At 38.3% G+C, this 72,089-nt stretch overlaps 3 protein-coding genes across 3 annotated transcripts in view; all 3 read right to left on the bottom strand.

The window, feature by feature from the left end:
- LOC588598 (beta-1,4-galactosyltransferase 5-like) overlaps window positions 1–10,261 on the bottom strand; it is a 16,236-nt gene extending 5,975 nt beyond the window's left edge. The window contains exons 1-5 of the mRNA XM_030975615.1: window positions 10,129–10,261; window positions 4,931–4,987; window positions 3,619–3,887; window positions 3,028–3,144; window positions 730–923 (exon numbers count right to left, since the gene is read on the bottom strand). Of these exons, the coding sequence (XP_030831475.1) occupies window positions 730–923; window positions 3,028–3,144; window positions 3,619–3,887; window positions 4,931–4,987; window positions 10,129–10,261 (770 nt within the window). The remainder of the gene's footprint in view (window positions 1–729; window positions 924–3,027; window positions 3,145–3,618; window positions 3,888–4,930; window positions 4,988–10,128) is intronic.
- A 10,263-nt stretch (window positions 10,262–20,524) lies between these two features.
- LOC105439145 (beta-1,4-galactosyltransferase 5-like) lies at window positions 20,525–49,668 on the bottom strand. The gene is made up of 7 exons (XM_030975943.1): window positions 49,424–49,668; window positions 34,044–34,100; window positions 32,989–33,257; window positions 32,119–32,235; window positions 25,416–25,603; window positions 21,510–21,734; window positions 20,525–20,911 (listed from the first exon to the last, which is right to left on the bottom strand). Exons 1-7 carry the CDS (start codon window positions 49,548–49,550, stop codon window positions 20,770–20,772), a joined length of 1,125 nt encoding a protein of 374 aa, XP_030831803.1. The 5' UTR covers window positions 49,551–49,668; the 3' UTR covers window positions 20,525–20,769.
- Window positions 49,669–58,703: 9,035 nt separating this feature from the next.
- On the bottom strand, window positions 58,704–70,336 carry LOC100889015 (T-box protein H15). The gene is made up of 7 exons (XM_030975961.1): window positions 70,152–70,336; window positions 68,229–68,865; window positions 67,108–67,381; window positions 64,617–64,847; window positions 62,152–62,228; window positions 59,805–60,028; window positions 58,704–59,052 (listed from the first exon to the last, which is right to left on the bottom strand). The coding sequence occupies exons 1-7, from the start codon at window positions 70,171–70,173 to the stop codon at window positions 58,706–58,708; spliced, it is 1,812 nt and encodes a 603-aa protein (XP_030831821.1). The 5' UTR covers window positions 70,174–70,336; the 3' UTR covers window positions 58,704–58,705.
- Window positions 70,337–72,089: the final 1,753 nt, after the last annotated feature.

The raw sequence follows: 72,089 nt of genomic DNA, 5'->3' as shown, positions 1-72,089 counted from the left end.
AGAAATTGTTTTTAAAAAGGTTAACGCAATCGGTTTAGATAATAGGAAATGCAACTGATGCTGCCGAATCCTGAGTAAAACACTTACGCTTTAACGATTATACAACAAATAATATCGTACAAATGTTAAAATAACGCTTACAAGGATATTTTTCAGGACTATTAATGACAATATGGAGGGACTGCGTATTTGTGAGGGTCCATGATATTTTGTAAACTTTGGAATCGTCACTTTTTGAAAGGAGTACGACTCATGATCTGGTGGTGATTGCGCCGAGATCAATATCTAACTCTTATCGAATTCCAAACTTCAACACAGGACCAAATACCTAAATGATAAGAGTTAAGCATATTAAATATGCTTAACCCTAAATCTAACCTCTAGACACGATGACAACATATAACTCTCACTCTCAATGACGATTATCCTATATGGACACAATAAAGAAATGAAATGAAATGAAAGTAAACTCGGAGCCAAAATAATGTCGGATTCACTTTTTTTTTTAGGCGATTCGAGTATGATTGTCAGTTTATTTAAAGACTGAAAGAGCTGACCACTGGCCCACTTTAAAATTATTTACTGAAGTGTAACATTTCTTTACGTGTTATTCCATCTATCGGTATCAGAACTGGCGATTCGAGTATGATTGTCAGTTTATTTAAAGACTGAAAGAGCTGACCACTGGCCCACTTTAAAATTATTTACTGAAGTGTAACATTTCTTTACGTGTTATTCCATCTATCGGTATCAGAACTGGAGACAAAATGCCTGGGCATACTGGAACAGCCGTAATAATTACGGTCATCGACGGGTACATGGTCGACGTCATGGATGATGAAGCAATCGTAGTCGGTGAAGTTAAGTGATTCGAGGAACCCGACGTTCATGAGCATCGCACGGTTGAAGAGTTCTTGATTAGCCTGGGCAAAAGAGAGAGAGAGAGAGAGAGAGAGAGAGAGGAGATTGAGGAATAAAACCAAGTGTTATCACAATAGCGGATAGAAAACTGACTCTAGCAAAGAGATAACTGTGTTATATTAATTCATTATTAAACACAATTTTCTATTGTCTGTATACAGCACGATGTTTGAAATTAATTGGTCTTTTCACAAAAACGTATACACTCTAAAAAATATTGGGCAAAAACTGAATTTTTGTGTGTGTAAACCCCCCCCTCCCCTTAACCTCCCTCAAACCCTCCCCCCCCCCCCTTTGGATTTTTTTTTTTTAAATATAATATATACCCATGGCTGGCCTAAAAAAGCTGACCTTACCCCCCCCCCCCCCCCAACGAAGCAAAATGTCAAATTTTCAAATTTCGAGACCTAAACAAAATTTAAAAAGTGTTCTCTTACCCCCCCCCCCCCGCCCCCCGCTTATTCAGCGACTGGCTGAGTCGTTGCGAAATTTTCGGCCCGATTTATAAATTTTAACCCCCCCCCCCCCCCCCTTGAAAAAAATCCTGCGTACGCGCCTGATTGACATTGACATTGATATTGATGATTGATATGACACGGTTCCACACTCCTGAACTCCGAGTCTATATGGAAATACTGGGAGTACAAAATCAGGAAGTTCCTCAGCAAAACTCTGACAAGATGGAAAATTGTGCTGGAAAGCAATGATGAAATGCACTGAGATGTTAGTATCAAGAGAAGAATCTTTCAAGGCGATAGTGTACATGTATATCCACTCCTGTTCGTCGTGGCAATGACACAAGGACACAAGTGGTTGGGGTACCTAGTCTTTGGATATGAATCCAAACATGAAACATCTGAATTTGTAAACGAATTTAAGATAGAAAGGCAAAGCAACTCCAGTTTAAACACCTTTACGGCGTCTTTTGGAGGTATCCTACCAAGTACCAAGTAACTCCCGGACCGGCAATCACGCCGAAAATTCGAAATCGAAAAAAAATCGACCTCTGGAGTGTGTTTTTTTTTTAAGCGACTGCCGAATTTTCACCGATTTTTGCAGTGTAAATGCAAACTAAGGTAAGATACCGATTTTTGCTCACGTGACTCTCCTCGCTTCCGTGCTTATTCATGCAGGGCACCGACGAATAGCGCATGCGAAATATTCTCCCCAAAAATCTGTATGAGCAAACTTCGACGGTTTTTCGAAATGGTGTTTTCAAAGTGTAGATGGGCCAAATATGTGATTTTGAGCATTCTTAAAAATTTGACGCGTGCGCGGAGTTTATTATGCCTGATATTTCCCCTTGGCCTGAAGTTTATGTGTACCAAATTTAATCAAGTTTTGATGGTTGGTTATGAATATGATTGGTTTTAGAAAATGGCGCCTAGATGACGTCACGTTTGAGTGATCACACCGAGACCGGGAGGTTTTCTAATCCTGACCAAAGGGAATCAATGGGCAAAAAATTGATGGTGATCGGATTGTACGTTTTTTAGAGAATAATCTGACTATAGAAAAAAAAATCAAATAGTGATCTGCAGCTTACATAATAAGAATAATTATAATAATACTGATGATAATGAAAAAAATGTTAACAAAATCAATCATCATAATAATAATCAAACAAATAACCATCATAATAATGATAATAACAATAATATAACAATAAAGTTTAAATTTTTTTTTAATTGTACTACTAATACTACTAATATTATTACTCCTACTTCTGATACTACTACTACTATACAAAATACTGATAATGATACTGATAATTATTGATAATAATAATTATTATAACAAAGAAGGCAGTATCATTTGCCACGAAAATTCTCATCAGCATAAATACTGTCCTGAAGGCCCTACAATTATCAATACCCCCAGCATTGCTAGCCATTTGAAACACCTGGATTGAGAAGGACAAACGGTCTAATCCAGGACCTCGCGTATAAGAGTCAAGAGCCTTCATAAACAAACCATAGTGCCCCTAATGTTATGTAATTCCGAAATCACTTCTCAGTAAATGCAAAAGCACACCCCCCTCTCCTTCAAAGATCGACGTCCCTTTTAATACCAGAGCATGAAATGAAATAAAAGATGAATACAAACCTGCTCAACAACAAAGAAGCTGAATTCGAGTAGCTGCTTCTGAAGCATCGGTATCAGGTTTTGCAGAACAATTGGAAGATGATGGAAGCGATCTCGAAATGGTATTAAAATAGCAACCTAAACGGACAAAGAGGAATGTATAACATTCACGTGAGAAAAGGCCAAATACTTTTGATCGAACGTTTTTCAAGGATCTAATTTAGTTCGATAATGTGTCATGCAACTTGAATGATAGATGGGTTTATTTGTTAACGACTGAAACTTAATATGTAATTAGAGTAGGTAGTTATGAGCAGCGTTAAAACATCATTTAGACACTTTTTTTTACTCTCGGTTTAATTTGTATATTCTAAATGGGGTGAACGATATCTGTAGGTCCCAATTTTTCTGTTATACCTTTAGAATTAAAGAGTGCATTATGCGAGAGAGCGTACGAAGAGGAAGAGATATAAACTGTCATTGAACCGGAATGAAAATGTTAATAAAAACAAATTTCAAAAATGAAGGGGTGAAGTTTTTAAATCGACAAATTTTTCGTCTGTTTTTTTTTAGACGACACCAGTCACTCAAGAAATTCGAAGTAATATTTACCTTCCATCTCGGTAAACAATTTGTTGGTTTCCAATGTCCACCCGGAAGATACCAATAATTGCTTATATTCATTGCTTCAGGGTCAAGGACTTGATCGAAGAGCCAATCAACGTGATTAATATTTCCAGTCTTGGGATCGACGAGTTTCTTAAGAAGAATCTCATTGGCTCTTTTCACAGCGGTCCGAACTTTTCCCGCAGAGGGTCCGAAAATGTGTTCCTCTGCGTGGTCTGTTGTTGTTTCGCTCAAATTTAGTTTTCTCTGTCCAACTGTATAACAGGAAATATATGGTGGTATCATTATGTCAAAAACCTTTAGGAAAACAATTTATTCACAAAAAAAACTATTTCATTTGATCAAAAAGTAATTTATCGAAATATTTAGTTTCATATTGTTAATGCGTTAATCAGTTACAAGCATACTTACTATTTTCGATAGTCTTGTCTTTATGTATAGGTCGGAATAAATACATTTTATGAAGAAAAAAATGTGCGGTTGAGATAGCATTTTTTTTCAAATGACAGTGCTGAAAAAGGCTCGTATAACAAAAGAAAAAGGTCGACCCGTATTGACTTTACACACCGGACTTTTGCTGAAAGGGGGTGGGGGGTGCTGAAAAAGGCTCGTATAACAAAAGAAAAAGGTCGACCCGTAATGACTTTACACACCGGACTTTTGCTTAAAAGGGGGGGGGGGTCGCTTGGAACACGCATATGCGTACCCTAAATAACACTGAGTGTGTGTGTGTGTGTGGGGGGGGGGGTTCTTGTATTGCCCCTATCCCGTAATCCCGGTTTCCATCCCCTCTGTCACGTCCAGGCGCGTACGCAGGGGGGGGGGGGGGCTTAAACCCACCCTTGAGTTTTTTTAATGTGTATGTTTTATGTATGTTTTTTGGAACCCCCCCCCCTTTTGAGATTTTTTTTTTTTTTTTTTTTTTTGCCAATGGCTGATGTAAAAAAGGTGACCTTACCCCCCCCCCCCCAACGGGACAAAATGTCAAATGTTCAAATTTCGAGACCCCCCCCCCCCAAAAAAAGTGTACGCTTCCCTTGCCCCCCCCCCCCCCCCCCCCGCTTATTCAGCGGCTGGCTGAGTCGTTGCGAAATTTTGGGCTCGATTTTAAAGCCACCCCCCTTTGAAAAAATCCTGCATACGCCACTGGTCACGTCTATCCCATATTCCCTCTGTCTCGCGTTCACTCTTCCCCTAACTTACTATGTCACGCTTCCCTTAATATTGAAGAATTCTCTGTGTCCAAAATTCCCTCTGTAATCCCGTATGGTCTTCGCAAACTGATGCATTTACTTACCTAGTCCTGGTATATCAGAGTCTGGACATATCGGTTTCGTGGTACATGAGAAAGGACCTATGTATGAATGAAGAGAACAAATATCAGAAGAATCAAGAATAAGGTTCACATATTTAAAATACTGGTGTGTTTTGGGGGGACACCTTCACACTTTCAATCAGAAAAAACTAAACATACCTATGCTTCGCGATTTAGAAAATTAATGGAATTGCTTCGTTTTACCATGGACCCTACTTCGTAGTAGGGTCCATGGTTTTCCTGAGACACCTTCAATCAGCCATCCATCATTAATTTACCACGCTTGTTGATAACCTCCTGGCATCATCATTGCATGCTGTTGACGAGTCTAAGAAAGCGAGGGCAGACTGGCCATTCTGAATTCGATGAGATTTCCCCACGGGCCGCTCGATATTATGGCTGAAGGTCAGGTTGATCTGTGGTCTGAGGGCCGGTTGATCAAATAAGGAGTACGATATGAAAGAAAGTACTAGCCAATCGCGCGTACACATTATGGGCTCATTCTTTATTTGGTAAAATATCAGGGGTAAACAAATAAGCCCCTCCCCCTTGGGCATAACTTGGAAAGAGAAGACGGGGGGGGGGGTTATTGTTAGAAAAATGAAACAGATAAACACCAATGTCATACATCCACGTAGCCTTGGACATTGCTGCTTTTCTTTTCGTCTGCCACTGATTTCATTTTTAATAAACATGTATTCTGCCAATGTTTTATTATCTTATGTATGGGGACAGAAAAAAATACAACAATAACAACTAAATTTGATTTCGTCAATGCTTTTGACAAGTCCATCAAAAACCTCAATAATATGTTCACTGTTCGCAAAGGCCTCATTTATTTTATCATACATACATGTATGCAAATTTGCATAATCGGTAAAATGACCAGTTCGAAATCCGAACTGCTTAGGAGTCAATGAATTATTTTATTGTGAGAAAGTGTTAAGTCTTTTATATATTATTTTTCAAGAATTTTAGAGATACTTGGTAATAATGATATTTCCTATAATTACTTATTAGTGAGGAATCGTCCATTTTATAAATAGGAATCACTTTAGCGATTTTAAGCAAATTTGGGCATACACCCGTTGAAATTGATAGGTTCAATATATATGTCAGGGGGTTACGATGTTAAAGATTCTCTCTCTCTCTCTCTACGTGCCTTATTGTTTGACTTTGGCGATCATGCTGTTCCACAACCCTCGGCTCCTAGCCTTCTGTATTAGTACCTCTTCCAGTTCTTTCACTCCTCTCTCTTCCAACAATTTCTGCAGACTGTCCCTGTCAAAGCAAGATTCTCTAGCCCTCTTTACGTGTAATGTGACCCATGAACTTCAACTGCCTAATCAGCGTCTCACGTATCATTGTCCTTTGCACACCAGCTCGTGTAAGAACTTCCTCATTACTAACTTTGTCAGTCCAGGGGATTTTCATAATTCTCCTTAAAACCACATTTCGCAACTTTCCAAACGCTTTTTAGTGTCAGAGGCTAAAGTCCATATTTCACTTTATATACCTCATTTTAAGATTCTTTACTAATCCTGTCTTCTGATTGGTTGAAAATGCAGTCATGTTCTTAACCATGCCCGCTAATTGAAATTCATAGTCATTTTTCCCGGCTCTACCGGTTTATATCCATTTTTCATAGCACTTTTTCCATGGCTGTGAAACGTGACGTCATTTTGCTGCGATCCCCATTTTGGTTTACGTGTTACCGTATAAGTTTCTTTTGTGCGATGACCGATGCGCAATACCGTTAACGGTGTTTGAGTGCAATTCGATTTTGGTCGCTGCATTCAGGCGACGAATCTACCAATCCACGCAGCGCAGACGACCGATCGCCATTTTGTGTACTAGTCTCGATCGCAAAATACTGGGGTTTTTTGTTTTTCGGTATATAAAATATATATTGACTGCTTTTAATATTCGAGGCATAGTGGTTTCTATAGGGTCTCGGGAAACTCACAACCTGCTATGACCCCGCGGCGCAAGCGCCTTGGGGTCATAGCAGGTTGTGAGTTTCCCTTGACCCTATAGAAACCACTATGCCTCTCAAAGCAGTCAATATATCCTTAATAATACATAAGTACTGGGTACATGTAACAATTCAGTACTCTTATTTTGGTCCTCATACTCATTGTTCGATTTGTCAGAATTTTGCCTAACTTTGAAAAAGCAGACTTAGCGAGAGCTCCATAAAGATTATTTGTTTCAATAAGTACACACTTATACTATCATGGCCACTATAGATTTTGTAGAATTTAGGTGTTGAGCCACATTAATAACCTCATAAACATTGGTTGGAGTAAGAAATAAGGAATTTACACGTGCGAAATTCAAGGACTTATTGTAGTCCATGTCACCTGAATCAATATTAGCTGCTAAATTAGGGCCTACACATATATATATATATATATACAATGTCGCTCATTAAGTTGGAATATTTTTGTTTTACCCCAATTTATGGAGTTATTTTAAAAATAATTTAAAAATAATAGATCTAGATAATAGTATACATTCTCAGATTTTATTGAATAATAATTGGACAATGTGTGTTTTGCGTGACTGCTAAAGCATGTGTATGCTACTATGCTTATCAACTAGGGGGCCTACGCCCTTAAGTCATAAATGACAGTAATGAGGATTAATACCCCCACAAAAGGACACTAATATAGCACATCGACACGGTTTTGATCCTGGGGCCTCACAGTTACGAGGCCATTGCTTTGTCACTGAACCATAACTGTACGCAGCGGGGCTAGGGTAGGGGGCCGTTTCCATAAATTAAAAAAACAAAGAAAATGCAATAAATTTGCAATAATTTATTGCATTTTACCCCGGTCCCCAACATAAAAAAATCCTCTGGACGGCCATGCATTATGTAGTACTCATTAAAAGCTTTTGAAATTTTAATTGGATCTGTTATTTGTTGTTCATTAAATAAGAAACATTTATTACTTTCTGTATTTTTCTTGCCTAAGAGTTCCTTTACAGTTTTCCATGATAGATTATTGTTAGTTATATTACTTTCTATGTTGTTAGAGTAATATAACTTCTTGGACAATCGTATAAGAAATGTGAATTGATTCCTATACGTTTTATACTTCTTAAGCTTATCGTTACATTGACTTGTAAGGGCTTCCTTATACAACTTATTACGAGCGACTATGGGGCGCAAAATACCTTTAGTAATCCATGGTTGTTTGGCCTTTTTACCTTTTTTTAAATTTTGACAATAGGTATATTCTTATGATAATAATAAAATATAATTTTCCGAAATTGTTCATATGCTACATTTACGTCAGATACACACAATACATCGACCCATTCTTCTCGGGCTAAATCTAAGTTTAACGATTCAATATTGTGTTGTGTTCAAGTTCGTTTTCTATGCATTGCACAATTAATTCTAGTCAAATTTGTAAAGCTTTAAGGGGCCAGCAGTTATGAATATCTTGATGACTACCGTAATATTGCATACAAACGGGCTATCAGTCGCAGTTCTCTGAGGGTTTTTTGTCATTTCTTTTTATTTGATAAGTTTTTATTGATCCAGTAATATTTTGAGTTCATTTTGATTTCATCCTTTCCAACTAGTGCTGCAGCAAAGAAACATTCATACCGCACATTCATTATATGTTTATATTCCATCTAATGTTGAGTGCTCTTCACGGTTGCTCACTGTCAGCCTCATATTGTTGAGGATGATGAAAGCAGCCATATGTTTGTGTTTACCTTATGCATTAGAAGTATTTTTTAATGACATCTTTTTAGGATTGGTATGTATTTCAATGGTGCTATTCTACTGTAAACATTTAGTTATATTCATAACGTATCTACTTTGATACAATGAGATACAATTGGAAATAATTGCCATTTTGGGCGCCATTTTGGATTTCGGGAAAGAATGAAGTGGTTTTATTGTTACTTGTCTGTTTCAAAACGTTTTAATAAGTATTTTGTTGAGTTCCTTGTGATGAAAAACATTTTTTTTATACATTTAAATTTTGTATGTGGGTTATCTAGTTGCAAAGTTATAATAATTTCAGGAAATGGCGGCAATTTTGGGCGCCAGTTTGGATTCCGGGAATGGTTCAAGTGGTTTAAAGCTACTTGTGTGTTTCAAAATGTATCAAAAAGTATTTTACAGGTCCCTTATGCTAAAAACATACATTTAGATATTTAAACTTTGTAACCGACAACAAAGAAACACGTGTGGTTTGCTTTAGTATTTCAAACAACAAAGGGTTCCCAACCAGATGTCTATACTATCGGGTATTTGGCTGTTTTCCATTATTCAACGTGTGAAGGTGTGAAGAAGAAATATTGGTTCCATATGGTGATATGACGCAAGCCCTCTGGTAGTCTCTGACTCTATTCTGACTGAGGGGCATTTTGACCCGCACCCCATCCCCGCACTGTTAATGTAAACGTTTCATTTTCTAGATCATTTCGCATGATTCTATCCTATTTCCTAGAAAATGTTGATGGAGAAGGTAATAATGCCATTATCTAAAGGAATTTGTTAGAAGTTTTTATATATAGCGTGAATTTGTATAACTTTCATATGTCTTTACCTAATCTTTTAATATTTGTACAGTGTATGAATATTTCAGCATTTGTTGTAATATGATGTTACATGTATTGTACGGCCCCATTGTAAACCAGCCAAGTAGCTGAACTGGGCTTTTACCGTGCTTAAATATATGAATCAAATCAAATCAAATAATTGAAAATAGCCAAGAGAATCATCAATATAAAGAGATTCCAGAAATCATTTGTCAATTTGGGGGGACCTGATAGAAAGAAAATGTTTTTTTTTTAATTTATTTTTACTTTTGTAGAAAGTCCATTTTGGTTTTGAATGGGTTCATAACTTTCTTACTTTTTGTCCTATTAAATTAAATGTTCACATGTCTTCTCTGATTTGTCTGCTTTCGTTTAGAGTAATTGTCTGTTACTATTGTATTTCCCTTTCAATCTTATCAGGTAATTTTGTGTAGGTAGAATGGTAGATAGTATAAATTTGTAAATAGGTTTTTATTTAAGAATAGCCTATAAAGTTGCCTAGTTAAAAATGTAGCTTAGAAATGGTTATTGTCATCATACTATGATGAATGTAATTGAACAGTAACTCTGAACTGCATCAAAATGAATTTAATATGTTATTAACAACATACCATGACATGCTTGTGGTAAAGCTCCGATTTCCTGTTCTTGTCCTTTCTTTCCTGTCCTGTACTTTGCAACGGCCTTGTCCAGCTCCACCATTTGCATCTTAAAGCTGGATTGATCGATCGCAGGCTCAAACATGGTAACGTTCCTTAGATTATCCTTAATATTTGATAAGTCGAACAAACCTAGAAGATCTCTGGAATTACTAGATTTGTCTTTCAAAATCCGGTACCGAGACGCCAACTTTCCTGTAAAGAAGTTTACAAAGCAAAAAAATCTTAAAGGTCATCTCGAGTTCTGATAATGATCGAAAGTAGATTCTACAGAATCCCACCGAATTATTAAAAACACATTTACTTGAAGTAAACAGCATATCTGCAAAAGAATTCTCAAATAATAAAATGCGCAAAATTTAGAAAAAGACATCTTATAAAATAAATGGAATATTAAAGGGACAATAAACCTTTTCAGATGTGAACACAAAATAAATATAAATATTGGATAACATTGTAACAATAAAATTGGTCAAATTCTGAACGAAAAAATATTTGGGGTTAAGCACGAGGGATACTGGCTACGTGAATTCTTCTGAACTGACGTCACATTGAAGGAGTAAATGTTATTGGCTCAAAAAGTATCATCGTTGAGGCAAATTGCACATAATACACGTTGTTAGGTAGGACGAGCCATAAAACATGCACTTGTCTTACGTGGCAACACTATTTCTATGACTACTAGGACACATTATAGCAGGAGAGGATAACCATGTTTGTAATACTTGCAATGTTGCCATGTCCCAGCACAAGTATTACGTGGCAACAACTGCTTTTATGACTACTGAGACCCATTACAGCAGATGAATGTAACCATGTTTGTTATACTTGCAGTGATGCCAAGTCCAATCAGAATGATAGCACAAAACGGCATGTGAAAAATCACCAACATTACCCTAAAATCAACAAGTTCAAAGAATGACCCATATTAATGCCTATTGTGGCCTCCCCTTTATCAATGGGTATTAGCGAAGATTGGTCAGTCCCAAAATAAAACATGCGAGCATATTGTAGGACAGAAATCATGGCTACAGTTTTCTATATCAAGATTTTAAAGACATCAATTCATTCTCCCTTCGTCTAGGAATAAGACCTACCTGTTGAGCTGCCAATATTCTCAAATTGCCAAAGGGCAAGATAAATTACAGTACTAGCACAGATGAGTACATAAACAGCAGTTGTGGTTATGTTTTGTTTCAAGAACTTGCAGGAACATGATCCTATAGATTTGACTCCTGGAATCGGCATCTTGATTTAATCTCTCGTTTCTTCCTCTCCGGTTACTTACAAATATATATTTATCTAACAATCATTGGTGACTGAATGAGCTGAACCAGCGAATTGAAAATCACTTTACTACAATAAGCCGAACGCCGCACGCACAGCCTATATGAATATTTTGCATGGATCGATACCGGTGTGACAAAAATAATTGTCCATGTGTCCGATGCCAATTATTCCTAGATAAATCAAGGGATATCTGTCCACAACGCTCCGTTGGACAATTATCACTGGTGCACCTCTAGGGATAAATGTCCAGGCACAGGAATTAGTGTCCATCTTGTGAGTCGATTTACAATATGGATTATTTGCTCATAAAAAATCATTTGGCGAATGATATAGAATAATCTCAAGTTGGGTGATATAAAGCGTGACGAATATGTTTATTTTTTGTTTGTTTAAGAGCTAATTTGTCTTATAAGTTATATATACAGTATATCATGTATATGGGCCTATCATCGAGTCGATTTTGATCCTGAGACAAAATAAATCTCATCGAAAATATAAAGTGACAACATACAACTAAAGCCGTGGAGGTTAAGTGCAATTTACTCAAATAAACCAAAAACTGCTGTCTGTTAAACAGAAATATGAATTAATTTCCGGAGAAGCCTTGAACAGAGACATTTCACATCGTGCGGCGAACTTAAGAATAACGGCCGCTCGCGTATAACGCTTGGCGCTGATTATCTCGCCGCGTTCCGTTCCGACTAGTTTTGTTTAAGGGATGGTTTGAGTTCTGCTTTTAGACCGCAAATGCCTTCAAAGTGCATGTTTTTTTCTCCTAATCTTATCTATGACATTTCTAGTGCCCTTTTAGAACGTAAAATTGCTATGAAGGTAATTTTAGACCCGAAAATGTGTGAAATTTAGCCAATACGATCATACCAGTTCAGCTCCACTTTCCAAAAAATACGGTGACCGTTAATTAATTATTTAATCAAAAATAACAATACATGGGCAGGCTGGTCGTGCATAATATCAGGCGCAGATCAAAGGGGGGGGGGGGGTAAGGAAAAGAGGAGAGAAAGGGAAAAAAGAGAAAGAAAGAAGGTAGGGAGATCAGTTGCGATTTTTACCCCCAACAAGGTGGGAGGGGGCACTCAACTGGCGTACTGATGGGGGAGGGGGCTTTGGGGAGACAGATGGCCCCAGATATAATTCAAACGTGGTTTATTTTTAATTCGATACCGGTGATTTACAAATGTTGCTGAAATGACATAATTTTCCGGAATTTGTCCTCATCTTTATTTAATAGTACTTTTTTAAGCGTTTGTTGGAAAATTGCAAATTCCTAAAGAAAGAAAGAAAGAAAGAAAAGTAACCTGCCTTTTTCACAAAATAATGAGGTGTCAAAATTTGCTCATCTGCCCCCTGGATTTCACCTAGGGCCCTAAGGCGGGCACCTGGATGCTCATCTGACGGTAATTCAATGCTTAAAACCCCTGAGCCTCTAGGGTCTCTGCCCCCTGGACTTCACGCCAATTAGTGTCCTGCCAGTGCCACAAATAAGGTATCAAAATATGCTCATCATAAATGACCCAAAATACTGACGTTCCAATCCTGTTCCTGAACATCGTGTTTTGGATCCTTCTTAATCACGTCCAGGCGCGCCGGAAGCAGTTTGGGATTGGAGGGGGGAGGGATGTAGGGGGGGGGGTAGGGGTGAAAACATCCCAGAAGGAAAAACTAGTTGCAACTGGTCCAGTTGATGAACCAGTAAAAGCCAACCGGTAACCCTGGAAATTGAAATGGGCAAAACTAATCCAGTTGACCCTGGTCAGTTGAACTCAGCCGTTCAAGCATAACTGGACCGGTTAAATCAGTTGGATGTTACTGGTCTAGCTGGGCCACTTGAACCATTTAATAAAACTTCCAAAGAGTTGAACCTCTTGTTGAACAACTGAATTAGTACTTTAGGGTATAAGTATGGCACTTGTACTAATTTTGCCAATGGCAACAACACTTTAATACTGGTTTGTCTGTATTTCCAATGTAAAGGCATTGGTAATAAGTAGACTTGGATGATTCAGATGAACGAAATTTTTCGATATATTTGTATTCTATTGAACTGATTTTAGTTAATAGGGTTTCAATTATTCGTGTTTAGTTAAATGTAATTTAAACGAAGTAGTGAAATGTCCTAATAATTAGCAATTTATATTTGTAGTATTTTCGAAATGAATTGCATATAACTAAGAAAGGATTTTGTTTAGAATCTGAGACAAAGATACCCAATCCCTTTAAAGCTATGTTCTCATGTGAAGTTAAAGGTAACGACCAGTTATGGTCATGCGATTGCATTGTGAAAGAAACGTTGTGGAATCCATCAGAAAAGGTTGATCATCTAGCATATAAGTATTGGTGTGTACTGCAAGGTTCTGGAATCATCAAAATGATAAGAAATTTGGCCCAGTCCTCGTAAAGTTACAAGCACTGTACACAGAAAGATGTATATGGGACTATACACACACGTGCGCGACACGTGCGTTTATCTCTCACAGACCATGTAGATAAACTAATTTAAAAAATATATCAATTAGTAGGCGGTTTCCCGGCAAAATTTGTATCATCATGTATTAGTCAAAACATATTCTTTCACATGATTGGTAATAAGAGCTTCTATTTCATTTTTTGAAATTGGGGCGTTTCCAAAACTGGTCAAACTACATTACATCCAAATACTGTAGATATTATATTTCTTCAACTTCAATTTATATGTCGTCGTTTCTGTTTATCTTGTAATACCTGCTGAATATAGCATGAATTTTTGTAATATTGATAATGAAAATGAATAAATTTCTATAATCCTGTTCTCAATCATGTATTTCTCCATGTTTTAACTTACCTTCTAAAAAATTACAATTGGAAGCCATGCATATTATTTTTTTTTTAATGTAAATACAGGGTGTATGTGAAACCTATGTCCCGTCCCGGAGCTGCTCTATCTCGTGAAGGAATTTTTTCTCGGTTCTGCTCCATATTTGGATCATTAGAGTTTAAATGTGAGGTAGATTTGTGAACAGATAGCTAGATTCCTGATAAACTAAGTATAATATCACTGAACCATGACAATTATTATAAATACATCAAATACGTTATCACGTAGTGCAGTGGTTCCGTAACAAAGTTTTTCATCAAGGGCTCCTCAATTTTGAATGTACTTCATGGTTGAGATGCTCAAAAATTAGTGAGCTTGTCATTATGAATCATTTAGTAAACGAGTTAGGATCTCATCATCATTCATTCTTATCTTATGCAATTCATGTTAACCTATCCTTATATCTATTCATTCCATTCTCTTTTCATCTCATGATCACTACCACCATCATACTAGTACGACACATAAAATACAAGCAAACCAGTTATTATACTTTTTATCAAAATAAATTAGTAATCAATAATCATGGATAATGATTTAGACCTGTTATCTATTTTCAATACAAACAATGTATCCTCTGATAGTAACTATTACTCAACTGACGAATTCACTACTAGTTTAAAAAACACACAACATAAATGAAATACTTCACGTAAATGTTTGAAGTTTAAGCAAACATTGCTGCATTTCTCTAAATAATTTTCCCTTTTCTATTATTTGTGTCACTGAAACTTGGCTTCATAACACTACGCCTAATTTATCTAACTCGCAATATTATACATTGATCGGACAAGATCGCGAAGAAATGAGAAGAGGGGGTGTCGCATTTTATGTCAATGAACATTTACAATTTAAAATCCAAAAATTGAAAGAAAAAAAAATCTTTTTATAAACCATTAATCCAAACAACAAAAATATAATCGTCAGATTAATCTATAGATCCTCTCATAGTCATACAAATTTATTTTGTAGAGATTTGAATAAATGCTTTCATACTCTTACAGGAGAAGGTAAACACTTATATTTAAACATAAACTTGAGTTCTGGTAAAAAAAGAAAATGAATTCTCACAGAATCTAACGAAACTTACACTGAATTTTGGAAGAAAATGTATACTGGCTGAGTAATGAGCATAGAAAGATAAGGAAACCTTGGTAGTACTAGCCCCGACACCATGTGTGTTGTCCCATATACATCTATCTGTGTGATTGTTACTTTACCAAGACTCTGCCAAATTTATGGTGATTTTGATGACTCTAGAACCTTGCATTACACACCATTACTTACATGCTATATGATCAACTTTTCTGATCCATTCCACACCTTTTCTTTCACAATGCAATCGCATTACCAGTACTCAAGTTTATCTTTAATGGGTGACTTAAATATTGACCTGTTATCTCATAGACACTTCTTCATATTACTTATTCTGATAGTTGTTATCCACATATAAATAAACCTACCAGAATTGATGGTCAATCTTCAACCCTTATATAATTTCTTTCTTCCAATATCTACGATAAAAACATTACCAGTGGATTAATATATTCCGATTGATCTCATCATTTGCCAATTCTGTAAATATGTAATCATGAAATGACAATGAAAAAGTCAGCTAAATCAAACATGTACACACAAGAAACACCCCTATAATTATTATATTGAATCATTCAAAAGTGATCTAGCAACAGAAGAATGGTTGGACGTCTTTAATGAATCAAATGCAGATATATTATGACAAAAATATTCCTCTAGTATCAGCTAACAAGAGAAATAAGCGATAAAAATACCATGGATAACAAAAGCAATTCTACAAGGAATAAATTGTACGAGGCTTATCTAACGAACTCTACTGTTCACAAAAAAGACAGATATAAAACATACCTAAATAAATTAACTAACATCATTCTAAATTCTCGTAAAATATACTTTTTCGACAAACTTAATAGAGTGAAATCAAATACAAAATCTACCTGGAAGATAATAAATGATTTGATTGGAAATAAAACAAAAGAATTTCCCAATGAACATTTTACAATAGATGATACAGTTATAAACACTTAAGCCTATATCCGATACCTTTAATTCCTATTTTGTAAATATAGGACCTAATTTAGTAAATAAACTTAAAGGTATTATGTCCCTTTTGCAGCCAACCTCAAATTCTGTAGAACTTTGCAGGAATTATGAATATGTCATGTATGTCCTATCTGTGAAATTTAAACGTTAGCAGTGTCTTCATATTCAAATTATGCAAGGAAACCCGTTTACTCGCTAGACTTCACTGTCAGACACTATTGAGTGACTGGCTTTTTTCTTCTTTGGTAATAACATACATGGAAAGAGTTGTAAAGGGTAGATGGGGCATTTGTCTGCATCAATAACCCACTTCTTGTGATGGCCAAGATTAAACTGATTGAATCTTTGCTCAGCATAAAACGTATGGCCATTTGGTACAATTGTCTGAAAATCAAGACTATTACTTTTGGGCTCTATAGCCCTAAAGTCGATTTCTCAACTAATAGTCGTTATTTTCCCACTTGAAGACATTTTCAAGCCCCACCTTTTTTAGGGAAGTTCTAAATTAGTATTATCTTTCAAATGCAGTTGGAATTTAACTTTCTTTTGGCCTGCAAATGGGACATAGTACCTTTAATACACCGAACGAAAATATTACTACATTTCTTCCTGAACCTTCAAATTTATCACTGTTTTTTAATCACACTAATCCTAATGAAATAACCGAAATAACAAAAGATCTAAAATTAAGTAAATATACGATAATAACTAAAATTAACGATATAAAAAGTGCTTTCCATCCTAAATACATTATACACTTTATCGCTTTTTCTATAACTCACATTTCTAATCTATAAATCAATACCGAAAAAGGCCCGGTTCCTTAAAAATTGCTAAGGTAAATCCTGTTTGAAGAAGAAGAAAAATCCTCACGAAATAAGTAATTACAGGCCTATTTCTATTTTTCCCAGCATATCGAAAATCCTAGAAAAGAATATTTACAATAGGCTCTATAAATTTGTATATACTTTTCAATTCCTAAATCTAAATAATAATAATAATAATAATAATAATAATAGTAATAATAATAATATGTCTTGTTTACCCAGGGTAGCCTCATCAGTATTTATACTGTTCTCCCTGAGGGCCCTGCAATCATAATATTACCTCGGTAATAGGATTCAGGCTTACCCGCAGACAATGGATGCACATTCTCCACTCCCTGGGGAGCATTCCAGCCAGGCGTCATTTTTACAAGCGCACACTTGCTAATCTAAGCACATTAGCTTTCGCATCCTACCGGGTAGCGCATATTTTTTTTACACAACTGTTTAGCCATTTCAGTCAAATATACAGTGCAAACGACTAGAGACGGAGTCTAGCATTACCCTTAGCAGTTTTGTTGGATTGCTGGAGCTGTACATGTGTATACTCGTTATTTGTTTCGGGTTAAATCTATCCTCTCTTCTCTTTCATTATGTATTTCTGTGTTCTCCTTCACTCTATCCTCTTCACTTTTGTCATGTATTTCTTTTTTCTCTTCAATCTATCCTTTTTCTCCTTCGTTAATTTTTTTGTTTTTCCTTCAACTATCCCCCATTCTCTTTCCTCATGTATTTATTTTGTTGTCCTTTATTCTAACCTCTTCTCTTTTGTTTTAGATATTTCTTTGTTTCTCCTTCAATCTATCCTTTTCTCCTTCGTCATCTATTTCTTTGTTTTAATCTGATACATTCCCTTATTTCTCCTTCTTTATCTATTTCCCCTTTCCTTAGTCTATATCTGATCCTCTTAGCTCTTCAATTATGTATGTTTATGTTCTTCCTTTGACTTATCCTCTTCTCTTTCCTTATGTATTTCTTTGTTTTTCCTTCTCCATATCCTCTCCACTATCCTTGTTTTCCCCTTTCTATCATCTTCCCTTCCCTGGGTGTAGGTGCGTGCGCTGACAACCTAGACTCTTTCACCAGAGCACTTCTTGGAATTTTTTCGCGAAAATGGCTAAACAGTTGTGTAAAAAAATATGCGCTACCGGGTACCCATATTACACCTGGGTGGAGAGTGGCCAATGTAAATCAATGTCTTGCCAAAGGACATTAGTGCAGGTGGGACTTGAACCGCGGACCTTGTGATCCACAGTCCGGTGAAATATCCACTCGTCCACGAGGAAATATGGTTTAAGAAAAGGACATGCAACCGACCAAGCTTTAGTACAAAAATATGATAAAATAACGAATGCTATGGCCAATAAATAACATATAATAGGAGTATTTATGGACTTATCAAAAGCCTTTGATACCCTTGACCACCAAATTTTACTCAAAAAACTTCAGTGTTATGGAATTCGTGGAGTTGCACTGGCATGGTTTGAGAGCTATTTATCTAACAGAAAGCAGTATGTAGTGTAAAATGATGTTTTAAATTTCCTGCCTAGCAAATATGGAGTTCCACAAGGGTCAATACTAGGCCCTTTGGTTTTCCTATTATATACTAATGATTTAACCAATACAACACCTTTATCATCATTGTGCTATTTGCTGATGACATTAACAGCGTCTGTTAATTTAAACACTTTAGTAAATACACTTAATAATGAGTTCCCAAATCGGCTAAATCATGAAGGATTCGCGGTCATAATGCACGTGGGGGCGCGTGATACTTGTTCTGACACCACGGACCAAAATAACAACATTTTTCGGGGCAATGTGGCAAGGAAAATTTTCGGGGAAACTAAATCCAAACAAGGTTTAAGAGTCAACAACGGTACGACGAATCGTCTTCCTTTCTTTATATTGTGATGAAACGCCAAAAATTCCGCGCTTCCCGCGGAAAGGGAAACTTCATTTAGACGAGTTGAGAACGATACAACGAATCGTCTTCCTTCTCTAATAATTAAAGGAAATGTCAAAGTTTCCGCGCTTCGCGCGAGAGGGGGAACTGAATTCAGACAAAATTTATAGGACTTATTTAGAGTCGAAAACGGTACAACGAATCGTGTTCTTTCTCTAATAATTTGAGGGAACGTCAAAGCTTACGCGCTTCGCGCGAGAGAGGGAAACTGAATTCAGACAAAATTAATAGGGCTTATTTACAGTCGGAAACGGTACAACGAATCGTGTTCTTTCTCTATATTGTGATGAAACGCCAAAAATTCCGCCCCTCGCGCGGAAGGGGAAAACTTCATTTAGACGAGTCGAGAACGGTACAACGAATCGTCTTCTTTTTCTACTTATTTAAGGAAACGTCAAAGCTTCCGCGCTTCGCGCGAGACGGGAAAACTGAATTCAGACAAAATTAATAGGGCTTATTTAGAGTCGAAAACGGTACAACGAATCGTGTTCTTTATCTAATAATATGAGGAAACGTCGAAGCTTTCGCGCGAGAGGGGGAAACTGAATTCAGATGAATAGGGCTTATTAAGAGTCGAAAACGGTACGACGAATCGTCTTCCCTCTCTAATAATTTAATGAAACGTCAAAACTTCCGCGCTTTGCGCGGGAAGGGGAAGCTACATTCAGATAAGGAATGAGAGTCGAGAACAGTACACCGAATCGTCTGATTTTTCTCATAATTTAATAAAACGTCAAAGCTTCCACGCTTCGCGCGGGAGAAGAAAAAATGAATTCAGACAAGGATTAAGAGTCGAGAACAGTACACCGAATCGTCTGCTTTTTCTCATAATTTAATGAAACGTCAAAGCTTCCGCGCTTTGCGCGGGAAGGGGGGGGGACTGAATTCTGATATGGATAAACAGTCGAGAACGGTACAGCAAATCGTCTTTATTTAATAATAATTTAATGAAACATCTTAGCTTTCGCGCTTTGCGCGGGAGGGGGTGAACTTCATACAGTCAAGGATTAACAGTCGAAAACGGTACATTAATCGTCTTCTTTTCCTAATAATTTAAGGAAACGTCTAAGCTTCCGCGCTTTGCGCGGGAGGCCCATCACCCACACCCCCCTAATGAGCGCGCTTTTAAGTGATTCTCTTGCTCACTACCGCCCTCCCTAAAATAAGATCCTAGCTCCGCGCCTGCATTAATACATAGAGCTATGATGCTGACTAAATTGAAGAAATAATTCGTATATTTATGTCGTCGAGGAAATTGACCATTTTGCGCATAGGCAAGTACTATAGATAGTCCATAGGAAAAATAATTTAGCCTTCGTCCCCGGGTTTATAGGGTTGAATTTGTAAATATTGGACACTTAATTTTGTCGGTAATCGGATTGGTGGCAGGACCAATAAAGCCTTTGGCTTTTCTAGCTGTCTCCATATTCATATATATTTTTGTTGTTGTATTTGTATTGTAAATGTTTCTCTTTAATATGTACGCTATGTTTTGTATTTTATATGTTTGTTATGATGTTTTTATGATGAATGAAATAAAGTTCAATTCAATTCAATTCAATTCAATAATGTGGTTTGATCTTCTTGATGTCGACGCTGACGTTGGTGTAGAGAGTATGGAGGTCGTACACGGGGGTCGGATAAACGATGTTCGACAATCCATCCATTCCGATTCGACGTTTGAATGTGCCCAAAAGAGCTCTCCTGAAGGAAGAATCAGAGGAAAGAACAAAAACATTGATTACCGGGTATGATTTCATTGCAGCTTTGCATTGCAATTCCGTAGTGCTTGACATCAGGTACAACACACTTAAAATCTAAGACCCCCGGAAAGTGGTTACCATGATCCCATTCAATAGTCAACTATGTCGGCATCTATAGTATACACTAGAATGCATGTGTTATGTCCCGGGTTATAATGCCAAAATATATAAAATACGTCATATATACGCTAGACCAGGGGGCACTTAAAAAGTATAAGAGGGTAATATTACAAAAATTAATAAAATAATTATTCATGTATGGTTTTTGACTGTATGTAAACTGTCGAGAAAATGCAAAACACTTTGGTAATAATATGTGTCCGACCACCTTTAGGCAAGTTTTTTTTAATATTAAAAAAAAAAAAACTCGGGTAATCTATTGTGCAATTATAGGGTTAAAAATATTTAATATCTAACTGTTTATAGTAGGGAGGGGGGTATTTGAGTCATTCCTCCAAGAAGCAGGCATGGAAAGTTTGAGTAGGCCTATAAAGAAATATTCATAATCAGATTGCGTCCAAAGCAAATACAATGCCTACCTGTCCTTTCCCTTTGGTGCGCCTTCGTGATGATGCATAATGACGTTATAATACCCGATTGGTCCTTTATCGCGGGTGATTTTGAGGCGAGCGTCCTTGACCCTTAGCAATATTTCATCATCCTCACAACCCCACCCCCAGTAAACGTTAGGAAAGCCGTTGATGCTTCGGATGTTAGCTTTAGTAAAACCAGTGACGCCTCCAAAGGAATCAGCATACGGTAATCTAGAACATAATTAGAATAGCGATGTATTATACCCGTTGCGCACGTGGCGTCATTTGCTTGATGGGGGCCTGCGTGAGTGAAAATAAAAGACTGCAAAATCAATAGTAACACTGGCGTATATAGACCAATTGTTTTCAATGGCTCGGTTGACGCAGGTAATAACGCATGCAGTGACATGGCAAATCTACGAAATTCTCGAAGCGATTATACAGCATATTCAGAAATTGTTTTTAAAAAGGTTAACGCAATAGGTTTAGATAATAGGAAATGCAGTAAAACACTCACGCTTTAACGATTATACAAAAAAAACTTACAAATGTTAAAATAACGCTTACAAAGATAGTTTCCAGGACTATTATGGACAATATGGAGGGACTGCGTGTTTGTGAGGGTCCATGATATTTTGTACACTTTGGAATCGTCACTTTTTGAAAGGAGTACAACACATGATCTGGTGGTGATTGCGCCAAGATCAATATCTAACTCTTATCGAATTCCAAACTTCAACACAGGACCCAATACATTATATGCTCAACCCTAAACCGAACCTCTAAAGTCTAAACCCGATCACAACCCAGGCGCGGATCCAGGATTTTCCAATAGGGGGGGCCGGAAATTTGAAAATTGCGCAGACCATTTTTTCAACTCAACATACCAATACTGACAAGGTCATATTAGAAGCACGATACCGGTAGAATTTTTGACATTTTCATCGGGGGGGGGGGGGGGCTATAGCCTCTTGCCCGGAAAGTAATTTTCTGGTTTCACAATTCGAAATAGTGAGCGAAGCGAGCGAGCAACAATAATTTGTGAAAGTGTTATTTATCACCAAAATAAACGAAAAAAGATATCAAAACTCATATTCGGACAGCTCGCTGTCCCCCCCCCCTCCATTACGCGCGAAGCGCGGAAGCTTTGACCCTTCATTAATTGTTACTAGAGAAGGGAGACGATTTGTTGTACCATTCTCCACTCTTAATCCTTGTCTGAATTCAGTTTCCTCCCGCCCGCGCGAAGCGCGGAAGCTTTGGCTTTTCAAAGCTTTGGCCTAGCTTTCATTAATTATTAGAGAAAAAAGAAGATTTGTTGTACCATTCTCGACTCTTATTACTTGACTGAATTCAGCCCCCCCCCCCCGCCTCCCGCGCGAAGCACGGAAACTTAGGCTTTTCATAGTTTAATGAAATTATTTGAGAACGATGATTCGTTGTTCCATTTTCGACCCTTAATCCTTCTCTGAACTAAGTTCCCCCCCCCCCCCCTCCCGCGCGAAGCGCGGAAGCTTTGGCGTTTCATTAAATTATAAGGGAAAGGAGACGATTCTTTGTACCGTCCTCGACTCTTTATCCTTGTCTCAATTCAGTTTTCCCCCGCCCGCGCGTAGCGCGTAAGCTTTGACGGTTTATTAAATTATTAGAGGAAGAAGACGAATCGTTGTACCATTCTCGTCTCTTAATTCTTGTTTGAATTCAGTTTTCCCCCTCCCGCGCGAAGCGCGGAAGCTTTGACGTTTCATTAATTATTAGAGAAAGAAGAAGATTTGTTGTACCATTCTCGACTCTTATTACTTGACTGAATTCAGCCCCCCCCCCCCGCCTCCCGCGCGAAGCAAGGAAACTTTGGCCTTTCATAGTTTAATGAAATTATTAGAGAAAGATGATTCGTTGTACCATTCTCGTCTCTTAATTCTTGTTTGAATTCAGTTTTCCCCCTCCCGCGCGAAGCGCGGAAGCTTTGACGTTTCATTAAATTATTAGAGAAAGAAGACGATTCTTTGTACCGTCCTCGACTCTTTATCCTTGTCTGAATTGAGTGCCCCCCCCCTCCCGCGCGAAGTGCGGAAGCTTTGACGTTTCATTAAATTATTAGAGAAAGAAGACGATTCGTAACTCTTAATCCTTGTCTGAATTGAGTTCCGCCCCCCCCCCCCCCTCCCGCGCGAAGCGCGGAAGCTTTGTCGTTTCATTAAATTATAAGGGGAAAGGAGACGATTCTTTGTACCATTCTCGACTCTTAATCCTTGTCTGAATTCAGTTCCCCCCTCCGCGCGTAGCGCGTAAGCTTTGACGGTTCATTACATTATTAGAGGAAGAAGACTAATCGTTGTTCCATTCTCGACTCTAAATCCTTGGCTGGATTCATTTTTTCCCCGCCCGCGCGTAGCGCGTAAACTTCTGACGTTTCATTAAATTATTAGACAAAGAAGACGATTCGTTTTACCATTCCTTGTCTGATTTCAGTTGCCCCCCCTCCCGAGCGAAGCGCGGAAGCTTTGACATTACATATAATTATTAGAGAAAGAAGACGATTCGTTGTACCGTACTCGACTTGTCAGAATTTTTTTTTTTCTTTGTCTGCTCCTTTTTCGTCCTATGCATCCTCTTCCTGTCCCTACCGCCCCTGGCTACGCGCCTGATTTAAAGGGGAAATGAAACAATCATGATTGTGATAGCACACAATTAGGTTAGTAGAAATGAAAGGGAGAAAAGATCTATTGCACTAACCATGGATAAATCACGGCCGGGAGCGTCATATCATAGTTTTGTGTTATCGGGCGAGGGCCGGGGCGTAGCAACCAAGCAAGATTTTGCAATGTTGAAATTATGCATTCTAGAAAATTCCGCTATATTTCTTTCAAGCTATATTTCTAAATTTCCTGGGGACGTGTCTCCCTATCGGGCCCAGGACTGCCGCCCCTGTCCATGATTACTACCAACATGAGTTCAAATACAAACACGAGCGAGTTGGTATGAGCTGAATTCAAATCAAGGGCAAAATAAGAGTAATGAAGCGGCCCAACCGTTAATTTAAAATTTGACTGTTGAGTATATAGCTTCTATTTAAAAGACATCCAAAATATTGTGCCCTTTTCAAATTTCTCACTAAAGAGTGATGACCTTTGTAGCGCAGAGGGCTGTTTTTTACGTTTAACTTTGAATCCGCGGCTCGAGATTTTATGCGGCCGGCCCGGCCCCCTCTATTCAATAACGTTTGCCAAACCTTCTGGAATGACCCCAAATCTCCCGATTACAGTTCTCCCTTATTCGTCGTTACTGTCACTTAGCGCCATTTCCTTGTCTTTCCCCCTTTCTCACCGAATCCCCCCCCCCCACCCACTTACTATAGGGTAGCACATGTATGTTCCCTCTGTTTGAAAGCACCCCTCTACCTCCGGTGTAAGTCAGTACGGGCCGGATTTTTGTGTATTACGGGCAGGACTTTGTTGCGTGAAAAGTAACTCTTTATCGGAAATTTTGGAACACAAATTCGGTCCCTCCGACCCCGGAGTGGGAGGGAGGGGGAGGGGGGAGTTGGGCTTTCTTCTTTATCTTTTCTTTTCTCTTTTCTCTTCTCTTCCTTTTTCTTTTCCCTTCTCCTTTCTTTTCTCTTCTCCTTTTTTCTTCTCCTCTTCTCCTTTTTTTTCCTTCTTTTCTTCCTTTTTTTTGCGCCCCCAATAGGGGGGGCCGCGGCCGTTTCGGCCCCCCCCTGGATCCGCCACTGCAACCTATAACTCTGACTCTAAATGACGAAAGTAAACTCGGAGCAAGTGTCGCCAAATAATGTTAGATTCATTTTTTTTAAATGCGATTCGATTATTATTGTCAGTTTATTTAAAGACTGAAAGAGCTGACCGCTGGCCCACTTTAAAATTTATTCACCGAAGTGTAACATTTCTTTACTTGTAATTCCGGTAATCATCCCCGGAAATGAAATGTCTGGGCATTCTGGAACAGCCGTAATAATTATGGTCATCGATGGGTACATGGTCGACGTCATGGATGATGAAGCAATCGTAGTCGGTAAAGTTAAGTGATTCGAGGAACCCGACGTTCATGAGCATCGCGCGGTTGAAGAGTTCCTGATTAGCCTGGACAAAATAGAGAGAGAGAGATAGAGAGAGAGAGAGAATAAAAATCAAGTTTTATCACAATAGTGGAAAGAAAACCTATTTTTTCTCTAGCAAAGAGATAATTGTGTTATACAATGAACCATTCATTTTTAAACACAATTTTCTAGTTGTCTGTACAGCATGTTGTTTAAAATTAATTTGTCTTTTCACGACACCGCATAGTCGTATTAAAGAGAGACGTACATAGATGAAGTATGACAAATGCATGTTTTCGATAGCAAAAATAATTCAGCCAAACCTCAGAGATGAAAACACTTCTCTTTATCAAGAATTTGAAGACAAGTTTAATGTTAAAGGTCTTCATTTTTTACACCTAAACAACGTATCGGAACTTTAAAAAAAAAATTAAAGAAAAAGGCCGTCTATTATTGCTTTCACTGAAACATGGTTAACTCCATAAACGATGAAGAAATTGAAATAAACGGATATAAAATCATACGCCATGATCGATCCTCTAGCTCTGGAGGTGGTGTATGTTTCTATATCAGAAATGATATTGCATTTAATATTATGGATGCTATAAGTACTGGAGATAAGGAATCCATGTGGATAAATTTGCTTATACCAAGATTAAAATCAATTGTTTATGGCGTTCTGTTATTATTATCGAGAAATTGTCCAATACTCTTAGTTATAATACTTTAAACAACGATGGCTTTTTTTTAGGAGACATGAATATTTGTCTTCTACACAAATCGCCACTGGCTAAAAAATATATTGACTTGTTGAGTCTTCACAGGTTCAGTCAACTTATTAAAGAGGCAACACGCGTTACACCTACAGGTTCTTCTCTATTGGATCATGTTGGTTGTAGCAAAGAAAACAAAATAAGTCAAAGTGGTGTTATTGATCTAGGTATTAGCGACCATTCTTTATACTTTCTGTACACGGAAAAAATATTAGACTGCCTATAGGTCATCACAGGACTAATGATATCAGACCCATGAAAAAATATACAGAAGAGACTTTTAATCTTCAACTATCTGTTGTTGATTGGTCACGAATAACTGACTGTACAAATGTAAATGAGGCATGGTCAATATTTCAACATGTTTTTATCTCAAATTTGAATATGATAGATACGATGAGATAAGATAAGATTTTATTTAGATTAGCGCCACTAAAACGGAAACGGATTAGAATAAAACAAAGATCAGAAACTTGGGTGACTAAAGATATTCTTTCTCTAATTTAAGAGAAAAATATAGTATACAAAAAATGAGGAAAAGAGTAAAAGAGGAAACACTCTATAAAAGATACAGAGTATTAAGAAATATGGTCCAAAGAAAGGTGAAAAGGGCTAAACTCGATTACTTACAAAACAAGATAGAAGAAAATAAACAAGATTCGAAAAGGGTTTGGCAGCATCTAAAGAGCTTAGGATTAAAAATAAGAAGCGAAAAGAACAAGAATCTGTCATTACAATTGATAGGGAATTATGTCATGATAAGATGGCCATCGCTAATAAATTCAATTATCATTTCACAAATGTGGCTGCCAAATTAGTAGAAAAACACCCCTTCCAAAGACCCTTTTCAGCGTAGACAATTTTGTATTTGTGAGTTTAACGAAATAAAAGGTGTACGTGAAAACAGCTTCGAGTTATTACCAATCAGTGAACAATTTGTTTTCAAAAGAGTTACGTAAGTTGAATGTAATAAAAAGTACTGGGTAAGACATGATTCTAGCTAAATTTCGAAAAGATGGTGCGAAGGTTTTTATTTAAGCCTTTAAGTTACTTAATGAACCTATCTATCTTGACGAGTACTTTTCCAGAGGATATGAAAATTGCAAAAGTGACTCCACTTTATAAAATGACGTCTATTTCGACGATAGCGACTCCCTCCTTCACTTTCGACGATGTAAGAGCGAGGTGATTTGTATTTCTCGATGACGACGGCTGGTTTCCACACCTTACCATTTTGGTAGAAGACTCGCTCACCAGGTTGTAAAGATGTCAGATCTTTGGATCCCCTGTCATAGAACTGCTTTTGACGTTCTTGCAGTTCCTTCTTCCTTTCCAGCAGGAGCTCTTGATGCACAGGTTGTGGTCCAAGTAGTCTACTCGAAGTGGGTAGCATGGTGTTGGTCCTTCTGCCCATCAGCATCTGTACAGGCGATGGCAGCCCGTCTCCTGGCATGTTTCTATAGGCCAAAAGAGCTAGATGTACATCTTCACCTTGTTTTGCCGACTTCTTCAAGAGACTTTTAGCTATCTGCACAGCTTTTTCAGCTTTCCCATTTGACTGTGGGTATGTTAGAGAAGATGTTGTGTGTCTCAATCCATACTTGACACAAAACTGCTGGAATTCTGCACTGGCATATTGTGGTCCATTATCTGATATTATCTCTTCAGGTATGCCATGTCGTGCAAACTGCTGCTTGAATACTATTATCACGGCTGTACTTGTTGTACTTGTCAGCTTGTTGATTTCAAAGTAGTTGGAATAAAAGTCTACCAGGATGAGATAAGTAGACCCGGCAAACTCAAACAGATCACTTCCAACTTTTTGCCATGGTCTCTCAGGTATGTCATGACCAAGCATAGGTTCTTTCTGGTTACTGGCTCTATGTGTGCTGCAAATCTCACCTCTTTTAACTGTCTCTGCTATTTCAGCATTCATCCCTGGCCAGTATAGCACATCTCTTGCCAGTCTCTTGGTCTTTTCTACTCCTTGGTGACTCTGATGGAGTTTTTTCTAGCATCAGCTTCCTCATCATGGTATGATTACTTTCTGCATTTTGAAGATCATGTCACACTCAGTAGTGATCTCATCCTTGAACTGCCAGTATTGCCTTATTTCTGCTTCTACATCTTGACGTCTCTCTGGCCAGCCTTCTTTGACTCTTTCCATCAGCTTACATAACACAGGGTCTGCTAGAGTTTCTTTCTGCAGCTCATCTAGTCTAGCTGGAGACATTGGAAGATAGTCTACCATGCATACTGGTATGTCTTGGCTCTCCTCGTCGTCTTCACTCTCTGGGATGAAGTCTCTGCTCAGAGCATCAGCAACGTACATCTCAGTGCCTTTCTTGTACTGCAAAGTACAATCATACTTCTGGAGTTTCAGCAGCATTCTCTGTAGACGTGGTGGAATATCCGCAAGAGGCTTTTTCATGATCGACTCCAGTGGTTTGTGGTCTGACTCTACCACAAACTACTAGTGAAATTTCTCAACTCCATACACCACAGCTGCCAGTTCTTTTTCTATTTGGGCATATCGTGTCTCACATTCAGTGAAGGCATTGGATGCATAGGCGACAGGTTTCTCATTCTGAAGGAGTACTGCTCCTACGCCGTTCTGCGATGCATCTACATTTACTACAACTGGCACTTGTAGGTCATAGTATTGCAGTATGGGAGCTTTTGTTACCAGTTTCTGCAAATTCTCGAAAGATCCAGTCTACTCTTGCTGCCACTGCCAGTCATTCTCTTTCACCAAGAGCTTCATCAGAGGTGCAGTCACCTCTGACAAGTTAGAAATAACCTTGCCAAGATAATTTATCATTCCAAGATACCTCTGCATTTCTTTCTTGTTTGTAGGCTGCTTCATGTTTTTGACTGCTTCTACTTTCATCATGTCAGGTTTCAGGCCATCAGCAGTCAGCAAGTGACCAATGTACTTTACCTCATCTACTGCGATTTTGCATTTGCTTTCATTTAGTCTTACATTGTTCTCTTGCAGCCTCTTGAACACAACTTCTAGGTGTTGATCATATTCTTTCCTTGTTTTGCCCCATATCAGGATGTCATCCATCACAACATCTACACCTTCCATGTCTTCCAACATCTGTGTCATTGTTCTTTGGAATATTTCAGGAGCGGAGTTGATACCAAAGGACATTCTGGTATACTTATACCTTCCAAATGGCGTATTAAAGGTACACAGATTATCCAGCCTCACCTGCCTGTATCCACAATTGGCATCGAGTGTACTGAATACTCTGACATCGGAGATACTCGATACTACCTCCTCGATAGTCTTCATGGGAAAGTGCTCCCTCTCTATGGCTTGGTTCAGTTCTTTCGGGTCAAGGCAAATTCTCACTTTGTCGCTGTTCTTCTTGGCGACTGTGACCATGCTGCTAACCCAAGCAGTTGGTTTTGTCACCTTCTCAATGACTTTCAGATTTTCCATTCTCTTCAGCTCATCTTTGACCTTCTCTCGGAGCGCAACAGGTAGCCGTCGAGGAGCATGGATCATGGGGACAGCATCATCTCTGACCTTGATCTTATGTATACCTGGCATGCAACCTAACCCATGAAATAGATCCGCATATCTCTCTTTGATACTATCAGTATCCTGTGCTGCATCGACTCTATCGACCCTCTTGATCAAACCAAGTTCTTCGCTGGATTTAAGTCCCAATATCGGTAGCGTTTGCTTATCAACAACCTGACACTCTAAGTTATAAAACCTGTTCTTATGTTCACAGAGGAGCGTTGTCTTGCCTACTGGATGTATTATATGCTCCGAGTACACCACCAGCCTTGAAAATGAACTCCGCATAGGCGATTTCAACTGTTGTTGTACCATCGCTGGTATGGCGTTACACTGGGCACCTGTGTCCACTTTGAATCGCACTTTCACGGAGCCAAATTTCAAATCAATTAACCAGTCATCTGAGCTCTTTGATGACTGAATGACGTCAACGAAGAAGTCCTGCATTTCTTCTTCAGCATCAACAGCATGAACTGACTTGTTACCATTTCTGCCCTACTGTTCTGGTTTGGATAGTGATGTTTTGCAAACATTTGCAAAGTGATTCTCCTTCTGGCATTTGTTGCATGTTCTGCCATATGCTGGACACTTATTCTTGTCAGCAACTTGAGATTTACCTCTGTACTTGCACTGCTGGACAGTCTTACCACTCATGTTTGGCTTCAACTTCTGAACTGCGTGTACATCCTGGGACTGACCTTTGTCGAACGCTGTCATCCACTCCTTCGACAATACTTCTGCTCTGCAAATTTGAAGACATTTATCGAGCATTAATTCAGACTCACGCAGTAATCTCGTTCTCAGCCCATCCTGGATGCCAAAAATGATTCTGTCACGAATCAGAGAATCCCGGAGATCATTGAAATTACAGTTCGCTGCTAGCAACTTCAACTCTGTCACGTACTGCTCCAGTGTTTCACCACCAACTTGCTGGCGCATGAAAATTTGTATCGATCAACAGTTTCATTCTTGGGCGGATTGCAGTGTTTCTCAAAGGCATCTAACACCGCCTTTAAAGTAACTTCATGTGCTTCTGGAGACTCTTCAGTACTAGGGGTTGACTCTATCTTTAGTGTCTTGAACAGCTCTCTACCCTTTGCTCCTACCAGGTATTGAAAAAGTTTTACCTTTTTCTTTTCATCTGCTGTGACAGACAGGTCAGTGTAAAGCTCAAATTCTTCCCTCCATAGCTACCATACATGAGGAAGATTCCTAGCTTCCAAATCTAAGGGTGATGGAGGCTTCAAATGCTCCACTCCACTGGTTATTCAAACCTCTTGCTGAATTAAAGTTCCCTGTAGTAACTGGTCACTACCTGTACATTATTCAATAGACCGTTTTATGGATGTTGTATCCGGCCACGCCAAAATCGTGGAGTTTCCCTTCCTGAAATTCGCTAAAGATCATACTTGATAGCACAGGTCAGGCGCGTACGCAGGGGGTTCACCCCCCCCCCCCCTTTGGTATTTTTTCGTGTGTAAACCCACCTAAAAAAACCTATTAACCCCCCCCCCTTTTTTTTTTTCTTTTCTTTTGTTTTAATTTTAAAAAAAAAATATTCCCATGGCTGACCTAAAGAAGGTGACCTCATCCCCCCACCCCCCAACGGAAATTTTTTTCAAATTTTCAAATTTCCAGACCCCCCCCCCCCCCCCCCCCCCCCCCCTTGAAAAAATCCTGCGTACGCGCCTGGCACAGGTATTCCATCAACAGTCACTTTCACTTTTGACATCATGTAATAATCATGCTTAACATCTAGTTAAGCTCGAATGTAACTTTATTACTTGATACATACTTATCAGTACGTGAGACTCGCACGGTAGCATCCATACATCGTTGTAGTCCATGTCACATATATCATCACAAGGTGGCGCTATTAACTTTAGACTAATGTAATATCATTACATTATTTACCTAGAAAAGTATCATCAGCATAAATACTGTTCTTCCTGAATGCCTACAATTATCAATACCCCCAGTATTGCTAGCCATTTGATACACCTGGATCAAGAAGGACAAACGTGAGTAAAACACCTTGCCCAAGGGTCTAAGCACCGAGCAAGGATCGAATCCAGGGCCTCTCGTATAAGAGTCAAGAGCCTTCATCAACAAACCATAGTGCCTCTAATTCTATGTAATTCCGAAATCCCTTCTCGGTAATTGCAAATGCACACCCCCTCCCCTTCAAAGATCGACATCGCTTTTAAAACCAGAGCATACAATGAAATAAAAGATGACGACTATACAGACCTGCTCAACAACAAAGAAGCTGAATTCGAGTAGCTGCTTCTGAAGCATCGGTATCAGGTTTTGCAGAAAAATTGGAAGATGAACGAAGCGATCTCGAAATGGTATCAAAATAGCAACCTAAACGGACAAAAAGGAATGTATAACATTCAAGTGAGAAAAGGGCAAATACTTTTGATCGAACGTTTTTCAAGGATCTAATTTAGTTCGGTAATGTGTAATGCAACTAGAATGATCGATGGGTTTATTTGTTAACGACTGAAACTTAATATATAATTAGAGTAGGTAGTTATGAGCAGCTTTAAAACATCATTTAGACACTTTTTCACTCTCGGTTTTTTAATTTTTGTATTCAAAATGGGGGTGGGGGAGAACGAACATCTTAAATATTTCTGAGCAAATGGTGTCGACCCCCCTTTTCCCACTAAACACCTACTCCATCGTTTTATCTTAATAATACCAAAAGATCATAAATCGGGATTATAGCTTTTCTAAATGCTTTACATATAATTATTCAGTTATCCCGGCCATCGGATTCTTAAACGCACAGTTTGCACCAAATATCCACTCCACTCCATTTCACGACTATAAACTATTGTGAATGTTAATTCTCTCGCTCTTGTAAACGAGCGATTAGTTCTCCGTCTATAAGATATCAGTAGGTCCCAATTTTTCTATTCTATCTTAGAAATAGAGTTTAGTATGTGAGATAAGCGTAAGAAGAGGAGGAGATATAAACTGCCATAGAACTGGAATGAAAATGTTAATAAAAGAAAATTTTATAATGAAGGGGTGAAGTTTTTAAATCGACATCTCTGTCGTCAGTTTATATTTAACGACACAACTCACTTAAGAAATCAGAACCATATTTACCTTCCATTTCGGTAAACAATTCATTGGTTTCCAATGTCCACCCGGAAGATACCAATAATTGCTTATATGCATTGCCTCCGGGTCAAGGACTTGATCGAAGAGCCAATCAACGTGATTAATGTTTCCAGTCTTGGGATCGACGAGTTTCTTAAGAAGAATCTCATTGGCTCGTTTTACAGCGGTCCGAACTTTTCCCGCAGAGGGTCCGAAAATGTGTTCCTCTGCGTGGGCTGTTGTTGTTTCGTTCAAATTTGGTTTTCTCTGTCCAACTGTATAACAGGAAATATATGGTGGTATCATTATGTCAAAAACCTTTAGGAAAACAATTTATTCACAAAGTATTTCATTTGATAAAAAAGTAATTTATCGAAATATTTAGTTTCATATTTTTAATGCGTTAATCAGTAATAAGCATAGTTACCATTTTCGATAGTCTTGTCTTTATGTATAGGTCGGAATAGATACATTTTATGAAGAAAAAAAAATGAGCGGCTGATCTAGCAATTTTTTGTAAAAGACATAAAAAAAATGCGTGAAATTTCCAAATAACTCAACACATATCTGTTAATATCTCATTAGTAAAATACATGATTTTCACGCAATGCAAATTTGCTCTTATAGTATAATTCCCTCTGTCCCTGTATTCCCTCTGTTCCTGTATTCCCTATGTCCCTGTAGTCCCTTTGGCCCTGTAATCCCTCTGTCCCAGGATTTCCTCTGTCCCTGTAGTCCCCTGGCCCTGTATTCCCTCTGGCCCTTTATTCCTTCTGTCTCTGTATCCCCTCTGTCCCATACTCTCTTAATATTCGGCATCCCTCCTGTCCTCGTATTGCTCCTATTCCGTAATCTCTCTTTCACGTCTATCCCATTTCCCCTCTGTCTCGCGTTCACTCTTCCCCGAACTTACTTTGTCACGCTTTCCCTTTATATTGAAAATTTCTCTCTGTCCGAAATTCCTTCCCCCTCCTGTAGTCCTGTTATTTTTATGTAATCACACTGTTCCATATTCCCTCTGTAATCCCGTATGGTCTTCGTTAACTGATGTATTTACTTACCAAGTTCTGGTATATCAGAGTCTGGACATATCGGTTTCGTGGTAAATGAGGAAGGACCTATGTATCAATGAAGAGAAAAAAATCAGAATAATCAAGAATAAGGTTTACATATTTAAGATACACGGGTGTTTTGGGGGACACCTTCACACTTTCAATCGGAGAAAATTAAACATACCTATGTATTGCGATTTAGAAAATTAATGCAATTGCTTCATTTTTAAACTGAGACACCTTGAACCAGCTGTCTATCATTTACTTTATACTGTAATTTATCCACCATGCTTGTTGATAACCTCCTGGCATCACCATTTCATGCTGTTGAAAGCGAGGGCAGACTGACCATTCTGAATTCGATGAGAATACCCCCCACGGGCCGCTCGATATCATGGCTAAAGGCCACGTCGGTTTGATTTGTGGTCTGAGGGCCGCCGGGTAGATCAAATAAGTAGTACTATGAAAATACTAGCCAATCGCCCGTGCAAATCATTCTTTATTCGGTATAATAAAATGCGCGGGGGGGGGGGGGGGGGGGCGGGGTATTGTTAGAAAAAATGACGCAGTTATAAACTAATGTCATACATCCACGTAGCCTTGACCATTGCTGCTTTTCTTTTCGTCTGCCACTGATTTCATTTTGAGTTAACATGTATTCTGCCAATGTTTTATAACATGATGTCGGAGGACAATAAAAAATTAAAAAATAGACTTTTACAATAACAACAAGATTTGATTTCGTCATTGCTGACGAATAGGTGATCTGCAGCAGATCGATGTGAGCTGAATGACGAATAAACGATCGACTGACGGCATCTAACGTACGGTCGAAAATCGCTCATTGATAAAAGGCCTCTGAGCTTTAACACATGTTTTGCCCTTGCTTAGAAGATCCGTCATTAGAAATTATGGAATAAGAAAAGAACACAAAATTGATGCATCTGGGTGGAATTTGTATTTACAGATATAAAACTTAACCTCATTTGCATAATGAAGATGATATCGCATAAAGTTCGTGTAATTATGAAAATCTTTCAAGTGAGGGGGATTATAGACGCCATTGTATACCCTGCATGATTATATTAGTATGGATTGCACTCTGTATGCGTGTGTATATAGTATTACAGAAGTGTTTCAAATTACGTCTGGGGACCGACATTTAAACGTCACCATCTGAAAGACGTGACTCAGTTTCGAACCTGCGTCCTCGGCTGAATCAGTTCCATTGTTAGCTGGATTACAGGCGCACGCCACAACGTCTAGTTATGTGCTTTTGAACCATATCTATATGGGTTCCTTCCTCTATCCTAATTTTCTGACTCTTTGTTTTCCGAAATCACTCATGCGTAACCGTCCAGGCGCACTTTTGTACGTTTCTGGTCCGCATCAGCTGAGTCACCAAATTAATATTTCGTGACTCATGATAAATTCGTATAGCAGTTAATTCCACTCGGCTGAACCAGTATATCTTTTCAAAATGAACAAATCCTTGTTCAATTTTTAGTAAAAAAGTGAAAAATTAAATTTCACGTCTTTAAAGCGTTATTTTCATTTTTAAAAAGATCAGATTGAAATTTTCTACCCCTTTTCAATTCATCAAAGTTTACGTTTATAAAATATATCAGCTAATTTTATCCTTTTTTTTAATTTAAACAAAAAATTTCATACTCGGACAGATTTTCTTTATCTTCACAATTGTAAACCTGGAAATGCAACACCATACAGTCACTCAATGGAATACAATATATCACATTGATATACACATGATATTTATATATATATATATATATATATAAACAGTGCGTCCAAGATAAAACGAAACCGAGAATTATCGATGTTTTATCATAACTTAATCACAATTATAATTGATAAATGACACATATTTGGAAAGCTTAGATCCTCCTCCTTCATTTGATGCAACTCATAATAATGCATATTTCACGCATGAGTGATTAAAATCAATTTGAAGAGAGGAAAACAAAAAGTCATTTGGCGGACGATATCTGAATTTCTAACAGAAAATCACATTTCTAAAAGTTGAGTTTCTGCCCTTTCATATGACACCTCAACCAGGAAAAATGAGCTAGGAATAACAAAGTTCTGTTTGCTGCTTGTAAGTGTCGTAAGTGCACCCGCAAACCTACTGTATAAAGTTCTGTTTGTTTAAAGTAGTGCTTGCATTTCCATAATTTGATTAAACGAATTCGTTTTCACTGGCTGCCTGCCGTATCAACAAACGAAAATAACAAAGGACTTAACTCCGTTTCGTTGACAATCAGCCGAAGAAGAAAGACTTCATGCATGGCTGATTGTCAACGAAACGGAGTTAAGTCTTTTGTCAATTCTGCTTTTTGCTACGGCAGGCAGTGAAAACGAATTTGTTTGCTAAAATTATGAAAATGTAAGGGCTACTTTAAACAAACAGAACTTTGTCATTCCTTGCTCATTTTTCCTGATTGAGGTGTCATATGAAAGGGCAGAAACCCAACTTTCTAGAAATGTGATTTTCTCTTTGAAATTCAGATACCGCCCGCCAAGCGACTTTTCGGTTTTCTCTCTTCAAATTGATTTTAATCACTCATGCGTGAAATATGCATCACAATGAGTTGCATCAAATGAAAGAGGAGGATCTAAGCTTTCCAAATATGTGTCATTTATTACTTATAGATTTGATTAAGTTATGATAAAACATCGATAATTCTCGGTTTCGTTTTTTTCTGGGACGCACTGTATAATTTAATTTGATGGTCAATATACATTTCTCGTTTATTACACACTTTTTATAGCTAATTCTTTTTCTTTCAAGATTGTTTTTTTCCATGTGTATTTCATCATATTTTATTTTATTGCATTTATACACTTTATATACTTTTAGATTTTATCTGATATGCATCATCCTTGAAGTTTGATTGTTGAGAAAAAAACGATTTACATCTACGGACTTGATGGTCTCAATATTTTTGTAAATTTTCATGTAAGGAAGTTGTTTGTCTTGTGTTTCATCATAAGTTTATCACAATTTCATTTTGGAGAAAGGGTACAATATTGTGACTGGGGTAGGTATGTTTGTATCCCAACTTTTCCGGGGTATATGAACATGTCCGTGCTAAAATGCCATATTCCTTGATTTCCCCCTTCTTTGCCTAATGTCTGACTACAATCATATGCATTGTCCTCAAAATTAAAAAATGAAATAACAGAAAAGACCCTAACGGCAATTCATGCATTTAATTGTATTTTTTTTAAACTGTAAACTGTGTTGCATTTCTAACCCCTAACATTCCTAACTTGAATACGAATGACAGGTGTTAATTTGAATGATAAAAATGACCCCTCGACAAGTGACGATTAATTTGAATGCTAGTTGAGCAGTTTCTAAATTAAATGACAGACCTATGAAACCCTTCGACCAAAATACTTTTAGATTTATCTGATATTCATCATCCTTTAAGTTTGATTGTTAAGGAAAAAGAAACAACTTACATCTATACGGACTTGATGGTCTCAATATTTGTGTTATTTTTATATTATTATGATATTTTTGTCTCTCCTTTTCTCTCTCCCCCCCCCCCCCCCCCCACCCGCTCTGGATTCTTACTTACTTTGATTTCATCATGTTTATATCTTTTCGCTAAAGTATAATGTCCGACGTATATTATAACCGTTAATTTAGGATGATAAACTATTTCATATTAATATGATGCAACAGAGATTTACATTCAAATATTTTACTTTTTATGAATTGTGTATTTTTTCCATAAAGTTGCGTATCATAATTAAAAAGAGATGAAGAAGAAGAAAAAGGAGAAGAAGGAAAAGAAGGAGCAGAATAAGACGAAGAAGAATAAAAAAGAGAAAAAATGTGTTCTAACCCCCCCCCCCTCCCCATCCCTGAGTTCAATCAAGCATTCAGAGTCGAGAACGGTATAATGAATTGCTTCTTTCTCTAATAATTAAATGAAACGTCATTACTTCTGCGCTTCGCGCGGGAGGGGCGAAACAGGAAATAGGAGTCGAGAACGGTACAACGAATCGTATTCTTTCTCGAATGATTAAATGAAACGTCAAAGCTTCCGCGCTTCGCGCGTGAGGGGGGGGGGGGAACTGAATTTAGACAAGGATTAAGAGTAAAAACGGTACAACGGATCATCTTCTTTCTCTAATAATTTAATGAATTGTCAAAGCTATGACGAAACAAGAACGGTACAACGGATCGTGTAAAAGCTTCCGCGCTACGCGTGGGATGGGCAAAAATGATTTCAGACAAGTAAGGATTTAGGGTAATAATTAAATGAAACGTCAAAGCTTCCGCGCTTCGTGCGGAAGGAGGAAAACTGAATTCAGACAAGGACACAATACAACGAATCGTCTTCTTTCTCTAACAATTGAATAAAATGTCGAAGCTTCCGCGCTTCGCGCAAAAGGGGCAAAACAAGATTTAAGAGTTGAGAACGGTACAATGGATCGTCTTCTTTCTCTAAAAATTTAATGAAGTGTTAGAGCTGAAAACTGAAAAATAACTTACATCCTGGCCCCGGGTTTATAGGGTTAAATTTGTAAACACATTGGCATTAATATAGTTGTCGATAATTGGTGACTAATGTTGTCGTTGATCCTCCCCCCCCCCCCACTGAAAAAGGTCTAGCGACGCCCCTGATAACAACGCAGTTTATACACTCGACCAAAGAATATGCAAGTACTACTGGTGAAGCACCGGACCTCCGTCTTTGTGCATTGTGCAACAACGAAGCATATACAACGTCTCACGACGTGACAAATCACTTTTATCTAACTTCTAACCAATCAAAAGGCCTCTTTTTTTCCAAGGAAGTGCCGGTAAACATTAATGCGACAAATGTGGCTCTTAAATTACAAAAGATCCCTACTCTTGGAGGGGTAGGAGAAAGCAATTTTACGTCATATTACTTCAGGTAGAGCCTGAAAATGCGTCTAATGTGGTTCTAAAATTGCAGAACCCCCTCCCAGACCCACCTCCGTTTAGTCGCTCCGCTCCCTCGCCGCTAAAGCCTCGCTCTATCGCTTCATCGTATTACATATATTTCACCCCCATACCATTTGGTGCCCCCCCCCCGGTAAGAAATTCCTGGATCCGTCACTGATGCCCATACCCCTTGAGCTCTGGGGGCTCCGCCCCTTGACCCCCGCCGGGGCTTTGTCCCTAGACCCCTCTTTGAAAAAACGTTCAGCGTCCGATTCGATTAAATGTTCACATGTCTCCTCTGATTTGTCTGCTTTCGTTTAGAGTAATTGTCTGTTATGATTGTATTTCCCTTTCAATCTAATCAGGTAATTGTGTGTAAGGAACTGGATGATTGAAAGTTGCTTAAAACTAAATGATGCAAAAACAGAATTTATTTTGCTTGGCAACAGTAGACAGCTCAGTAAAATTAAGGTTTCTCATGTTCAAGTTGGTTCTGCCCCTGTATCTCCTGTACATCAAGCTAGGAATCTTGGTGTAATATTTGATTCTGCCATGTCACTTGAAGCCCATGTATCAAATTGTGTTAAACTGGCCAATTGTAATCTACGTAATATCCGTGCAATTAGGCAATATCTCTCACCTCAATCCACCCAACAGTTAGTACATGCTTTTGTTACTTCGCACCTTGATAATTGCAATTCATTACTCTTTCGACTACCCGCCAACCAAATTAACCGATTGCAAAAAGTTCAGAATGCTGCTGCTCGCCTTGTAACTAACACCAGAAGATCATCACATATCACTCCTATCTTGAAATCTCTGCACTGGCTCCCTGTTCAACAGCGTGTGATCTATAAAATTCTACTCTTAACCTATCGTGCACTAAATGATCTAGCTCCAGAATACATTTCATCCCTTCTATCACCCCACTCTGCAGGTCGTTCTGGTTTACGTTCATCACATAATATTAGACTTAAAGAAGTACGTACCAAAAGAAATTGGGGGGATAGAGCATTTGCATCAGCAGCTCCTTCTTTGTGGAATAAGTTACCTTTCTCTATTCAGACGGCCAACACTCTTTCTTCTTTCAAAACTGGGCTTAAAACTCACCTGATGCTCAATGCATATTGTTAAATTTATGTTGAATATTAATTTAAATTATTTGTATGCGCCTTGAGCATCTCTAGAGATGGATATGTTGCGCTTTATAAATATTGTTATTATTATTATTATTATTAAGTAGAATCGTATATAGTATAAATTTGTAAATAGGTATTTATTTAGGCGCCTTGGATTAATTCTCATGTGCGAGAAGCTGCAGCCTTTTAACCTGAGAGCGCATGCATGAAAACTGTATTGAGTTAACCCGGATGCGCGATTTGCCCACGAAAAGCCGCATCGTGTGTGTCCGAAGACCGTTATGGAGCTCTCACACTCTGCCGTGTAGGCCTACCGTCCACCTGCCGAACGTTGGGTTTTGAGCGAACTTGTCCCCGGCCGCAAAAAAAATTCATAAAATTAATCTTTTCACCGTTTCGTTGCCATCTTCTGACCGATCTCACCGGGCGCATACCGGGTGTTGAACGTGCTTATACCGTCTTCACCGCCCAGATTGACTTTTGTTGAAAATTTTGGCCGTTTCCATACGGGCCCATACCGGGTCTCGAACGTGTGCACCGGGTTTGTAGCAACGACCTACCAGTCACTTAGCGTCTCCTCACCGCTCGGAGCGTCCTGTGAGCGAGTCCCCGGACTGCCGACGTTCATGACACGTTCATAACCCGCTTACAACCCGTTGCAGACGGTGGATTTTTTTTTGCCCGTTCATCACCGTCCTGTAACGGGTTATGAGCGTGTTGTGAACGTGTTCATACAGTGTGACCATTTTCATAACGTATTCATACCGTCCTCATACCGTTCAACACCGTCCTCTTGCCGCTTACTTGCGGCCGGTGCCAGCCGGCCAAAGTTTTGAACATGCCCAAAACTTTCGCCGGGTCCCACCGGGTGTAAATAAGCGCCAACGCCCTTTTAACGTGTTGCCCGCTTTGATAACGAACCACCGTGTGCCCTCGCCGTTCTCCAATGTCCGCAGACATTTTCGCGCACGGTGGCACACGGTAGGCCTACACGGCAGAGTGTGAGAGTCACTTTACGTCTTTTTCAAGCCAGAAAAACCGCGATTAATTTTCAACCCATTGAAAGATTCGTCATACTTGTTTAGCTCCCTCTGCGGCTAAACTAAGTTATTTTATCTCAGCTTGAGTTCGTGTTTAATTAGCACTGTACTCTGTATGTTTGGAATGGATCATTATGCACAATCAAAACACCGTTTAAAAGGGTTGTTTACAAATAATAAGACCTGTTAAAAAAAATCAACAAGCTGTTTTATTGTAATGAACTGTTAGCATTTTAAACAACGGTTTATCTGTGTATATATATATAACCGAATGAATATTTAAAAAGTAGATTTTTTTCGGGGAGGTAACTTGGAGGTGTCAATCTAGACACACGGGTTATGGGAGCCCCATTCAAATTTAATTCTCCAGCAATTCATGGAAATAAAGACTAGTGTTTTTTTTTTTCTCTCTCGCCGGTATAAACAATTGCGTGCTGGCCATAAAACCAATGTGTTGATTCATGAATTCCTGTTTGGAGACTATGGTATTCCACTGTCATTTAACTCATTGAGGCAAAACACATTTTACGGAAGTTTTAAATATTTTTTTTTTCTTTGAACTTGGTATAAAGCCCTCTCCAAAAAATATATTTCCTCTTGCTCCTGTTCATCTCTTTTCCTACCTCTCTTCTCTTTCTCTCTCTTTTCTCCCCCTCTTTTGTTTCTTCACTGGCCACCCATTATGGGTGCAGTCTGCCTCCCTATCCGCATTCTGCCCAGTGCCCCCCCCCCCTCCCCCCGTACGTTAGTGTTTTTCCGGCTTATTATTATCATTATAATCATCATCATCATATTATTATTATCATTATTTAGATGGGGAGGGTGATGAATAATGAAAGGAAAGCAATGAATTATAAAAATTCGTTTATAATCGTTTAGAAATTTGGTTGATTTTACTCTTCCATTTAATAAATCTCATTAAAATGTGAAAACTGCACTCATTATTTTTTCTTCCTCGCTCCCCCAAGTATACTAATGTGTATCGGTTTTTTTTTGTTTTTTTTTTTTTTGTTAGGTGAGAGTAATGGAAGGAAGGTAACAAATCATTGATTGACATTCGTTTAGAAATTTGCGTTGATTTTGCTCACATCATAAACGAAATCTTATTAAGATAAATCAATACTCTTGCACAAGATTCAAGATTACGATTCAAGATACTTTATTTCTCCAATCGTGCAAATATAAACTAACATCATCAATTGCTCCTGTTTGTTGTACTTTCATATTACTCATTATCAGCGCCCAAAATACACGGGGGTGATGGGCAATTCGCCCCCGTGAGCTCCATAATCGCCCCCGTCAGGTTACCCACGGGGGCGATTGCAAAATTTAAAGTCGCCCCCGTGGAATTATAAAATAAAGATTATCTTTTCTTATATAACTTTAACACAAAATGAGTTTCAATTTTCAAACCTTAAACCAATGAAATGGAACTTAGATGGCGCTTTCTCTCCCATCTCTATGTATTACCAATACAAACAACGGAAGCTCGCAGTGCAGCTTAATGCGGCCGTCAGCCGTGGCTATACTGCGCCGGTAGTACCGATGTGCACGCTGACGCCCAATATCTGCTGGAGCTGGAGACGATCGCGCAAGGACTGATACATGGAGAAGTTTTTCGTTGTGAAAAGATTTCTCTGAAATATGGTTGTTCTAAAAGAACAACAAATAATGTAACTCGACCAATAAATAAATATTGAGAAGAAGATCAGCAAAGATGTTGCAGGGACGTTTCGTTGTACCGTTCTCGAAAAATAATCCTCGTCTGAATTCATTTTACCCCCCCCCCCCCCCCCGTCCGCGCGAAGCGCGGAAGCTTTGACGTTTCATTAAATCGGTAGAGAAAGAAAACGAAAATATGAAAATAATATTTTGCCTTGATTAAGAAAACTTGAAAATTGTATCAGTATTAAACAGGGAGAAGAAAAGGGGAAGAATTATAAATCAAAACAAACATTGAAGAATCCAATTCAGTATTTTTTTCGTGATGCATACGAATGAAAGTACATACAAAGGTGAAATAATAAATTGAAGAGCGATGATAAATCAATTCTTTGACGTTGATTGATTGAAAAAAAAATAATGAAACAATATGGTCTGAGGGTCATATATCTTCGAATATTAGAAATTTTCATCCACCATCGTGTTGTTGAACACTATTTGCAATTTACTTTTAATGCAGTGACTTGTCGGTTACGAGCAGAAGGTCATTTCAGGCTTCTATATTCTATAATACTATCAACAGATATCTGGATATAGACACTTCAAGCTACGAGTCAGAAAGTATATCATCATCTCACAGAGTTCTACTCGAACACCGCATCGAAATTCTTTTCACCCTTTTTTTCTTCTTCCTCTTTTTTGGTCCCTTTTAGCTCTTGTTGGCGGGAAAATTGCAACTGATATCCCCCTTCTTTTCTTTACTTCTTCCTTAATTTTCCTTCCCTTTATCTCCTCTTCAGTGACTGGTCCCTCAGAAACTAGTGCTAAGCCAGTCACAGAGAATTCATGATTTCAACTGATGCCTGTTAGTGCATTGTACATTTGATTTTTCTTCACATTTCATTTTAAAATCTTTTCATATTTGATAAATATGGTGCATTGGCATATGGGCTATGGTTGGAGCGTTGGATGCGTTGAACAGCGATGGTGTATTATGTGGATTTATCATATTCATATTCTGAATATTTTCAGCGAATTGAATAATATTGAAAAGGATGCAATTCATGGTTGTACTCGATAATTCTCACTTAAATAACATATTCTCTCTCTCTCTCTCTCTCCCTGTCTTACATAAAGAAAAAATGAAAATAATATTTTGCCTTGATTAAGAAGAATTGAAAATTGTATCAGTGTTAAATAGGGAAAGGAAAGGGGAGGAAATTAATCAAAACAAACATTGAAGATCCAATTCAGTGTTATTTCGTGATGCATAAGAATGATAGTACATACAAAGGTGAAATAATAAATTGAAGAGCGATGATAAATCAATTCTTTGACGTTGATTGATTGAATAAAAAATAATGAAACAATATGGTCTGAAGGTCATATATCTTCGAATATTAGAAATTTTCATCCACCATCGTGTTGTTGAACACTATTTGCAATTTAATTTCAATGCGGTGACTTGTCGGTTACGAGCAGAAGGTCATGCAACACTATGAATATGGCAGACAATGAAAGCGGACAAAATATACAGTTCCTCAGGTAAACAAAGGAACATCCCTTCACTGCTATTATGTAAAAATGGGAACAGGTGAATATGCAAGTGACACCTGTTCTACACATTTTTACATAATAGCAGTGAAGGGATGTCCCTTTGTCCGCTTTCATTGTCTGTCATGTTCATAGTGCAAGCACCTAACTCATAATCCGCCCTTCTATTGTTCGAGTTTATAACAATGACAACGAACTCTACCTTTGGCCACGTTCATTGTTCCTCTTACGTAACATAGATGTAGATAGGCCTCAGACATAACTCTTTTCGTATAATCATTCTATATACCGGTAGGTCTAAAATGCTTTCAAATATTTTGAGTCGTTTTTGTTTGGATATACTTTGTCAATATACTTACACACTAGTATTGTCAAAATTTGCCAATACTACCAAACTATTACGTTTTCCATCATCTTCCGCTCTAGAATCCTATTATTTATTTATTTGTATTTGTTGGGCCTTTCTTATATTTTTCTTGTCTCTCTCTCTTCAAGATTTCTTCTGTTTTTGTAGGGGTATTTATGCTGTTAATTTTTGTATAAATAAACGAGAAATCGTTATTCTTTCTCTTATAATGATGTTGTCCACCTTCTTCTATAGATAACCCTTTTGTGCTAAAGTATAATGTCCGATGTATATAACTTCTGTCAATAACATACAATGAACGTATAATTTTATTTTGATGCAACAGAGATTTTTATTTTTATTAAGGAGTACGTCGAATTGCGATCTCATTTAAAACCTTTGTATACGGCACGCGCGGGTACAGTGTACGACGCATGAGCCTTGGCCTTATATGGTCATTGACGCCTATTCATGGTAACGGGCCTATTATTGAAAAGGTTATATATAGGATTTCCCGGCCAAATTCGCGCGTTTGTCATTCGAATTCATTTACTTTGCATTTAAGTTAGCGCAGATCGGCTTTGCTATGCCAATTATCATTCAATTTTACAGTTTTTGTATTTAATTAAGGATTTTGGTCGAAGGGTTTCATAGATCTGTCATTCAATTTAGAAACTGCTCAACTAGCATTCAAATTAATATTCACTTGTCAAAGCGTAATTTTTATCATTCAAATTAACACCTGTCATTCGTATTCGTAATATTTTTATTCAAGTTAGGAATGTTAGGGGGAAGAATTGCCACAAACTTTTACAGTTTTTAAATAATGCAGTTAAAATGCATGATTTGCCATTGTGGTCTAAGCTGTTATTCCATTTTTTTTATTTTTAGGACAATGCAGATGGGTGTAGTCAGTCATAAAGTAAAGAAGGGGCGAAATCAAGGGATATGGCATTTCTGCGCGGACATGTTCATATACCCGGGAAAGGTGGGGATACCCTCAATCGCCCCTTTTTACTACCGTCAGACTCGGAATTTTGCTAGAGTAATTCACATCGTCTCTTATACCCAGCACACCCCTCTGTTTTTCTTAAAGAGTTTCATAATTTACTTGCCCGCCAGCAGATCGATGGCTAAAGACATGGCTAAATAATGAATCATGTTCAAATTGTTGACTCTAGTCCCTACCCCAGTCACAATCAGTGGCAGATCCACGGGGGGGGGGGGGGCCGGGGGGCCCGGTCCCCCCCCCCCCTTGAGAAAAAAATCATGTAAAATCACGTGATTTTTACCTTTTTTTTGGGGGGGGGGGGTGCAAATTGAAATTCTTTTGAGGATCAAAAAAAAAAATGTGCTCACTACCCCCCCCCCCCCCCCCCACTGAGCGAATTTTGGCCGGCGCGTTTTTACAAATTTTCGGGAGCAAAAAAAAAAATTGTGCTCTGTACCCCCCCCCCCCCCCCCCCCCCCCCCCCCCCCCCCCTACTGAGCGACTTTTCGGCCGGCGCGATTTTCAAATTTTCGGGAGCAAAAAAAAAAAAAGTTGGGCCCCCTCCCCTAAGAAATCCTGGATCCGCGCCTGGTCACAATATTGTACCCTTCTTCCATAATTAAATTATGATGAAATTATGATAAATTTATAATGAAACATAAGACAAACAACTTCCTTACATGAACATTTACAAAAATATTGAGACCATCAGGTCCATAGATGGAAGTCGTTTTTTTCTTCTTAACAATCAAACTTAAATGCTGATGAATATCAGATAAATCTAATAAGTATAAGTGTATAAATGCAAGAAAATGAAATATGATGAAATACACATGAAAAAACAATCTTGAAAGAAAAAGAATGAGCTATAAAAATTGTGTAATAAACGAGAAATGTATATCGACCATCAATAATGCACAAAGTGTTAATTTGAATGCTTCAAATGAATTAGAATGCTAAAAGTACACCGTCGCGTTGTCAGAAAATCGTGTTGCGCCAAATCGAATGACCAAATAGCGAAAGAAGCACATTATACATTAATTTGAATGAAACATACATAGATTCTAACGAAAACTTCATAGATTTGAAAACTAGAAAAAGGAATATAAACCCAAAATATATCTGACAGCACCAAAACCGTCGAATTTGAACGCAGGACAAATTAATTTAAATGACAAACTCGCGAATTTGGCCGGAAAATCCTATGCTTGCAATGTTGCCGTGTCCCAGCACAACTCTTACGAGAAAACAACTAATTTTATGACTACTGCATGGGACACATGGGTGTCGATCCCGGGGGGGGGGGGGGGGGGGGGGGGGGATGGGGGGGATATATCCCCCCCCCCCCCAATATTTCAGGTGGGGGTGGCCTGTACAATCATCCCCCCAATAATTCACCCTCAAAAAAAAAAAAAAAAAATTAAGAGAAAAATTAATGATGAGAGCCCGATGAGAGTAGTTTATGGTTATTACTCGCAATTGACCATCAATATACACAAATTGGTATCTCATTTTCATAATAGACTCTCTACATACATACATACGAAGTAAATGAGACAGCCGGAGATTAGACAAGAATAAATTGAATTTTCGCTCATACGGCTTCATTAGGAATTGATGAATTTATTCAATTTGTTCAATCAACAGCACCATAGAATTGCAGTGCGCCAAATGCAAAGACGCAGAGTTAAAAAGCAACGAGCTAAATGTTATAAGCGCGAAGCGCAAAAGTAGCAATCTGCAACATCAGACAATCCTGGACAGATGAACTCTGTCACGAATTCGTGATGAGATCGGAGACAAGGAGAAAGATTTTCGGACATCAGTATAACTTATAAGATAGTTCACTAGTTGTTATGTTGTTTCCGTTCACCCTTTTTAAAATTCACGTCATTGTATCTTTATTTTTATTTTTTCACTCATTTTATTTCCTGATATTTCCTAAAACATTTTTCATTTTTGGAGAAAGATTATTATGTCACAACTTATTTTTGTTTTTATTGAAAAGCTGATGTAGGCCTATGTCACTGGCGTACTGGTTGGTTCAATCCCCCAATAAAATCCAACCATGACTTATTTTCAATTTCAATTTCGTCATATCACATGATTTTCAACAAAATTCGCGTTTCTCCATTTCTGTTGCAAACTGACACATTCCCAAATAGCCAGGAAAAGCATATATTTTGTATGTTCACTAATGGGCCTAATTAGTGGCCGTTAACACTAACAGTAGTATACAATTCCTTTCCAGAAGCTATTGCGACAAGCACTGCCAGGAGATAACATGCTACCCACCACTTGGGCTGTGCATGCAAAGATATGGAACGAACGTTCCATACGTACATCATGTGGGGAAACTGAATTCAAACAAGGATTAATCTAGAGAGCAGTACAACGAATCGTCTTCTTTCTCTAATAATTTAGTAAAACGGCAAAGCATCCGCGCTTTGCGCGGGAGGGGCAACTGAATTCAGACTAGGATTAAGAGTTATAATTAAATGAAACGTCAAAGTAAACGATACAACGTATCATCTTCTCTTTCTAATAATTTAATGAAACGGTAAAGCTTCCGCGCTGGGCGCTAGATGGGCGAAAATGAATACAGAAAAGGATTAAGAGTAATAATTCATTGAAACATCAAAGCTCCCGCACTTCGCGCGGGAGGGCGGGGCGAATTGCACTCAGACAAGGACACGATACAACGAATCATCTTTTTTCCCTAGTAATTTAATGAAACGTCAAAGCTTCCGCGCTTCGCGCCGAAGAGCGGGGGCGAATTGCACTCAGACACGGACACGATACAACGAATCGTCTTCTTTCTCTAATAATTTAATGAAACGTCAAAGCTTCCGCGGTACGCGCGGACAAAGGGGGACTTGATTCAAACAATAAGGATTAAGAGTCGAGAATGGTACATCGAATCGTCTTCTTTCTTTAATAATCTAATGTAACGTCAGAGCTTCCGCGGTACGCGCGGAGGAAGGGGGACTTGATTTAGACATTAAGGATTAAGAGTCGAGAATGGTACATCGAATCGCCTTATTTCTTGAATCATCGAATGAAACGTCAGAGCTTCCGCGCTACGCGCGGAGCAAGGGGAACTTGATTCAAACAAGGATTAAGAGTCGAGAACGGTCCAACGAATCGTCTTCTTTCTCTAATAATTTAATGAAACGTCAAAGCTTCCGCGCTTCGCGGGGAGGGGGGAAACTCCCCCTCCCTGTACCCAACCCCGTAGGGAACGCGCTTCGCTTGCTTACTACCACCACCTAAAGCTTCGCTTGCTTACTACCATGAAATCCTGGCTACGCGCTTGGGGAAGGGTGCAACCTGCCACACGCTTCTACCTCTTGGTTGCTTTGATCCATTGCCGAAAATATTTTGGCACCTATCATCCCCCCCCCCCCCCCAACCACGGATACAAATCGACACCCTTGATGGGACACATTATAGCAGGAGAATGTAACCATGTTTGTAATACTTGCAGTGCTACCAAGTCCCAGCAGAATAATATCCCAAAACGGCATGTGAGAAATCCCCAAATTTACCCTTAAATAAACAAATTCAAAGAATGTACTGGCCTCACCTGTACCAAAGAGTATTATCGAAGATTGGTCAGCCCCTAGCTAGGTCAGAAATCCTAGCTACAGTCTTCTATTTCAAGTTTTTAAGTTATAAATTCATGCACCCTTCGTCAGGGAATAAGACCTACCTGTTGAGCTGCCATAATCCAAAAATAGCCAAAGGGCAAGACAAGTTATAGAACAAGCACTGATGAGTACAAAGATGGTAGATTTTGGTTTCAAGGACCTGCTGCAACTAATTGATCTCGTCGGCATCTTGATTTAATCTCTCGTTTCTTCCTCTCCGGTTATTGACAAATATATCTAGCGATCGTTGATGACTGAATGTGCTCAGTCAGACCGCAGCGTGCGCGATAATGAGGCTGTACGGCAATTTTTATTCAGATTCTCGTTCGGTGAAAGGTCGCTTCCAACGCTCTCGTATAACAGGAGACAAGCCAAGGGAATTCGGTAGCATCATTTTGTCGCCCTCATACGACATTTTCGCTGTTCTTTGACACCAAATTTGCCCAAGTTAGTTAGATTTTTTTTGCCTATTTTTATCGCAAACAAAAAGAGCGTTTTTTAGTCCTCGCAAAAATTAACTACTCATTTCATAGTGTCGTATTTTGCTAGTTCCTGACTGGTATTGATAATATTATTTCGATTTTTTTGCATCCTACGTCGAGTTTGATAACCAGTCCATCGTTTGATGTTGAAGACACGTAGACGCAAGTATTTTTTGAATACGAAATATGCCCAAAGTATTGGACTATATTTTGGAAATCTACCGGAAGTAGACGGAAAATGATTCGTAACCGCGGGAAATTGCTATGGCTACGGCCTTTCAGTCAGCAATGACCGGGTGTTTTGTGTGTCGCTGTGCCATTATGTGACACATACAGCACGAATTTATGTAGTCCCATGCGTAAATATTTTTGTCAGCATTTTAGTTTTTGTTGTCGCGAATCGACAGCAATGTAAATAAATCGAAAACTCATTAGTCATTGCTATTCATTATAAATCTACATGTAGATCAATTGATATGTTTTATAAGCAACCCAGATAGCAAAATGTTGTGGGGCCTGAATCTGAGTTTTAATATGGTTACAACTGGGCTGGTATATGGGCCCCTGATTGGCAGCCCATCTGGGGCCCATATATAACCCTGGTGCATATTGCAGCCCACCTGTGGCCCAATTGACCCAGATGGGCCCCACAATGGTTGTTGTTGGTTTTAGTTGTCGCGTTCAGTCAGCTTTGACTATTTACGCCTGATAGTTTTTTAAGTCTTGTCGAGGTAGTCGAGTCGTAATGAAATTTCTGGCTATTTGTTTCGACCGATGTTGTTCTGTTAGAACAATGGGCCCAGCCAAGTGGGTTTTATATGGGTCACGAGGGTTCTAAATGGGCTTCATATGATTCAAGTGGTTATATATGGGTCCATATGGGCCAAGAGGGTTCTATATGGGCTCTATTTGGGCAAAGTGGGTTTTAAGTGGACTCCATATGGGTCAAGTGGGTTCTATATGGGTCCCATATGGACAAAGCGGGTTCTATATGGGATCTTTATGGGCCCAATGTGATTCAAAATGCGCTTTATATTCTATGAATGGGTTCTATTTTTACCCAGATGAATTCAGTTATATAATTTAACTAGTCACGTACAACTGAACCAGTTATCCCATTTCAACTGGTCTAACTGGACCAGTTGTACCATTTGGGATAACCGGTTGAAAACTCCAGTTAAAAGACTTAATTAGTAAGTTATGGTATAAGTAGCACTTGCACTAATTAATTTTGCCAATGACAATAACACATCGTCTGCAAATTCCAATTTAAAGGCATTGGTATTAAGAAGACTTGGTGAAGTTTGCTATGAAGGAGGTTTTTCCATATACGTGTATTTTATTGAATTTGTTTTTAATTAGTTCATAGTTGGTGTTTTTTTCAAACCCATGTTTAATTAACTGCAATTTATACATAGTAGTTAAATATCCCAATGATTAGCAATTCACTTTATGTAGTATTTTCGAAATGAATCGCATAAAACTAAATCATCAGTAATTAAGAAATATCCTGTAAATTCAGAAATATTAGAAATATGGGTATATTTGTGGGTTTTGGATGGGAAAGCCCATCTCGTAAATCTGTTGTTTTTTTTAGCTGGGCCCGGCCGATGCTCGATGTGAGCTTTTCACCACCACAAACCCACATGGGGCCCACATGGGGCCTATATGTGTTGGTACTTGTGGGTTCTGGGTGGGAAGGCCCATCTGGTAAACACCTGGTTTTTAGCTGGGCCCAGCCGATGCTCGACGTGCGATTTTCACCACCAAAAACCCGCATGGGGCCCACATGGGGCCCATACAGTATGTGTCGGTACTTGTGGGTTCTGGGTGGGAAGGCCCATCTTGTATTCACCCAGATGGGCCCCAGATATTTTGCTATCTGGGATATTTCCAAGGGTTTAAGCATTAGACAAGTAATCAAGGGGTGTGATCGAATTGTAACAAAAATGAGCTGAGGCTGCCGGCTGAGCTAGATTAGAATTAAAAATCACACTTTACAGTATAATTAATTGTATTAATTTAGGGATTCTCAAACATTGGTTCTGCCTTCTGGTCAACTCAACCTTTATAACCAGCCATAGAAATAAGCAGCATTTCCCGTATGCGAGTTGAATAATGATTATGAACAGAGCAGAATTAAAACAAAAGGCCAAAGTTAAACACTTACATTTTACAACTTGTGCACATGTGGACAAATGAAGGGAAAACTTTATGAATCTGACACCTGTAATTTGTTTTCATTTACTAGATAATTTGGAATGCAAGCCAGTTTTGTCTACCATAAATGGCTAGCCACTTCGATGGGATCTTTTCAAATCCCCATACATTGAACTAAGCCTTTTTATATTCCTTCATCTTATCATTTGTTGTTGTTTTTCTGACAGACGCACTCAACCATCGAAACTTACGGAACAATGGGGACTTATATATTTGCACAACGAGAACGTGGACTGCGACGTGTGACGTCCTTTTAAGGCAATGTGACGTCCTTTTAAGGCACTGGCAGTGACGTCACACTGCCTTAAAAGGGAGTCACACAAGCAGTCCACGTTCACGTCGTGCAAATCTAAAAGTCTCTATTGACAATTTTTTTTTTCTCGAAAGACAGAGACATCACACAACAGTCTCCATTCCATTCCTGGATCAACACTTGCTGGACTCCATGCCTTTGTTCATTTTAATTGTCATTTTAATATTAAAAGACTCGACGTGATTACATTTTTGTATCTCTGATACTTGCAAGGTGGTGTTCCGGAGCTTCACATGAAGTGTCACTTTTATACAATTTAACGACTTTTTATTCTAATAATACTTTTATTCTCAGAAACACATTTTATGCGTGCGATGGTCTCAACATAAAAGTCAAATTCAGTTTATAAATATAATACAAATATTAAATTTTTGTATTCCTAGTCCTATTTCTTTTATTATTAGTGTTAATAATAATATTTTTGTTTAACCGTTGATTACTGTTGATTAAGAAATGTAAATAACACAGACCTGTTAAATAATACCCCCCCCCCCCCCGCAAAAAAAAAAATTAATAATAATAATAATAATAATAATAATAATAATAATAATAATAACTAGACATACTTGTTTGGAACAAGTATAGGTGGGCTGGTCAACTAAAATTTGAGACAAAATAGAGCAAAAATAAGCGAGATACTGCTATAAAGACGAGGTCATGTAGATTCATGATGTGAACGAAATTGATGATGATGGCCATGATGATGATGATGATAATAATGATGATCATGATGATGTCGATGATGATTATCATCAGTATGAGAATGATGATCATGATGATAATGATGATGATCATGATGATATTGATGATGATCATGATCATGAGCGTGATCCTGACATCTTATTGAAAAAATGAGGAATGATTAAGATAGCATATAGCCTCAGCTACAACATATTCAAAAATCAACAAAATCCAAGCAGAAACTAGAAATTTAAGTCGTCATGGGGACGAATTAGGTGGTCTGTCTTCAATTCTTATGATCATGCTCATCTTCAATTCAATTACCCAATAAACTGATGTTAGTGTAAAATGATGTATTAAGATATGGATTGATGAATGAAGTACAGATGAACTGATGAACTGATAGATTGAACTGATGTGAAATGAACTGAATTGATGAGCTAAACGGATAAACTGATGAACTGAACTAAACTGATGAGCTGAACTGATGAACGAAATATTGAGAAAATATCATGATGATTCGTTTAATAAAATTATGGAAATGCAAGCACTACTTTAAATAAACAGAACTTTGTCATTCCTCGCTCATTTTTCCTGATTGAGGTGTCACTCTCACTCTCTCTCTCTCTCTCTCTCTTCTTCTTCTTCTTCTTCTCTGTCTCTGTCGGGACTTCCACCTTTGTTTTTCCCTCTCCATTATCATCATTATCATCATCCGCATCATCATCATCATCATCAACATCATTAATCACCATCATCAATCATCATCATTATCATCACCATCAACATCACGAACATCATCACTATCATCAAAATCACCATCATCAATCATCACCATCATCATCATCAACCTCATCATCATCAATCATCATCATCGTCATTATAATAATCATCATCAATCATCATCATCGTCACCATCATCATAATCCCCATCATCAATCATCATCATCATCATCATTATCACCATCATCATCATCATAGTCATCATCATCATCATTATTACCATCCTCATCATTATCACCATCATCAATCATCATCGTCATCATCACCATCATCATATACATCATCATCCTTATCATCGTCATCTTCACCATCATCATTCATCATCAGTATCAACATCATCATCATAATCACTATCATCAATCATCATCATTACCATCGCCATCATCATCCTCAATATCATCATTATCATCTCACCATCATCAATCATCATCATCGCCATCATCGGTATCATCACCATCATCACCATCATCAATCATCAACGTCACCATCACCATCATCAATTAGCACCATCATCAATTATCACCACGATCAATCATTAACATCGTCATAATCATCATGATCATCATAATCGCCATCATAATCACCATCATCAGTCATCATCATCCTCATAATCACCGTCATCAATCAACATCATCACCACCATCATCAGAATGAGGTTGATGAACATCATTATCATCATAATCCCTATCATCAGTCATCATCAATATCATCATCAGTATCATCATCATTATCAATCATTACCATTATCACCATCATCAATCATTATCATCAAAATCATCATCATCATCACCACCTCCATCATCATCGTCATCAATCACCATCACCATCATCATCATCATTTTTACCAATGTTATCATCATCATCATTACTATCACAGTCATCGTCATCATCACCATCATCATCATCATCAATTCCCCCAGCTCTCTCTCTCTCTCTTTCTTCCTTTGTCCTAGTTTCTCTAACTCTTCAATCTCTTTTCTTATATTATCCCTGTCTTCCACTGCCTGTCCATCGTCTGTGAGACTTACATCTAAAACGTCGAAGTATCTCAAGATAGAACTTTTTTTTAATAGAATATATCAATCCGACAGAGCTTGATAAATCAACAAAGCATGTAAATTTACCCTTAGTTCATCATAATCATCTCCAGTCAAGTCTAATCTATACACGTCATGCCATCAATTAATATCAACAAATCACTTGTAGAGATTACTGAATAACATTTTTCAATAAGACCATATATGGGTTATAGATTTGGGATGGAAGCTCCAGTGCCGACTAATATTAAGATTCGTAGGAATGGAGCCTTATAATATATTCGTGTATAACTCATATCACAGTATGATATAATAGTAGACCAGCCAAACATAAACATGGGCTGTAGAAAAAGTTCCCATGGAATTTTGGGGGCAATGCATAGCATACATGCTAAATCTTTTGCAAAAAAACAAAGGAGTAAGGACAATAACCTCCTGGAAAATTACCCACCCCCCCCCCAAAAAAAAGACAACAACCCCGAGGACAATGACCCCCCTGAAGAAGAAAAAACGGGAAATTACCCCCACACCTGAAAATTACCCCCCGGAAAATTTACCCCCCTTCTCTAGGACAACCAAGGACAACCACCCCGAGAACAATTACTTCATGCTGTTACTTGCCATATTTAGAATATTAAGGCATTTGAAGAGCCATGATTTTCAGGGAACATTTTTTATCTGTTGTTCTTCCACACTTGCATAATAACAATGATAACGCTTACAAGTTAATCGCCACCTCTTCCCAGAACTCTACCGTCTCTTTAATGTTTTTGTATACACCATAAATCTGTCTATTGAAATTATTCATCTTGATTAAAGATAAAATCCAGTTCTGGTAAAAAAAAAAATAATAATAATAATTCTCACAGAATCAAACGAAACTTACACTGAATGTTCAAGATTACAAATGACATGTGCCAAACACTTTTGGAAGAAAATGTATACTAGCTGAGTAATGAGCATAGAAAGACAAGGAAATCAAGGTAGTACTAGCCCCGACACCATGTGTGTTGTCCCATATATAGCTTTCTGTGTACAGTGCTTGTTACTTTACCAAGACTCGGTCAAATTTATTATGACTTTGATGACTCCAGAACCTTGTAGTGCACACCAATACTTACATGCTACATAATCAACTGTTTCTGATCCTTTCCACACCTTTTCTTTCACAATGCAATCGCATTTAATACCAGTACTAAAGTTTATCTTTAAGCATATGACATGTGTTGTTATGCCTCACACAGAAAAGAAATGATCAGATAATGTGATGGATAAGTCATTTTTTTGGTCCCCAAAGAATCGACTTCTTTTTACAGGATGCACATTTTGAGTGGATACAGACTGTACATGTTCCGACAGTTCCGTATATGGCGATTCTCACATATTAGCTGCATAAGTCCAAGGGCCAAAAACTGAAAAGGCCCCTCCCCCTTACACAATCTGAAATAATTTGTTTTCTGTTAGTTAGGACCGTTCCCAATCGGAATGTGCTAGTTGGTTCTAAAGTATGTAGTGGAGGTGACCACTATAGGCTATTATCATGTTAACGGATCAAGAACATTTTAGAATTTTAGAAAGCTAATTCAACTTCAAATGCATTTAATTACTATATTTTTTAATCATAACAAAAAATAAAAAACAAAACAACAAAAACTGATTAACTTGGGCGAGTGTGTAACTTTCCTCCATGTTGTTATTCTACTCTTTTTGTATGGGTGTTGCGCACTTTCCCAATGTTGATGCTTCCAACCTTAGAAAATAGCCAAAAAAGATGCCTGAAGAGTATGCTTACTCATGTCATAAATCATAACCCTAGATATGACGTCACATTCACACATATCACAAAGAGCCTCTAGTCTACATTTAAGTAAGTGAACTATAAACCCGATTACGACTGCTTCAAAGCAGACGGAATGTTCTTTATCTTTTAAGTCTCTTTCAATTTGTCATACCGTTCCCACGTTATACGTGTATTGCCTTGTACATTTCGTTGAAATTTAACAGTATGTTACGTTATAAATTCCGTCATAAACTAGAATAAAAAATATATAAAATAGAATCTTCGACATCACATTTTATTTTTGGCGTAATTAATGACTTTGAAGTACCCTGGATGTCTACTTTGAATCCAATCTGATGAAAATATCGGCATTAAAGGCCCCTTATACTGCAATTGAAGTTTGTCGGGTGGTCAATAATTAAGGGCAAAACATGGTGACACTATTATTAAAGAAAAACGAATAGAAATTAAAAGCAAAAGCTTTTTGTCCACAAATTGTAATTTTCTATTATACCTATCCAATACTAACAACCATTTTGTCCAACTTATCGTTACCTGTAATGGCTCAAATTACATTGCAATCAAATTGGAAGATCGAATACATTGATGTATATGTTAACATTTGTTTTTGTGCTGTTCAATTATATATGTGTGGTATTTATTAAATTCAGTTTTTTCTCGTGATGTGTATGGTAACGGCCGTGGTGGTCACATCCACCACCAACTTTATGACAAGCGTACGCGCCGGGCTAAAGGTCCTATTAAATCAGAAATACTCAATTTCAGATTGTTTCTCGGTGGGTGGGGCCTTTTCGATTATTGGCCCATGGACTAATGTTGTTAATACCTGTAAGAATTGCCGTATACGGTACATGTACACTGTATTATGTACATGTACATCTTTTTTTTTAAAACCAAAATGCGCTTCCTGTAAAAACATAACTCATTTGGGATAGCATAACATGACTTATCCATTACAGTATCTGATAAATTATTTTATTTGTGTGGCATGAAAACAAATATTATATGTTTAATCAAGAAAAGTGTTTTCATTGGCATCCTTTTTGTTCATGTTAGTTTAGATAACCCCTTTTCTGAGTAAGTGATACTTTTAATTTTCATTGCGTTATACATGTGTGTGTAATATCTGACTTTTAAATGTTTATTAATCCGTTTTATTACTTCAAACTCATGATATGAAAATGAAAATTATATCAATTGAAAGATCTTTCTCAGATAAAACATATTCGACCAAAAATGGAAAATTATGATTTTATTTACATTCTTTCAAATTTTAGTATTTTAGTAAAGAAAAAGGCGCGTGGCATCCACTCCTATGTTAATCTTTAGTATTTTCGAACGGTCGCTACCCAAGTGTGAATCGATAATACCATTTAGGCACTGAAAGTGGAGGTATTATGTGAAGGAGGCGTGGAAAAGTCACCGGACTATGAAGCACATGGTACAGGGTTCCGTCCTAATGAGTGGGCCTACACCCTTGCCAATATTAGGGGATGATAAATCAACAATGGACCATAGTTTTTCATACTTTATTCATGATCATTCGGATTTCACAAAATGCATGAAACTTGGAAATGTACCTATTGCGTACTTAATACAATTATCGATAAACTCAGGGCCAAGATAAGGAGCTAAACGTATAGACAGGTTGTCTTTGATAGTCTTTAACGAGCTCTGGAATAGTTGGTGTCGGTGAGTGTGTTGAGAAAGTCTACCATTTCTTCCTTTTCATCATAACAGTTTTTCTATATCCTTCCCTTTTTCTTCGCGGATTTTTTTCTCTTTACATTTGCTGATTGACCGGCCCTCGGGCGACAAATCGACTGGTCCTCAAGCCGAAATACCGAGAGGCCTTGTTAATAATCTCAACTACTCTTCGTGGTCAAGCCGATCTTGCGTTCTCGTCGTCGTTGTCCTGTAAGTCATGACTGACCCTTTGTGACCCTGTTGATGGTTCTCCAGTATGTACTGTCTTGAGCCATACAATGGGCTGAGACGAATAATAGATTAATCCCTGTGTCGAAAAATCAGATAACAGGATGTCGTACCACGCGTCGGTACTCCATCATGTCTATGGCAGCCGCGAACGGACCTCTGGGAAGAAGTTTGTGAAACTGTTGGGGCATGTGAGGAACAATCTTCTGGACGTGCGAAGTGTCACCTAGATTCCACTCGCTATCTTTACCACTGTCAATTACCGTAGGTTGAAAGAAAGCGTGAGGGACGACATCTTCATCCCGACTGGCACTATGACGGATAACCTGAGGAACACTCGACCTCTCACCCGGAAGCGGAAGATGTTCGCGGAAGGGGTCATAATACATTGCTGAAGGCGGGAAGAGGTGATCACCATAAGCAGAAATTGTAGTTTTTCCTAAAGGAGAAAAAAAATAATCTTATTTTAGATTACACTCCTTACTGTACCATAAACATCATGATCGAACCTAAAAATAGCATTATACGTTTAAATCCGGTCCCGGACTATGGCATGGTATATACATGTACATGTCGGTTTATATGATATCGGACTGCAAGTTTGTTTTGAAAGAAAACGCATTTATGAAAAAGATTTTAAATCTAAATATTGTGTTTGGTTCTTCTAATGTTGTGGCATCAACACACACGTAAATAATGCAGGGCGTATGGAAATTTTTCGATCAGAGATAATAAGCCTAACTAACATCACGCATCGTCTTCAATGTCAAAGCTGATGACTGAACTTCATTCCATAAGTATTAGAAACCTTTATTTATTATTGCGACAAAATGTAATGTGAATTCTGTTACACCAGGAGGCACACAACTTTTAAAGTAACAGCCTATAATTGCGGTCGTATGGTTTCCTCTTTCGCGAGACGGGCAGTTGGCTCAGTCAGTAGAGCGTCCGCCTCACAACCGGGTGGTCGTGGGTTCGAACCCCGGTCGCGTCATACCAAAAGACGTTAAAAGATGGGAGTCGTTGCTACCTTGTTTGGCGTTCAACAATAAGGGATAGAGCAACGTCGATCTGGCGCTGCTCAGTGGCTGCCGGGCTCGTTTCGGTTTAATAAAATTTGGAGTGGACTATTAGGCTATTATTATTATATTATTATTAGTTTGAAACTAGAAAGTCGAATAAGATGCTTACTCTGAATCGGCTGTCTCTGTAGCGCAAAGGAGATGTGAGGGTGCGCTGGAGAGCCTAAATGGACAGGGAGATTGAACGGAGAATCCTCTCTCAATGCTCCTAATGAGAATGGGAAAGGCTGCGGATCACCTCCGGTCATCATCGAGCCGAGTACAACCTCTCTTGGTGAACTTGTTGGATTGCGGGCGTAGGTATGGCCTTTCATCAATATGTCCACCTTTTCCCTATCAGGGAATATATTCATGAAAACAAGAGAACAAAATGAAAGTATAAGAGTAGGCAAAAGACGGTACCACACACAGATCAAAATACAACTTGACATATTATCTTGATGTATCCTCCGCCATCTGCAGTGTGTGTTGCATAAAGGGAAAGTACACGTTGATATGAAGTTGGTTTTAGAAGGAGCATATGTCCAGTTGAGAATGACAGTATGAGCAGAATATGACAGTTTGAGAAAAATCCGAAAAGTATTTTTGTTTAATTATGACGTTTTGAAGTTTTAGTCGATTAAACACAAATCAGCAAGTCGATTTCCAGACCCCTTTTTTTTTTCGTATTTCGTTGTTTTTCTTTCTTTAAGGATACCTTTCAGTATAGTTTGTTTAAGCCATGCCATAAGCAATATTTCTTTGTTAGTTTTCAAATATTTCCATGATATTCTTATCATTATGTACACCCAAATTTTGAAATTTGATTATGAAGCAGACACGAATATACTATGGTGTATTTAAATTATTAAAATGTGGACTGAACACATATGGCTTGAAGTTGGGTCCAACTTTTTAGTTTTTTGTTCTCGTCATATTTCATTTTATCGATGTCACTCTCTTTTAAAGTAAATCATAGAAGAAGAAAAATATCCTGTAAACTCACAACTAAGACACATTCTACATATCTGGAAAACTTACTCCCTTGATAGTACAAAGAGCTAACTAACAAGTCATATAAATATCTTTTAAAAGTTTTAGGACGGGCTTTCAAGACTCGTGCTAAAATGGCAAACCCAGGCCGAAGGAGCGAAATTCGGGACGAAATTAAGTGAATCAGTTAGTCAGTTTTTATTCGGTATAACTTCATACCTTGAAAGGTTTTAAATGTATATTGTTGATAATCTTTTTCATCACATCTTCTCCGCAATTAAACAAAAAAATTGTTTAAAGTTCTTTTTTTCTGTTAACTCTCCCGGCAGTAACTTTGAAAGGTATCACAAAATTACATGAACGTGGATATATACATAAATGAAAGGGAAATCAAGAAAGCCAGATGGATTGCTATTAAACATTTATTTCCTTCAAAGGGACTTGGTATAATTGTTCAGATGAGAAAATGGTGCTAAGGTAGTGACTTCAATGCTAGATGTACAATTAAAGATAATCTGAAAGTTTGAGTGAAAACAGACCATTATTAAAGGTATTACAAAGTTTTGGTATGGGGTCATGAATTTGGTTCAAATTAACATATTGGAAGCAGATGCGTTCCTACAATATACATTGATCGTTGACGCGGTTGAAATCGAGTCTAAAGTCATGAAATTATAAATAATAAACTCTTAATGGTGTATAGCTCCCTCTCAAGGTCAAGATATTAATTTAGCTATGAAACAATGTTTCTTGACTAAAATCGACCGATTAGCTATTCCTGTTTGAAAAATATATATCCCAACTTCATATTCTGAGATTTTCATGGTCGCAGCTACCATTGTACGGCCATAGGCGCTATTTGAAATTTATCAAAATTTACCGGGAGCACCGGTAAATTTTTATATTCAATTTTTCTCGAAAACAGAAGTGTTTTAGGGGCTAATTTTTTTAGTGCTTACAATACATCCACAGGGGCATCCAAATATATCAAAATTGTAAAGATTCACTATCCACCCAATTTTCAAAATTTCCCAAAACTTTGTATTACCTTTAATGATAAAAATTTAATTCTTCCAACTATATCATTACAATTTAATTACACTTCAGATGAATGTAAATCGTCACAAAGTACTGAATTAGCTCTATATACCATTCCAGACGTTTAAGTGTTGAAATGATTTTAAAAGTCTGTCTTAAAAATTCAAAAATGGTTGGGACAATTTACTGTTAGAGGGTGTTGCACAGTGACGCCTTCAAATATTTTTTTTCAGGATGTTTTGCATGTTAGAGGGTTAGTACAGTAGAAGGAATAGATAATAAGTAACATTTCATACCAAAATTACGCAGTTTTTTCATCAACCTTCCACAATATTACCGAGTCACTTGAACTACTAAACAAAATTTAAGCCTCATAATTATTTCATGCACGTTGTTACAATGATCTAACATGGGGACATTCATCATCAACGCTAACTCATCCTTACCTCTCATATTCGGAAAGCCTAGAAGAATCTCGGAACCCTTTGGCAAACGGATTGCTGTCAATTTTCAATCTAGTAATCTAATTACAAAGAAGATAATAATGACAAAATGGTAACGTTATCTAGATAAAATAGTTAAATGTTACTATTTGTTGAATGTGCGATCAGTTTTTTACACACCTATGGAGGAAGAATTCAAAACTATATAAAGGTCCGGAAAACCTGCATTTAACGAGATATGGTATCGTGTAGTTTTTATTAATAAATTTCAAACCCACCGATGCCAGCAAGTAAAAATCTCCTGGAGATAATCGGTACTAGACCAGATTATGGTCGTTTTGAATATATATTTAACCTTTGAGTGTGTGCGTGCGCGCGCTCACCCACCTACGACCCACGAATTCACCTACCCTCAGGGTCTGTATTCGCACGTAATTCTGCTGTACGTAATTATACATGTATCTAATATTCGAGCGAACGCGCACGTCACTAATACGTACGAATAGAGAACAGTCCATGTAGTGGACCATTTTGCCATTGCCTAACATGCATTCAGGTGAAGGGTACAAACTAGTAGGAATACTTCCGAAGGGGTGGATATCGTACAAACGTCATTTCCATTGCGATATTCCCTTGGTTAATCAATCATGTGAAGACATTACAGACAATAAACCAGCATGCCTGATATTAATGGATTTGTGTAATTATTGGCCCGAATTCACGAAGGAGGTTTGTCGACAAACCTTGGTTTTCGTACGTCATATGACGCGTTTTTACGCGTTTTTTACAAACCTGGTTTGTAAAGAACAAAAGGAGGTTTGGCGAAACAAAAGGAGGTTTGTCGACAAACCTCCTTTGTGAATTCGGGCCTTTTTGTTGCATTCATATTCCAAACACAACCACGTGATGCACGAAAGGCCGCATGTGAAACAGGCTATTATGAATTTGTAGGCATCATGATGATGCTATAGGCATTTAGTCGAAACCTTGGAGTCTTCCTAACCCACAAATACAAGTTGGATTTCCAGTATGCTCACATTACCAAGAAGGCTAGCAGGGTTCTTGGAATGTTAAGGCGTAATCTTAGAGGTTGTTCGAAAACCATCAAGAGCATTGCTTATCTTGCGTTAGTAAGACCTCATTTAGAATATGCAGCTAGTGTCTACGGCCCCTATGAAGCCAAGTACATCAAGCAGCTGGAAATGGTCCAACGTCGTGCTGCCAGATTTGTCTGCAATAACTACAACCAACGTGCTAGTGTCACGGACATGTTCAGGAATCTGAATTGGGACTCACTGGAACATCGACGAGAAGTTGCAAGACTTGCCCTTATGAAACAGATCCGGAGCGGACAATCTGATATCCCGAAGACCCTAACACCTCTTGCTGTTACTAGATCCCGTCGTTCCTCAACCAGCAATAGCCAGCATTTGAAACAGAAGTAATGCAGGACAGACTTCTTCAAGTTCTCCTATTTCCCTCGTACGTGCAGGGACTGGAATAAGTTACCTGATATCAACACGGGATCAATTTATTCCTTTTGGTCCCATGCGCTACAATTCCTAAAAGATTGCTCTATTCCATGACCACGTGCTTCGTTTCCGTGTCTTTATATGGACTAACAAGTCTGTCGACATGTACAGAAGAAGAAGAAACTGTTTCACAATTTTGTATCTATATTTAATATTCATTTGCTTAAAGATAACTTTAGGGCTGGGTGTAGACTACATGCATCCCCTCGAATTAAAGAGCTCCATTGGCTTCCTTTTATCTCAACGTGTACACTTCAAACTCTGCCTCTATGTTTTCAAGTTAATCAAAAATACTGCACTTTCCTACCTTGCAGACATGAAGCTTACCAACCCACTACTACTCACAATTAATCTTCGTTCCGTAAAAGATCCTTCTAGACTCGAAATTCCCATATCAACGGGTCCACTGCCGATAAACGATTTAATGCTTCTGCTTCTAAATTCTGGAATAATAAACCATACTCAATTCGAAGTAAAGAAAACCTGTCAACATAAAAGAAGAAACCTGAAGACCCACCTTTTCCACAGAGCTAGTCTTTGTGTGTCTTTCTCTATACATTTTAAGCGCCATGGTACGTTTTAGTGTACAGCGCAGTTTAAATAAATATTGTTCTTCTTGTTAATAATAATAATATTGGATATTTATATAGCGCACATATCCACCCTGCAAGGTGCTCAAAGCGCTCCAATATTACTCCGACTCTGCTAGGCTACCGATTTCGGTGCTCACAGCATTCAAGGAATTCCTTCCTACCGGTACGGTGGTACCCATTTACTTCACCTGGGTGGGGTGGCAAATGTAGATCAATGTCTTGCCAAAGGACATTAGTGCCGCGGCGGGATTCGAACCGCGGTCCTTGTGATCGACAGTCCTGCGACTTATCCACTCGTCCACGACACCTCTATTGAAATTATTACGATCATTATTAGACTCACCAACTGATTTTGATAGGCCGTGACAGCTGTGAATGAGGTCTCAGAAAAGACAAATGTGCGGACGTGTTGTGGTCTCCACCGACAAGCATTCATCACTTCATCCATGTCATCACCAGCGACATCGTGGCGCTTGTCGTTGTCCTCATGGTGGTCGTCTTCGTTGTCGACAATGGTCACGTTTTTGACGATGTGGATTCGAGGCTGGTAGCGGTGCATCGAATTCAGGATCACCTGCGAGTAAAATACAACACACATTGTTGGTCACGGTCCTGGATGTTGTTTTGCTTTTTGTAATTAAATCACACAAAAAACCTATAAAGTACAGAACCGTTTTCCTTGCAAGTTGGCATCTTAAAACTAAGAATAAGAGCACAGCGTCAATATAGTTTATAATGCCCATGTCCACAAACGCCCCTGGACCCCGTTTCATAAAAAAATTGTTTTCAATAACAAGCTGCAATAGCTGTTCTATAAGCTACTGAAATCCTTGTATATTCCTGGCTGAAAGCAAAGTTGTCAAAGAAATTTAGTATTTGTTATTGATAACAAGTTTCATGAAACAGGGCCAAGGTTGTTCGTATACTGATCCCCCTCCCCCCCCCCCTTCCCCAACACACACATAAAAAAAATGCGCACGCGTGTGCACATTTGCAAAAACTATGTGCATCCCCTGCAGTGTAAGTCTGGTTCCAAAATGTGAAAATCCTTTAATTTACATTATTGCAAGAAAGCAAACCGACTATAACATTAAGGGATATTACTCCACTGCCTGGACTGTCCACATTTTTAAATTTTGTTTAAAGATATTTTGTATTATTTCTCTCAAATAAAAAAAACATTTGTACAAACTAGCTATATGCACAAGATAATTACGTACGCATGCATACACTGTTTGTTTGTTTTTGTATTAGTTTAGATGTTTATCTATTTGTGTTCAGAAGGGGTGAATTTCTGGCTAGTATTGTGAAGTCGAGGTGATAACGCACACACGCACACTTTCTCTTTCTTCTCATATCCTTCTCTTTATTTTTTATATCAAGATTGTATTTTGTCATACCTGGCTGACTCGACACAAACTTTACACCTTCTCCTTTTTTGTGAAGATACTCTTCGATATTATTTATATTATTATGCATAAGTTGCATTACTTGAATTTTTGTTTTAACATGAAGAAAAAAAGGCTACAGTGGAAGATAAATGCTACTTTTAATTATAAAAACGGCTATAATATAGGTCAAGAGGGAATAATATTGTGTGAGTAAACACAGCAGGAGATGAAGTTCAGTAGGTCTACGTTGCTTCATGTCTCGTCGACCGGCAGTGATTCGACTGAATAAAGTGGGATAATTTATGGTCCAATGAGTGCTGAAATTTGCTTGACCTTTGACCTTCCATTGAAAGCACTAAATGCTTTCTGTGTAAACACGATACGGTAGTATTTCATCTCCGAATGTCATAGAAGCATTTTCGCTGGGAAAGACGTTCGCCTAGCGCAGTACCCTCCTTAACATGAAAAAGAGAGAAAACAATGTGCGAACAAGAACGCAAGAGCAATAACAGTAATTAGAACGTCAATAGTCTGTTGCTTTTTAGTACTTTATGTAACATATTTATGTTTTTTTTTTTAATTATTTTTTTCTGTATAATTACAAATCGCCTTTTGTTTTCGGAGGGCCTTCAGCCTCATTCCCCCTAGTTAGAAGTAAAGACTATGCCATTAAAACAAGCCGAGGAGACAAAGGTCGGTAAATTTGGGACTTGAAACTTGAAAGAAAGCAGAGAGAAAATCCATTTCAAGTTGCTGATCAAACGGGTGTCTCTACGAAGAGTATGAATGATCTGATGTGTTTGAGTTCCGTTTGGGATAGTATGACCATGGAGATATAAGAAGAGATCTCCATGGTATGACTAACGCATGCTGCTATAAGTTCAACTCCTACTACTAATACCTGGCTACTACTACTGTCACTGCTACTGCTGTTGCTGCTGCTGCTGCTTCTGCTGCTGCTGCTACTGCTGCTACTACTACTTATACTACCATAATACTACTTATACTACTACTACTTCTACTGCTATTACTACTTCTACTACTTCTACTACTAATAATACTACAAATACATTATTAGTAAAAGTATTAATAATAATAATAATACATGTAATAATAATAATAATGATGATGATGATGATGGCGGTCATGATAGTGATAATAATAATGTTAATTATGATAATAATAGTAATAATGAAAATAATGATAAAAATAACAATTTTTAAATTATGTTTTGAATTAAAAAATAAACTCTAAATGCACCACAAAATTCTGAGATATAATCCACATATTTATTACCTGTCAATTTTTTCTTAAAAGTGTTCTAGCAACTGGAGAATATGAAACTTTTATTTTTGTCTTCATTTCTCTTGTGCATTTTTTAAAGGATTTACGACAACCCCCCCCCCCCCCCCCCCCCTGTACAAACTCCTTGATCTGACTTACGTGTCCACTTTTATCCAGTTCATTGTTGGTCAACTTGATCTTCTCCAATGAGAGAAGCTGTTTGAGCAACTGTTCTCCGGTGAACGGTGAATCGGGATGGCGGCTCAACCTCGGTGGCAACGACGGATCGGCCTTGCCCGCTACCAGCCATGATGACCGATGGTAGGCGTAGCGATATCGCTTGTTGTCTAGGGGCACGACGTCGATGTACACTGAGTAGGATGACATCGGGTGAAGCCCAGCAAAGGAAACCCGCAGCGTCGGGAACATGCGTCTGATGATGACAACAATTTTCAAAGAAAGGAATAATCGGATTACTCACAGAGATTCCCCTATTGTAAAAGATGGGCTACGATGTCAAACTTTAAGGATGGGGGGGGGGGGGGGATCGAAGAGCAATAAAGCTCAGACGATCGTTATAAAAACAGTGCACCATAGTAAAGCAATTGACTCTTGTAAAAAGAAAAAAATAGTATTTGATCAAACAATAACATCGATATCTTCAGCAGCTTTTAGTTGATAATGAATGCAAGTTAAAACGAAATGTCACATGGCTTTTGCATGCTTGCTTCGCTCTCTTGCAAAACTAGCAATCCATGCAATCGAAAGGTTACATTATATTCCCCAAACCAATATGTTTTAGCATGACCCCCGAGATGAAAAAACCGGGGCAATTTAAACGTGGTTTCCTTGCTAAACTGTACGGATCAAAGACAGGTCAAAATCCCCCACCCCCTCCCCCCCCCCCCACAAGGTCAGGATATACCTCTGAATGTGATATTGCATATTAGAAAAAAGAGGAGTATAGTTTACAGCCGTTAAAGGAGTCGATATTTCTCCTTCCAATGGATTAAACCAAATGTGTCAGTTAATAAAGACTGCTTTACACAGAGGCGTCATTTGTTTGACCTAGGGCTGCGTCAGTACTTGACGTGGTCTTCGATGTAATAATGATAATGGTAATGATGGTATGGTAAGAAAAGGTGAATGCAAAATGTTATTGAACAGGGCAAGCTTTACACGGATAACTGACAAACGCACTTAATGTCTTCATACGCAAATTAGCGTAGGTATTGACGCAATCGAAATGACGCCTCGTGTACTACTGAGAGCTATGTTACCTGCCAGATTTAGTGATAATCATCTCGGTCCCGAGTTCATGAAAACGATCCCAGAGTTCTTTAGTCTCTAGCTTACAACCGATCCCCGTCATCTCCTTCCAACACCCTGCTCCGTCCGTACAACTATCACAAACTGGACTAGCTCTCGTCTGCGGCATCCCCGAAGCCGAACCCGCTTCGTTACCTGTCACGGCTCGCGGTCCGATGCCAAGTCGCTCGAATGCCGGCGATGTCGTCACGACTGGTTCGCGCAAAAGTGATACCAAGCTGTGTTGTTGCGGAAGCAGATGATGATGATGATGTTGTTGTTGCTGAAGATGATTGCGTTGGAGGATGTGATGCGATTGCACGAGGTGACTTCGCGCTGGACGTTGGGCGTGGTCGCTGACTAACACCTGGCGTTGGTCTTCAATGTCATTTGGAGATGTAACGGCCTGACCATGTCTTGGATGAAATGATGGTTGAGTTTGAGGGGCGACCTCTCTTCGATGAGCTTCTGAACGAAGGGGTGCTACAGGTGGCGTGTTGTATGGGAGTGATCGAAGTCTTGGCGCCGGAGGAAGAGTGATGCGGGGGCGTTTTGCTGCGATGCCATCGTCAAATATATGTCTAGGAGATCCAGATTTATCCAGCTTTCCTGCAGAGAATAAAAAGGAAAACCATCGTTTCACAAAAGGGCGAATATTGGCCTTTATAAAAGAGGGGACAAAACGTCATCAGATTTTTCGATACAGTTTTACTTCTAAAATCTCTGACAAGTAAAGAAAGTAAAAAATAATGAATAAAAAAGGGTCATCACCTCGAGGGGTGCAGCGGGGCAATTTCCTCTTAACTAAAAGTTGCCACTTCGGCCATTTCCAAAGGGGGGCACCCCAAATTCTTCCAGTGGTTTAAAGGGGGAGTACATCCTGATATTAAGTTAGTTCCAATAGAAGCTGAAAAGTTTCGGTGAAACTTTGAGCAAAAACCAATTAGAAATAAGAAAATTATGACATTTTGAAGGTGCAAACACAAATTGGCAACTCTGTGTCGTAACTTGCGAGGTCCCCTCCCTTTTCCCTGTACTAAAAAACTTCAGAAATTCATATTTTCCATCAAGAAAATCTTTAATCATACATTCACCCTAAATGTAATATTGCAATATGTTTTAAAACAAATCTACTCCATCATTAATAACCAAGAAAATGATTTTTTTTTGACATTTTCTGTACAGTGCGAAATTGAAGAGGAGTTCGCAAGATACATCACAGTGTTGCCAATTTGTGTTATACTGATGACAACTCTAAAAGGTCATACATTTCCTATTTTAATCGGATATTGCTCAAACTGTCAATAATTTGTTTCTCTCATTTTCAGCTTCAATTTCAGCTTCCAACCTAATATGCGGATGGACTTCCCCTTTCACAGTATTAATCCAACCAAGGAATTTCAAAATTGACAACAAAACAAACAAAGAACCACCAGTGCGATTACAACAGACTTTTGCGTCACCAATTAAAACGCTGAAACATTTATTATAGCATATGCATATTACGCAATTCGAAATACAACAGACTACTCAGCTACTGAAAGTAGACTTCAGGTTGATCGTCTTATTGACTTTTTTCATGTATGAAGATTTTGAATGGGTATGTCGAATAACTCGCCAATTGGTCATGAAAAAAAAACATTTGTGAAAGAATGACATGTGACAACACATTAAATGTATTGCAGAGTCTCACAAGAATAAATCACAAGATTAAGAATAACTCATCACTTAATTTCTTTTTTATGTTCTGTCATGTCTGTAGCACCATGGATATAACATAATACGAAAATGTAACGAACAGTTGCATTGACTTTACACAGCATGAATCATATTGGTATCACGATTAAGGGAAATAAAATACATCATGCTTCCTTCAATAATATAATGAAACTTACTTTTATTAGTACGGAGATCCATCGCGCCCAAAGAGGGTCATCAAAATGCATGAAGAAGTTATTGTAGCGATCTAACCCCCGAAGTACGTGCAAGGCCCAGTTGCTTTCTGATTTAAAACTATTCAGATACAACTCCCACCTTTAATTATAGCTCAGGCATTCTTGTCCAAAGGTATGGTAGTTATTTGGCATTTACAAAAGAACTATAGTTTATTAGACGACGGGCTGATAATGATAATGTCGTTACAATAAAAGGAAAAGCCTAGAACAAAACGGGGGATAAAACGGCTCGAGGAGTGGAAAACAGGTGCCGGTATAATCCGCATGTTTCGCACGTTTTCAGGAGTTAGTCTTTCGGGCTTTTTGGTCGTACCCAATTAGCGAGTTTACATGAGATTTTAATGAAGAAGCACAGCATAACTATTGGTTTCTCGACACTAGAAAGCATGTCCTTTTAAGTGAAAATTGGCTTTCTAGTGATTCAAAAGAAAGGGGTTCAGAGCTCTCTGAACACCACCATTCCTTTCTTATTTATGCGCTGTGCAGGCACTGTTTACAAAAAGACATACATCGATTTTGGTTGCTATCCAAAGAACGTAGCTTATGATGCGTAGATTCCAGCGTGGACAGTAGTCAATAACAATGTTATTACTACTCGAGCATCGCTGATTTGTTCCGCAATGGCTTCCATTAATGACTTCATGATAATGCCTAATATAAGAAAACCCATTCAATATTGATCAAATGAATACAAATGTTGGAGTCTTCCTCATAGACAGACTCAGGAATGTGGACATAAGACATTCATGAGATTTTTCCACAAAAATCTGGAAAGAGGTCACCAATAGACGTTTGGCATGGTTTGGGCACCTGGTGCGAAATGCCTCAGGATCGCCTTCCACTCCAACTTCCAAGACTTCCGTAACAACTTCACAGCTCCAAGCTAGACCCCCGGGACGCTAATTTTTTTACCAAACAGGTTTGCCAATGCTAATATTTCCGGTCATCTGATTGGCTGATATGTTACGTCATTAGCAATGACGTAACCGTTAGGTTGAGTGATAGGGTTATAGAAATCATGCAGAATCACTTTTCATCAACCCATCGTTGGCTCATTCGATAAGGTCAGCGTAATACAATCTCAGAGTTGTGGGCTCAAGTCTCAGTTTATTCAGTTTTTGTGTCTTTATAATAGTGAGGCAAAGCAATAAAAAAAATCAAAGTCTAATTGTTTGTGACCTCTTTCCAAGCTGCTAATGACGCAGAACATATCAGTCATTGAGAAGAACGGAAATATAAGAAATTGCAAACCTGTTTAGGAATACAAAATTCGCCCCCGGGACGCCCCCAAATCCGTATCGACACAGCTAGAGGATGCTGAAAGCCATGCACGGGACAGAACGGAATGGAGGCGACATATTTGTAAGGAAAGCAAAGGAACACCCCGTCCTGTGCCAATAAGTCAAGTCAAAGTCAAGAATGAAAAGGTAATATTTCGATTTCAAAAATAAAAAATGGAGGCTCTGCACAAAACTGTAGTCTCTTATGTCTTTCGACTAACGCAAGCAAATTTATTTTACCCTGCAATTATCTATATTCAAAAAATAAAACTGAATTAATATAACAACAACCAATGAGATACATGTACTTCTTAAGAAAAAACGTTACCCCCCCCCCCCCCCCCCACCCCACCCCCCGCCCGACTCAAGAAGGGGCGTAGATATACTTTAGAATGATTGAACAAATTCCGTTTCGATCAACCATGAAATTGTTTTTAATCTAAATTTTCGCTTTGCATTAATACAATGACCGTCACCTCTCTTGGTTTGCCCTTCTCGTGTATTTTTTTTTCTGTTCGGCGAAACATCAAATAACCCTTTGATTCACAAATTACTTGCATAATGGAACGAGATTTGCAAGTTGACACCAATCATAAAG

The sequence above is a fragment of the Strongylocentrotus purpuratus genome, unplaced genomic scaffold (genome assembly GCF_000002235.5).
Source record: "Strongylocentrotus purpuratus isolate Spur 01 unplaced genomic scaffold, Spur_5.0 spur5_scaffold_8, whole genome shotgun sequence".
Classification (NCBI taxonomy): domain Eukaryota; kingdom Metazoa; phylum Echinodermata; class Echinoidea; order Camarodonta; family Strongylocentrotidae; genus Strongylocentrotus; species Strongylocentrotus purpuratus.
The sequence above is the reverse complement of the archived record's forward strand: the minus strand, read 5'-3'. Positions and strand labels throughout refer to the sequence as shown.

What these genes read in the sequence shown, in the direction of transcription:
- LOC105439145 (XM_030975943.1), bottom strand. Translation starts at nt 49,550, where the DNA reads ATGCCGACGAGATCAATTAGTTGCAGCAGGTCCTTGAAACCAAAATCT. An exon ending in CTCTGATATACCAGAACTTG is followed by an intron (nt 33,258 to 34,043) that starts GTAAGTAAATAC and finishes CCTGTTATACAG; the next exon opens with TTGGACAGAGAAAACCAAAT. An exon ending in GCACCAAAGGGAAAGGACAG is followed by an intron (nt 20,912 to 21,509) that starts GTAGGCATTGTA and finishes TTCTTCCTTCAG; the next exon opens with GAGAGCTCTTTTGGGCACAT.
- LOC100889015 (XM_030975961.1), bottom strand. Translation starts at nt 70,173, where the DNA reads ATGGATCTCCGTACTAATAAAA. An exon ending in ATTATCACTAAATCTGGCAG is followed by an intron (nt 67,382 to 68,228) that starts GTAACATAGCTC and finishes TGTCATCATCAG; the next exon opens with ACGCATGTTCCCGACGCTGC. An exon ending in AACTGGATAAAAGTGGACAC is followed by an intron (nt 64,848 to 67,107) that starts GTAAGTCAGATC and finishes TTTTACTCGCAG; the next exon opens with GTGATCCTGAATTCGATGCA.